This window comes from Eucalyptus grandis, chromosome 7, assembly GCF_016545825.1.
Source record: "Eucalyptus grandis isolate ANBG69807.140 chromosome 7, ASM1654582v1, whole genome shotgun sequence".
In the NCBI taxonomy this organism is placed as follows: domain Eukaryota; kingdom Viridiplantae; phylum Streptophyta; class Magnoliopsida; order Myrtales; family Myrtaceae; genus Eucalyptus; species Eucalyptus grandis.
In genome coordinates this window covers 58806855-58878739 of record NC_052618.1, presented here as the reverse complement: position 1 = coordinate 58878739, position 71885 = coordinate 58806855, and the positions used below count along the sequence as shown (strand labels likewise).

General features: G+C 38.2%; 4 protein-coding genes, 1 long non-coding RNA gene and 1 pseudogene across 7 annotated transcripts; all 6 read right to left on the bottom strand.

Moving 5' to 3' along the window:
* Positions 1-7590: 7590 nt before the first annotated feature.
* Positions 7591-10871, bottom strand: LOC104454589 (serine carboxypeptidase-like 40). The gene is made up of 7 exons (XM_010069493.3): positions 10227-10871; positions 9462-9566; positions 9101-9375; positions 8610-8867; positions 8265-8476; positions 8085-8190; positions 7591-7935 (listed from the first exon to the last, which is right to left on the bottom strand). The coding sequence occupies exons 1-7, from the start codon at positions 10606-10608 to the stop codon at positions 7789-7791; spliced, it is 1485 nt and encodes a 494-aa protein (XP_010067795.2). The 5' UTR covers positions 10609-10871; the 3' UTR covers positions 7591-7788.
* A 3053-nt stretch (positions 10872-13924) lies between these two features.
* Positions 13925-18205, bottom strand: LOC104454591 (serine carboxypeptidase-like 40). Of its 2 annotated transcripts, none has more exons than XM_018859604.2 (7): positions 17724-18205; positions 17262-17369; positions 16904-17178; positions 15039-15299; positions 14679-14890; positions 14400-14489; positions 13925-14278 (listed from the first exon to the last, which is right to left on the bottom strand). In XM_018859604.2, the coding sequence occupies exons 1-7, from the start codon at positions 18115-18117 to the stop codon at positions 14242-14244; spliced, it is 1377 nt and encodes a 458-aa protein (XP_018715149.2). In that variant the 5' UTR covers positions 18118-18205; the 3' UTR covers positions 13925-14241. The 2 variants fall into 2 exon arrangements, with proteins under 2 accessions (XP_018715149.2, XP_010067796.2); XM_010069494.3 differs by having other exon boundaries at positions 13987-14278; positions 14384-14489.
* Positions 18206-28504: 10299 nt separating this feature from the next.
* LOC108954126 lies at positions 28505-31258 on the bottom strand. 2 transcript variants are annotated; one of them, XR_005553237.1, is made up of 3 exons: positions 31064-31258; positions 28843-30175; positions 28505-28758 (listed from the first exon to the last, which is right to left on the bottom strand). It is a non-coding gene; the product is annotated as an uncharacterized LOC108954126 (long non-coding RNA). The 2 variants fall into 2 exon arrangements; XR_005553236.1 differs by lacking the exon at positions 31064-31258 and having other exon boundaries at positions 28843-31052.
* Positions 31259-35382: 4124 nt separating this feature from the next.
* Positions 35383-38972, bottom strand: LOC104455952 (annotated as a pseudogene).
* Positions 38973-49492: 10520 nt separating this feature from the next.
* Positions 49493-55784, bottom strand: LOC104455951 (serine carboxypeptidase-like 40). The gene is made up of 6 exons (XM_039317983.1): positions 55499-55784; positions 51699-51811; positions 51332-51637; positions 50212-50472; positions 49869-50083; positions 49493-49697 (listed from the first exon to the last, which is right to left on the bottom strand). Exons 1-6 carry the CDS (start codon positions 55782-55784, stop codon positions 49493-49495), a joined length of 1386 nt encoding a protein of 461 aa, XP_039173917.1.
* A 357-nt stretch (positions 55785-56141) lies between these two features.
* Positions 56142-59592, bottom strand: LOC104454593 (serine carboxypeptidase-like 40). The gene is made up of 7 exons (XM_010069496.2): positions 59161-59592; positions 58473-58580; positions 58115-58389; positions 57230-57490; positions 56905-57116; positions 56689-56794; positions 56142-56539 (listed from the first exon to the last, which is right to left on the bottom strand). Exons 1-7 carry the CDS (start codon positions 59540-59542, stop codon positions 56393-56395), a joined length of 1491 nt encoding a protein of 496 aa, XP_010067798.2. The 5' UTR covers positions 59543-59592; the 3' UTR covers positions 56142-56392.
* Between the last annotated feature and the right edge of the window lie 12293 nt (positions 59593-71885).

The window sequence follows — 71885 nt, the reverse complement described above, 5'->3', positions numbered from 1 at the left end:
CACAGCAAGATTTTGAGTGAAGGTTGTACAATTTCCATTGTTGTAATAAAGTGGTAAAAAGATGAATCTCTTACTATAGTTGTACTTGACAGGTTTGCCTATATATAACTTTGATACCTTATATAAAAAGGTTTGGCTCGAGGAACTTTTGTTGTAATGAATTATTGTTGCAATGCGATACAATTTAATTCGCCGACAGAGGAAAATTTTGAATTTATCAGAAGTCGAGGAGGACCCTCGATTTCCCTAATCTCGTTGCTAGAGGTAACCCGTTTGTTAGACAGGGATTGTCAAAGTTACCTAGCAACTGTCGTGGATATGACAGTTGAGGAACTGAAAATTGAAGATATTTCAGTTGTGCAAGGATTTCCAGATATAATCCCGAATGAATTGTTGGATAAGAGATTCATACGTCCCAGTGCACCATCTTGAGGGACATCAGTTCTATTTGTAAATAAGAAGGATGGTTTGTCGAGTTTGTGCATCGATTATCGTCAACTCAATCAGGTGGCGATCAAGAGCAAGTGTTCATTGCTAAAGATTGACGAATTGTGTGACTAGTTATAAAGAATGTCGATGTTTTCAAGGATCGACTTAAGTATAGATTATCGTCAGTTGAGAACTGGGAAGGAGGTTGTACTAAAAACAGCGTTTCGTACTTGATATGGCTTTTATGAGAATACTGTAATGCCATTTGATTTGACAAACGCTCCAACTGCTGTCATGGATTTGATGAACCGAGTATTTGAAAAATACCTAGATCAGTCCATGATCATGTTCATCAATGATATTCTGATGTATTCGAGGAGTGATGAGGAGCATAAGAGTCATCTGAGGATGGTACTTCAGACCCTAAGGACCCATGGATTAGACGCTAAGTTTAGCAAACGCGAGTTTTGGTTGACTCGTGTTGCATTCCTAGGCCACGTGAATTCAGACGAAGGAATTTCAGCATCAGTGTCGCCGTGGACTTGACATGTGAAGGAAGAAGAAAAATTCATATGAACAGGCAAGTGCGATAGTAGATTCCAAGAGTTTAAGTAGAAGCTTATTACCACACCTATGCCGACCATTCCATCTGGTCCTGGAGAATACGAGATCTATATTGGTGTGCCGTTCAGAGGATTAGGCTGTGTGTTGATGCAACAAGGTAAGGTTGTTGCATACACCTCCCACCAGTTGAGACTTTATGAACTGAACTACCCGACACATGACTTGGAACTCGCAGCAGTCATTTTCGTATTGAAGATTTGGAGACATTACTTATATGGAGAAAGATTCCAGATCTTCACAGACCATCAAAGTCTCATGTATCTATTCTCTCAAAATGAGTTGAATATGAGACAGCGTTGTGAATTAGAAATTCTGAATGACTAAGGTTGTGATATTTTGTATCACCTTGGGAAGGCGAATTAAGTCACATATGTGCTAAGTTAGGAGTCTTCAGTTGCACATATGCTAGTTAAAGAATGGACCTTACGAAAGTTCGAGATTCGGTTTTCAATTTTGAGATGGACTACCTTCCAAATCTTATAGCCATTCTCATAATTGAGCCAGATGCTCAAATTAGAATTAAGGCACGGCTTTATAAGCCAGGAGGACTGTTACAAACTCTCGAGACCCTAGAGTGAAAATGAATGCACATCACGATCGACTTTGTGACAGACTCACCAAGAAGTCAAAGGTGTAATGATTCAATTTGGGTAGTGGTCGACAGACTGATGAAGTCGGCTCACTTTATCGCCGTATGGAAGAATCTTGATTGGAATAGGCATGCAAAAGTGCATGTGTGTCAGACAGTTCGTTTCCAAGGAGTGCCAGTGACGAACTTATATCAGATCTAGAACCGAGATTCCCAGTTTTAGCAAAATAGTCAAATAGTTCCTTTTGAAGCATTACATAGCAGAGTGGTTAGAATTTTAGTTGTTGAGATGAAATCAAAGAATGAAAGATCACAGTTTAGAGTCTGTTTAGCAATCAGTGATTGCAGTTACCATGATCAGAAACAGATTAAAAATCACTCAAAGCTGCCAGAATTGTTGTATTGAAAGACCCTTATAGTTCCAAATTGGTGATTACATCTTTCTGAATGTGTCACCAATGAGGGATACCTTGCACCTTGGCAAGGAGGGAAAAACTGAAACCGAGGTACATAGGTCCATTTAAGATTCTAGATAAAGAATTAGGATCGTAACGTATTGTTTTGCATTGTCACCGAGATAGGCACAAGTGCATGACGTCTTTCATGTGTTGAGGTTGAGGATGTAGGAACCTAACCCAACCCACGTACTAAATCTTGAAGAATTAGACGTAGACGACAGAGTGTCGTATATGGAAAGTCCAGTTCAGATTGTGGTTCAGAACAGATTTTGTGTACCAAGATGGTCCCCTTAACAACACCATGGGACTGAAGAAGCAACCAAGGAAAGTGAGACTAGATGAGATAACGATACTCCCACCTTTTTGTTTAAGGATTGGTAAAGGTTTAAATTTCGAGGGCAAAATTTTTATAAGAGGGGAAAAGTTGTTACATCCTGAATTTCCAGTACTGTTTTCAATTAAATAAATCGGGCATTTCATCGACGCACCTATAGTGTTATTCTCAGAGATGATCACTCGTGAGATAACTAGATTATCTAAGGAAGTCATTAAGAGATTTTAATGTAATGAATTTGAGAATTCGACCAAAAGCCGACTGCTCGACGATGCTAGTCTACAACAGTCATTACGGCATTGTCAAAATTGATCAGAGATCAGGAATATGTCAATTCGATTGAGAAGTGTGATCAAAGTGTGAGTGATTCCACTTGATTGCAAAATTATCGTCGATTGATACTAAACTGATTTTCTATCGTTTTGGGTACTCTGTGTCTATATTTGAATCATCGAAATTTTCACGACCACCAAGAGTTGCTAATGTGTCGAGTGGGTTTATTGTGGCTCAAAGAAAATTGACCACAGATCGTTTGCACTAAAAATCTCTGAAAATTACCCATTGAGTCTAGGTCACGCTAAAAACGCACCTAAGTGAAATTAACCACGAATTTAAGTCCGATTTCAAAAATTGAAGATTTTTTCATGTCGCAATAAATTCTATGAGCATTGATTCAGTCTCGAAGATTTTTTTGAAACCTGAAACTTTTGGGAAAAAGTCGACATAAGACCGTTTTTGTTCGAAAATGCCGGGATCGTTTTTTTATCACAAAATTGGAAAGCAAGTGGATTGTATGGGTGAGGAAAAATGCCAAATGGATCGGTGAGGTGTCGTTAATTTTATTGAGCCCGGTTGGTGTTGAATCAAAGTCCAATTGAGGAAAAACCGAACCAAATTCGTGTGCCCCCTCACCCGCGACCTTTGGACCACTTCGGACTTCTAGAAGCGAGCCTTGGTGGCTCATGGACAGCCAAGGAAGCCATACTTGGCTGGAAATGGTCAAGGAGACCATGGGATGGAAAGTTGAGGCAAGTGGAGCCCTTGTCCCCTAGATCTTTTCTCTCCAACCTCATCTCTTCCTTCTCTCTCTCCCACATTGCCATCCAAAACCCTCTCTATCTCCCTCCTCTCACCTTGTTCAAACCCCACCAGCAGCCAAGGAATTCGCCGGAGCAGCCACACCACCACCGGACTATTTTCCTCCTCTATTTTCACTTTTGCCAGTTTCTACTCCAGTTGACCTTTCGTCAAAGATCCGAGTAAAAATTCAACTTCCCGGATGAATCAACAAATGAGCCACCCATCACCGTGAAGAGGACATCCATACCGTTCCATCAAGCCTGATTTCGGCCCGAACGGAGCCGTCGGTCGTCCTGTACGACCGTTGCAAGCCACGAGTCGCCAGTTCGTCGATCCCATGTCCGGCTGCACTTTGTTTCCCAATTTTCTTCGTTTTTCTCCAATTCCGACCCTTCCTTTGGCCGTTCCATCCACCTACAAGATCCTCAAGACCCCTGGGAGCTACCGGTTGCCGACCACCCACTCGCCGAGGAGCTCTTATCAACCCATTTATTCGCCATTCGGTCGCGATTACCTCTCCAAGCCATCCACGGTCCACCGTTGCCATTCCCGCACCAAACCAGCTTCATTTCCCTTGTTTGCAGCTCAAATCAGAGGGGGAAAGTAGTGGGTTTCCAACAATGTGTCGGGCCCATTTTAGAGGTGTTCGAGCCTCGAAATCTAAGCCCGCTTTGAGAAGAAATGTCCTCGCGACGTTCATGTCGGTTTGATCCTACCTTTCGTTAAAGAAGTGAATTTTCTCACTAATCCATTATTAGTATGCTAATGATGCTTATGAATTAATTAGATTTAATAAAGTATAATTAGGTGGATAGATTAGATTAGAATAATTAAATTAGGGATTTACCTATGCATGTTAGGCAAATGGTTAGTGTAGTTAGCAAGGAAATAGATCCTTGTATTTATTGAACGAGTCTCGGTAATTTTCGGGCTCGTCTCGGCTTCCAATTAGGCATTATGGACCTAACTTGGATTTATTATATTTATTTAATAATTTATGTAATTATTTAATTAATTAATTATTTTTCGGAAATTAGGCTAGGATAGTCGACGGCCGAAATTTTATGCCGATTATTGTGGTGCGGTCGATTATTTACTTGAATGTTAAATCATGCTGAATTGATTTAAATATGATTTTAAGATTTTATTCCTAAATTAATTAAATTTGGTAATTAAGTGGAAAATTACCGAGCGTCGGCCTACAACGCCAAAAATCTATTTTGGGATTGCTGAAAATAGTGGGAGGTTCAAAAGTGAAAATCTTATATTTTAGCTAAGGTCGACCATGTACCCACACACGAGTATTTTTATCAGGAATGATAAAAATGGTGAATTGATTTAATGATCAATTATCAGCATACTATGAAAGTATGGCTGGCAGCTTCTGACAAGCATATATACATTTATCAACATACTATGAAAGTATGACTAGGTTTCTGGTGAGTGTATATAGAATAACGGATCGATGGATCTGGCAACTTCTGGCGAGCATATATATATTTATCAATATATTATAAAAGTATGACCGGCAGCTTCTGATAAGCATATATAATTCTCAGCATACTATGAAAGTATGTCTGGTAGCTTCTCGCGAGTATATATAATATACTATATCAGAAATTAAGGTAGCTCTTGGCGAGCATATATATATAGTATATTATCTCAGTATTTGAGGCAGCTTCTGGTGAGCTATACTACATATTATTGGCTTATAATAAGCAGTCCTGGGTATTGATCGGACTTATAGGTAGTATTGATTGAAATGGTCGGGGAATGGTCATCATTGACATGTAATCGACTAGGTCGATTGATCAATAATTTGATCTGATGTGGTGAATTGATGTGATTCATGTATATCTGATATATACTGACTTGCAGGAAGGAATTGAGGGCCAAGGTAATTCCTTTGACTTGTGTTGTGCTTAGGCAGTTTCTTGAGTGTATTGGCTTCCTAATCGGGTCTTAGAAGGTAGAACTTGTTGAGACATAGTCTCCCTGGTTATTGAATAACCATTTTTAGGTCCTTAGATGGCTGTAGTGAAGGACCGAAGGCACGAAGTGTAGAAAGTGAAGCCTGAAGAATTGACAATCCTATTGGACTAGTTAGTCATAGAACAATTCTCTTTTGATGGGAGTCGATTCCCTTTTACAGACCTTGTTTTATGAACTTGTGGTTTAAAACCTGACTTAACAATTCACCTTATATATATTTGCACTATGGGTTGCAATGTATATAAGGGTGGTTGCTTTTAAAGTGGAAATTTGGAGTCCTACTTTCATATTCAATTATTTTATTATCTGGGGATTTTTATCTTCTTCTGCATGCATATTAAAATGAAAGGGTCGGCGATGCATCTTAGAACGTCGCTAATAATCGACCAAGATAAGGGATGGGTGCATGCCCGAGGATCGGGGTGTGACAACAAGTCTTTGTGTCTCTCTTGCGGCAAAGCTTATTCGTGAATGACATCCAAGAAGTATTAGTGTTCAAGCCAATTAAATCTTGAGAGTTCAAATTTATTTAATTCTTTCATGAGATTGAGAGATTGTTACGCAAGGATTTGTAGGGTTAAACATTATGTACATTATTGATGTAATTGGGGCTAGAGAAACATTGAGAATATTTGAGTGACTCAAGTGTGTAATCTCAATTTTATCACTTTATGTATAGTGAAATTCGTCATTACTCTTCCCGTGAATGAAGTCTTTATGATCAAACCACGTAAATTTAGTGTTTGATTTATTTTATTATTCTATTTATTTTATTATTCGATAGCTGCTTTCTAAAACAATCGTTGCTAATACTTATCTAATTAATTTACACATTGTCATATTTAAGCCCTTAAGAACAAATAAGTTCAAGTCTTTCTTTGTGTTCTCCTCTCTTCCAATGGGTTGTGAATTATGATAGAGAAAAGTAATATTAAAGTAAAGAAGCTTTTTACTACTAATGGCATACATATAATTTTCATATTAAAACAAAAATAAAGTATTACCACTAATGGCATACATGTGATGTCTACTATAACTTGTTTGCCTTAAACTTCTGCTATATATTGTGACAATATTTTTCGTAGTCATAGCTTAAAAATTTGATACTAATAGTGAATAGATTATAGATGTGGAATTATGGTTTTTTTTTTTCCATTTTTGATTTTGAAAAAGGTTTTTCGAGTAAAAACGTGTTTGTCTTCTTCCCTATTTTTTCTCTTTAATGAGTCTTGTTCCTAACGACTAGTATTAGAGATGATTTGGTTGAAGAATTCCTGCAAAATAGTAATGTTAATTTCAATGACAGTCATCAGAGTTCTATTTGCTTAGTAAAGAATCCAGTATTTCATTCGAGGATAAACCATATTGAGTTAAAATATTGTCACAATCATTAGCTAATAAATGATGGGACACTATCATTGAAGAACATTCTTGATGAAAAAAATCTAACAAATATGTTAACCAAGGTTGTCACCACTGAAAAACTTAAGATGTGCATTACCTCAGTTGGTGTCCATGAAGAGGCCATTACACTAGGACAATTTGGCTTATAAAGACAAGTGAACACTATAAAAGACTATTGCTGTTTTTAATATCTGTCTCCAAGTGAACACTAGGAAAGTAACATTAGAGTAGAGAGGCTTTTTACTACTAATGACATGCATGTAATTTTCATGATAAAGCAAAGAAGAAACTACTATTGCCAATAGTGTACATGAAATTTTTGCTATAACTTGTATGTCATAGACTCTTACTATATATTAGGCAATATATTTTGTAATTGTAACTCTATAACTTGATACCGATAGTGAAGATATTACTTAGTGCGGTATCTTGATTTTCCACATTTTGATTCCTAACAACTGATTTGTTGGGAGTATATAGTAGAAGCCTAATGCCTTCACAGGGAAGACCACTACGAGGAAGTTCAAGTTCAATCTCGTCAATATATTTAGTCAAACCTATCTCTACAAAACTATTTAAGCCAATGAGTTATAAATCAACTAAATAAATTAAGTTTTCTCCACCATACTATATCTCCGATTTGAGACTTATATAACACAACCCATACATGCATCTCAACATCTTTGCCAATTTTCTCTACTTTCACATTCCACTCCACATCAATATCTTTGTTAAAAGAGAAACAATGAAGTTCTTGAATTTCTAAATAATTGAAGAATTCCGTGCGCGCCCTTATTAATTACCAAAGAAAGAAGGAGAAAATGGAGAGAAAAGTGAGTCCTCGAGCATTAATCCATCATCTTCAGGCACTTGAGGTTCTATTTATATGGGAGTAGAGAACCAGCAAGGAAGCGAGAGATGAGAGAGAGTGCTCTCTTGGGCTGATAGCTCGGCACCATATGCCCCGCTCCTCGCACCGTCGCAAACGTCAAGTCTCCCTTGTACACTTGCACGTACCCTCCGACCTATACGCGTTAAAGCCGATGCGGATTACTTTTAGTTCAGCAAATCAAGCCAATTGATCCCTCTCCGAAGAGGGGACCCAAGACAAGAATAATCAAGGGTATATAACTTTAAGCGGTCGATGTCGTGAAAACAAATCCGCCAACCTCACCTCGCCCCCAAGGAACCAAGGACGCCATGCACTCTTCGTAGGGAGGCTCATCTCGCTAAGAGACCTCTGGGTGGACGTCACCGGCACTACTGCATCCGTATCCCCGCTGCATTTTCAGTTATTCGTTAGTCATACTCCCACTTCAATCGCCCACGAACAAACACACACACACACACAAACCTGTACACCCAAACACGGAGGCCATTGGACATGAATTCTTGGAGGAGAGGCAGGACGGTGGAAGGGCCCCACTGCCAGCCCTCGATAACACTGCTGCACGTGTCCCAGCCGTAATCGAGTTTCGTCACGTTAGCATGAAGCGCCTCTTGCACATCTTCTCGGTTCAGGTACGCCTGCAGGTACAGCTCGCCACACGGGTCAAAGTCCATGATCTGCCAAAACCAAACGCAACCCGAAAAATCCATGACCATTGCCAATTTGAGTTATGTTTCTGCATGTTACCGTTCAAAAGTGCGAAAAGTTTGTGTGGAGAAAGAGAAAAAAGGCAGAAGAATTTGAGCTCACGTTGGTCTTCTTGGGATGAGCAGTCAGGTTGGACAAGCACGGAGGGGCGTAGATTTCGTAAGTGTCGATATAGGAAACATCTCTATCTGCTTCCGACGTTGCCGAATTGCATTGGCTTCCTCTTTTGCTGGCATCTAGTGAAAAGTTGCAATACTTTTGAATTGCGTACCATGTTTCTTGGGATATCAATGCATGCGTAGCAAAATACTCATATATCGCACTCCGGTGGGTCTCATCGTTGAGTACTGCGTTTCCAACCTGCAGCATCCATATATGTCCTCAATTAAAACCAATCCTTTTTTGTAATAAGCAATCTACCGATGTCCAATATTTTAATAGATATTGCGAGTCATCAGGATGTGGGCTTCTCTAGGCCTCATGGCCCCATTTGGCCCCAAGGAATTATCCTTCATAATAGAGGATCCGAGATCGATTTTCAGATGCACTATATTCAATAATAAATTACTACGCAACTCGGCAAAACAACTTACTATAATCCCTTTGAGGTTGATAAGGGTCTTGTTTGCCGCCTTGTTGTTGGATAGGATGTTGTGAGCGAGCTGCGTTACAAAATGACCCGCGTAGCTCTCGCCTGAAATGTAAAAATCCCTGTTCTTGTACTCGGGAAACCTCTCCAGCCAATTTAATAAGAATACATAGTTGTCCGCGGCTGTTTTGCTGTCTCCGTTCGTTCTATAGTCCGACGTTGTGTTAGAATAAGAAAAACCGACCCCAACCGGAGACTCTAGGAACAACACGTTTGCGGCTGCCCTCGTAAAACAAATAATTCATCTGCCCTATCAGCGAAAAGAAAAAGGTGAAATACTTTGAAAATTTATTTTAAAACTGTACCTCTATTCCATGCAAATTTATTTCTGTAGAGAGTCTTCCCGTCGCTTTGGATTCTGAACGGTCCGAGTTCCTGCTTTGCTCCATAGAGAGATGAGCAACCGGGACCTGAAAAAACAGCATAAATAGCTAAGTTTTACTCACTTAAATGCACCAGAAAATAATAGGTACGATTGACAATATAATGGCGTTAATAGACAACCAAAAGTGTGATAGATGGCTCTTCTGTGCTTGTGTATGTTCTGTAGAAAATAAGGAAGAGGACGGTGCTACATTTATTGGACAAATTCAGTTCTGCGATGTTTTACGTCACTGATAATCAATTCATATGTTGGAATTGACAAGATGAATAAGGTAGATAAGAAAATGGAAAATCGCGATGATAACTTATATCAATATACTTTGACTATACGCTGCACCTAAAAATATGAAAGACGTATAGCAACGCTTGAGCGCAAAACACCGCTTCATTAAGCTATCAATATGACAGCTCGAAGCGTTTCAGAATCAATAAAAACCAACCACGACAATTAAAAAAATGCTTAGTTGTCCTGACAAAGTACCAACCGCGACAATTAGAAAAATGCTTAGTTGTTATAGTATTAAATACTATATCGATTGATCAAGTTTAAGTTCACCCTAGTATGACGTCGTAACTACCATGCAATTATATATCTTGACTATAAAAACCGTGATAAATTCGTGAGCAAAGAGAATAATATACTTGCATTGGAGATAAAGCGAAATTGGAAAACCTAAAGCACTCACCTCCATTAAACCATATAAGAAGCGGCATCAAGTGCTTATTTTGCACCGCTTCGGCAAAATAATAATAAAATGCTCGACCGGCTGATTCATCGACAGTGACATAACCACCATAGTGATCGAATTCAACCGGCGGTTGTCCGGGCAACCTTTCGATCCTATCTTTCTCCTTCAATCCTTCTTGATGATAAACCCTAGAATGGAGATTTTCATAGTTGTCGCTCACCTGAAAAAAGCTTGCGTCAATCCCAGACTCACCATACTTCGCTTTGTGCAGAGAATCAAGAGCGTCTCCTAGCTTCTTTCCATGGATATGAACAAGCGACGGCAAGATACATAAAGAGAAAAGAAGAAGAGATGAACGAGCTTTAGGATTTCTCTTCATTCTCTATGCTCTCAGCTTCTTCCTCTTTGAGCCCCGAGAGAGAGAGAGAGAGATTAATGGTGGTTTTAATAAATAGAATTGGATTCGAATTAGTTGTATGGATAATCGGAAGAAAGAGAAGATGGAAATTAGTGATTGAACGGGAAAGTCTCCATAATTTGAGTAAGTTTCATTAAATCTTGGTAATGATATCCATTGAATTATGACTTTTCTCATTTTCGGAATCATGTTGTGCCAGTTAACTCCAATATAGACACTGTTTGCTTATATGGAAACACATGCCACTTATTATAGAAATACTTTCATTTTATTGAATCGAATCGTATATAATATATTATTTGTTTCTATATATGGAATTTGTGGCTAAATATTGATGATTTATCTATAACTGCCAACTTGATTAATTTGTTTAAATAAAAAAAAATCACTTATTATGTTGAGTAAGAATGACTTAATTAAGTGATGAAACATACAATGAAAAATAAAAGCATTCTGGTTATATTATCAAAACCTTCCGATAATGCTCATTATTCCATATTTAGCATGAAAACAATAAAAATAATTAATTAATTTCATATGTTATCATATAACTTCTTCTTTTTTCATTTTCACTTCTTTTCAGAATTTAATATTTATTATTTAAAACCTCTTTGAACCTCTATCAATATTCATTTACCTTTCTCAACAACACCTTAAATATATCATCAAATATATAAAATTACCTACCTTTTTCGTGGCTAGCCAACTTTTACATGTTGAAGTTATTTACTAGCCAGTTTTGATTTACTAATTCTCATTTGACTTGCTTACCAATGATTATGGGGACAGCTCCTTGCGACAACGAGTCGAACCATATATGGTGACCCTCGCCGAGCATGTAGAAAATAAAAGATAAAAATTCAAAAAAAAAATTCAAAAAATTATAAATGGGCCCATCGCGGGCCCACAACAGGCCCACAGCCCAGGCCCGATCCGGATTCGCCCAAAAGCCTACCCGTTTCTTTGACCCGGCTCGTACCTCCTCTCTAGGGCTTCTTGGTGGCGGTGGCGTGGCGAGGCACGGCGATGCCGTGCCGGAGGTCGGTCGCGGCGGCGCGGCAGGGCGGCTGAGGTGCGGTGGCCGGCGCGGGTTGCTGGCGTCGAGTAGAGACGGTGGCAGCGGCGGCGGCGTCGCGGCTGGGCAGGGGCGGACTGCTACGTTGTGGAGCAGACGCAGCGGCGACCGGCACGGAGGACGGCAGGCGGGGGCTCAGCTGCTGCAAGTCGCGGGCGGAGCAGAGGCGGAGGAGCGGCGACCGGCGGGCGGAAGCGCTGCAGGGGGATTGTAGACGGACGGGCTGAGAGCGGCAGCGTCTGGAGCCGGAGGGCGACGGTTCGGACGGCGTCGGGGTCGGACGGCGTCGGGTCGGACGGCGTCAGACAGTGTCGACGACGCTTCCTCCGGTTTCTCTTCCTCCTTCTCTGCTCCAAATCTCGGATGTAGCTCGGGGAAAACAGGGACAGCAGGCCTGAGGGTGCGTCTGGGAGCCGTCGAGCGAGCTTCGGGCGTGGCCGGACAGCCGGAGGACTTCTTTCTCTCCGGCTGTCCCTCTCTCCGGTTCCCTCTCGCGAGCTCTCTCTCCACCTCCATTCTTTCTCCTCTCTTTGGTTTTCCCCCTTTTGTCTTTCTATCCTTTCCCGTTGCTACTTTTCTTTTCCTTTTTCTCTTCTTTTTTTTTTTCTCTGCTGCACGTCAACTCTCCCTCTCTGTTCACGTTGCTGTCTCTGAATCTCTACTCCCCCTCTCCATTCTCTCTCTAGCTCTTCCTCCCCTTGCCGTTCCCCTCTGCTTTTTCTTCTTTGCTGTCTTTCCTTTTCTTTTGCTGCAGGTTCGTGGGAGACAGGCTGGAGGAGGACGAAGGCTCGCGTGGGCCGGGCCAAAAGGGAAACGGGCTTGGGCCGCACAGGGGAAAGAAAGGCAGGCAGCGGGCCGGGCCAATGCCAGATCCGGCCCGACCCGACCTCTAGGCGTTTTTCTTTTTCTTTTTCTTTTTTTTTTGTTGTAATAAAAATTGTCTATATTAGCACGACTAGTGCCATATATGACAACCGGCATTCATGTCGTTGATTTCCTAACAAAATTGGCCAAAAATGATTTAACTGGCAAATTATCAAAATATATATAGGACATGGCAAAATGGAAATGTTCATAAATGAATTAACACAAGAAAAATGGATTTAAGATTCTTTTGGTAATTTTTCCCTATACCTAAACATGCATGGGGATTTTGTCCAGTCTACAATATATTGAAGAAAAATATCGTTTGACAAAATACACTCTGGATTTTTTGCTAGCATCTTGACACGTTTGAGTCAATTCATTATCCAAAAAATTATAAATCTATTACATTTTTGTCAATTCATTCCTAAAACTTTAAATGTGTTAATTGAGCTCTAAACTTTTGTAAGTTTTGCCAATTGAGTCAATCTAGCTAATTTTAACTAGAAATCATTGATATGGGTATGAGTCATCTTTCGTGACTCGACCGACGTTAGCATGAATAATTTTTTAATAATGTTTTAATATTTTTTCGATTTTTTTCCTTTTCTCGTTTTCTATTCTTTTTTTTTTTTTTTCCTTATGCTTCTTCTTCTAGCCAATCAACAAGCTCAACAATGGCCAATGATTGACTAGATGTGAGGGCTAGTGAGGTCGGCCTCGCCAGCCCATAGAAGGCCAGTGGCCTGATGAGGGTAAATTTCACTAAAGGCTAGCAAGGTCGACGTTGCTAGTCCTCACCTCTAGCTGGTTGCTAGGAGGAAGAAGAGAAGGAAAAAAAAGAAAAAGAAAGAGAGAAAGAAAGTAACTAAATAATCTAAAAAATATTCTTAAAAATTATCCACGTTAATACCGATCATGTCATTTATGAGGGTTGGCATCCACATCAACAATTTCTAATCAAAATTGGCCGAATTGACTCAATTGACAAAACATAAAAAGATTCAAGATAATTAGTACAATTAAATTGTTTAAAATTGAATTGGTAAAAAAGTGATAGGTTTAAGACTTTTTGGTCAATTTTTCCCACCTAGGTATGTAAATTCAGTGGTTAACTTTATTTGAGAAAGGACACTTGGAATCCAGATCAATTTCTTAGGAAAATCTGATCTCTAATCACCAGTTACCTATTGCGCGACGGAAAATATTGATATCCCTCTTAATTTTTCAGATCAAGATTAGCACGCAGTTGCTCCAACAAGTCTACTGCGGAAGAACCTTAATTATATTGTACATAGATACGTGAGCTCTAATGTACACTTTGAAACCCTCGGGGTACGGCGGAAAAAAAGAGGTTTAACACCACACCCGTCCAGTCCAACTATCTTCAAAAGAAGGGAAAGGGGAAAATGAATTCGTAACTATCCAAATCGATTAATTTCTTGGAAGGACAAAGAGTCAAATTCCCAAATGGTAATCGACAGAAAGGGCAATAGAACAAGTAAAAGCAATCGATCGTCTTCATGAATTGGGTCTATGCTATTGCTGTTGAGATGGGAGTGAAGAGCCAGAAAGGAAGTGAGAGACGAGAGAGAGGGCTCTCCTGGGCTGGTAACTTGGCACTTGATGCCCCGCCCCTCGCACCGTCACGAACGTCAGATCTCCCTCGTACACTTGCACATATCCCCCCACCTACGCATCCCATATATAAAATGACATTAACAACGCATTCTTCAGACGAAATGTATTTATCGATATCGATTTCTCTATCGTTGATGGGAAATGTCAGCCACCCACCTCTCCCCCGACGTACCATGGACGCCATGGACGTTTTGTCGGGAGGCCCATCTTATGAAGAGATTTCTTGGTCGAAGTCACCGGCACGACCCCATCCGTGTCCCCACTGCATTTCCGAATCATTTGATTAGTGTATCGATCCAAAAGCTACGTACCATGTACCTAAATTGATGCATTCACCCAAATCCACATACTATACTCAATTTCAATCGATGTCACCATGATTACTTCGATTTCCCTATCATTACCTCTTATGTGAGAAAAAGAAAATTTGTGCACAACAAAATTTTTCCACCTGAAGACCCAGACGCGAAGTCCATGGGAGAGGAGTTCGTGGAGGAGAGGGAGGATGGTGTGAGGGCTGTCTCCCCATTTCTGGATCACGTCGCTGCATGGTTCCCAGTCGAACTTGAGTTTGGTCACGTTCGCATGAAGCTTCTCCTGCACATCTGCTCTGTTCATGTACGCATGAACGTAGTCCTCGCTGCATGGGTCGAACTTCATCATCTGCAAAACCAAAACGAAAAAAAAAAGGGCAAGAACTATGTAATAAATAATTTGATCATAGGTGATAATTGAATAGCGCGCGTTTACCCCCAAACGTTGTTCATATATAAAGCCTATCAAAACAATTAGACTTCAAACTGCAACTCACGGACGCCTTCCTGGGGATCGAAGTGAGATTGGAGGAAGAGCACAAGGGTGCGTAGATGTTGTACATGTCGAGGGACGACACATCGTCGTCCGCATCATCGGCCGCCGAAATGCACCGGCTCGACTGGGCGCTGGCATTTGCGGAGAAGTTGCAGTACTTCTGAATCTTGCTCCATGTTTCGTCCGATATCAACGCATGCGTTACTAAATAGTCGTACATTCCTCTTAGATCCGCCTCGTCGTCGATCACAGCGTTTCCAATCTGCATAACCAGTCAATTAAAGTCCATAACCAGTCAATTAAAGTCCACATGCATCCTATCCAATCTATTCTTTCTATTTTATTGTGTAACATCCATACTCTTTTTGAGTATGTGTATACTAATTATAAATTTTGTGAAACCACTACCAACCATTCTAAAAACTTAAGCTAATAGATACGGGGATACCACATGAATATAAGAAGCACAACATAAATATAAAAAGCAGTTAGGACTCATTGTTAAGCGATGTGAGACAATACTTCAACACAACTTCTCACAAGCAAGCTAAATTATGAGCAACATGTAAATTTTTTACCACGGCACATGGAATTTGACTAATGAGAGTATACGCACATTCACAAGAATGATAGCATTGACTTTGATACCATGTTAGAAAGTCCAATCTAAAAACTTAAACTTTTAAAATAATTAGCAATTTTCCCTCAAAACACTACATGGTATCAAATCAAAAGGTCTTTAATTCAAATCTTTTCATTCCCATATTACCTCCCCAATTGCATATTTCCATGTCTTAACTTTCATCTAATAACTTAAACTTTTAAAACGTTGGTAGTGATTTCACAAAATCTCATATCATATGACTGGCTATTCTAAAAATTTAAGTTGATAGGTAGAGAGAAATCACATAAATATAAAAAGTGCCACATAAATATAAATAGAATTTAGGATTCATTGTCAAGCGATGGCGGACAATAATTCAACACTAATAATTAAGATCATGAGGCAATGGACCAAGCGGCCGAGAGGACAAATCAGGGTCCATTCCATTAATCACCTATCTCTATATTAGATAAATGGACAGACAACATTCAATCGATGCCGCTTTCATCTTTGTCTTATCTTTGTAGCAAGACCTACTAATACACATGACGTATTTATCATCTACCTAGTTAAACAATAACAGCAAATTCGCAGCATCGATCGGTACCACAATCTTTCTCTGTGAAGTTGACATCAACATGCCCCTTCTCATATCGCATGGTTGTTGATTAGCGGACCACCATCGGCAGATGGATCAATGAATGAGCATCATTGGCAAGCAACTCCAATCATGGAGACCACAACCAAAGGCGTCTTTCTTGTTTTACTCAATCTGACAGCTAAAAAGATGTGACAGACCATTATTGATTTATTGATAGGGCCAACTTATAATTTGCTGCCATCACTTAATAAACGGACTTCCTGAACCAATTTTAGTGTATATCTAGCACTATTGAAAGATATTTTCGTCAGCACCAAAGCTTTCCGATTGTGTAACCTACCTTCTATGTTCAAATGATAAGACATGAATGCGTCAAAAGCTAGTGGACGAGGATCATGTGCATTTCTTTAAGCGAATGGATGTAGAATATTTGCATTTCCTTTCTCCTGTCAATTACACGGTCCTTCACATATTGTTATATGACAATGTCAAACTTTTCAAGCAAAGTACTTCTCGCATAAAGTGATTTGGCGTTCTATACAAAATTGAGAAAAAATTCTCATTTAAATTCGACAATTTTATGAACTCAGAATGACAATGTGTTGTGTGATATAATTGTGTAACATGGGATAATTTTCTTAGAGGGGGAGAGAGATCTTACAATAATGCCTTTGAGATTAATAACGGTCCGGTTTGCCTCCTTGTTGTGGTGGAGGATGTCGTGAGCAAGCTGAGGTACATAATGACCCGCGTAGCTCTCACCAGATAGATAAAGATCCCTGTTCTTGTATTCGGGAAATCTCTCAAGCCAATTTAGAATAAACACATAGTTATCTTCTGCCGTTTTCCGATCTCCATTGGTGCTATAATCGGACGTAGTGTTTGAATACGAGAAACCGACACCGGCCGGAGATTCTAGAAATAACACATTCGCAGCTGCCACATGATAACAATGGTAATAGTAAGTCAAATATTTGGTAGTTACTTGAATCAGACAATATATGATCGTTGTGCAATACCAATATTCCACGCAAATTTGTTTCGATAAAGAGTTTTGCCATCACTGTGGACTCGAAATGGCCCGAGTTCTTGCATCGCTCCATAGGCAAGGGATGAGCAACCGGGACCTGAGATTAGAGCATGAAATTCCCGATCTTAATATAGCAGACATCGTGCAACCATCCCGAGAAGATGGCACATGATATGTCATGACTCATATATATCCCTATAAAGATATGTTGACTATGAAGAAGGCATTCTTCCAAGATAGATATGAAAGATAAAATATAGAGTTAAGATCTTTTGCTTCGTTGGCCAATATTAGATACGTTGACCTTGCGGGGAGGGAGATATTTTCATAGAGATGCTTAAATAATGGACGATATATACTTTACTGAGAGTGAAGCGAACTTGACGTTATTTCTTAAACTTGGCAATGCATTAGAGATATTGCAAATGCGAGGGCCAAGAACACATAATACCTCCATTAAGCCATAGAAGAAGAGGAAGAGAATCTTTATCACGCAGCGCTTCGACAAAGTAGTAGAAAAATGCTCGACCCGCCAATTTATCAACTGTGACATAACCACCATAGTGATTGAACTCAACTGGCGGTTGTCCAGGCAATCTCCAGATCTTGTCTTTCCCTTTCAGTCCCTTTTGAGAATGCAGCCTAGAATTGGGTTCTTCCTTTAATCCATGGCCATCAATCGCATGAAAATGCCTCTTGTCGACCCCAATATTCTGGAACTTTGCTTTGTGGAGAGAACCTAGAATTTCTCCTTGCTTCTTTCCATGGATTTGAACAATAGACGTCGAGAGAAGTAGAGAAAAAAGTAGAAGACAAGAGTTGTGTTCTTTAGGGTTCTTCCCCATTCTCTCCACTCTCCTATCTCTTTGAGCCACTTGAGAGGGAGGGAGAGAGACAGAGAGAGAGAGAGAGAAAGAGAGAGTACAAAGAGGCGTTTAGTGGTGGTTTATTGAGATGAAATCCAAGTAGCTGTGTTCATGTATACAAGTCTATTGATGGAAAGTTTCAACGACCAGAGGGGGCTTGACAAAACTTACGCAATAATTCATGCAATTGAATATATTTTATATCATCCCAACCATGTTTTAGCATGTGATTGCAGTGTAGTTCGTGTTTGGTTATTTGGAAACACATGCCGCTTTTTCTGCTCTTTAATAATGGATAGCAATGCAAGACAAACAAACCATACGAAGTGGCATACGACTAAATATGGATAACGTGGCTCACCTTGGATCTTGGATCTAGAAGCTATACCAATTGTCTAATATTGGGCAATAAAGTAAGTAAGTGATCGTATTTCCAAGTGATCTAGTCTTGCTACTTTTCTTCAAGAAGTATCCCCATTCCTTATATATCCGTTTCTTATGAAGCAACGTATGCATAGGAACATCAATAACTAACAAAGATTATATATATAATATAGGCATATACCTTTTTAATAATTTTTCTATATATCATGTTCACCAATTTTGACTGAAAATCGCTAAAATGGATGCCAAACATCCTACATGACACACTTGGCAATGACGCTAACTTGGACAATCTTTGCAATACTATTTTTTAAAGAAATTCTACGATTTCTTTTTCTTTTTCTTTTCTTTCTTTTTTCTTTTTTCCTATTTCCCTCCTCCGATCATTAAGGCCTCAATGATGGTCAATGGAATTCGTTAGCCACAGACAAGGGACAGTAAGGGCATTGTAGCCCCTGCCTCTAGCTAGTTGCCAAGGCCCTGGCAACCAGTGAGGGGAAATAGGAATTAAAAAATAAAAAATAAAGGAACAAAAATTGAGAAAATTTATTAAAAATTTCAAAAATCATTTATGTCAATTATTTTTGGTCAAAATTGGTCAAAATGACTACTTTGGAAAGTTATCAAAAGGTTTAGGACTAAGTTGGCAAAACTGCAATTTTTAGGATTGAATTGGCTATTATACAATAATTAAGAATTTTTTGGACAATTTTCCCGATTTCATTTGAAATAAATACAAACTTTCACAAATTCATTTACTTGCTACTTGTATCATCGAAATTGAATCGTCAATGAAATACGTTTTGAATATATGTGGGTCGATGGGTGAATCAACAAAAAATATGAAGGGTCCTTTGCTTATTTTTAATGGGAAAGAAAATGACAAGAAATTTAAAGATATGAAAATAGGAGGCAATTGTGACTAGCCATTTAAATTGCAAAAAAGTAAAAATAAATACAAATTTGCAAAAGAAAGTTGAATTCTATGATCGATTGGGGAGTTTTTACAAAGTATGATGTGACTATTTAAAGTCTATAATTAATAGTTACAAATGGCGATTTCTGAATTTAAGGAGATAACTTATGTTGACACCTAAATTTTGGCAACCCGTTTAGTCATTTATCGTATTAAAAATTAGGAATTAATTTTATCCCTGAAAAAATAGTTAATCGCATAGTATATAGTTTTAGGCGCATTTATTTTTTATTTGCATTTACGTTGGGCCAGTGAAAAATTGGTTCAAATTAATGGTTCAGGACTTTAATTTGGTGAATTGGACTAAACCCACGAAAGAAGTAAATCGGCCCAAGCCCGTGTCCTTGGAAAGATTTTACGGATTTATTTTTGCGAGATTTCAAATTTTAAAAGAATCCTCTTGCAATCCTAAATCGTATCAAAATCAAATATTACATTTGGAAAAAGGAATTTTCGTGGATACGGATTTGGAAAAATTAAAACCCTAACTTGTGGCCTATAAATAGATTAGATTCGTAGGGTTTGGAGGAGGTCACACATATTGATACACACGGCCACATGTAGGGATATACGTGAGAAAAGAGAGAGGTAAGAACGCGAGTTCTCTTGGCCAAGTTTTGTCCGAGACCCACGTCGTCACTGCCCCCACGCTCTCATCATCCGTGACAACTTGTCGACGAGCCACAAGCCTTGCCGTGCTGAGCTCGCTGTCTTCAACCTTGACGATGATGCTGCTCTAGTTTAGCCGCGTTGACGACGAAGTTATTGTTCATTCCACAATAACCCTAAGTTGCTGATCTCACTGCCCGCATCACCTGTGCCGCACCACTTGTCCTCAGGAATCAACGAAATCCCATCTTCATCATGCCTTTTCTTCTTCGACAAGATCAACACGCGTAAAGAAGACAGAAGGAGCCATTACACGAGATAAAGTCCTCATATTCAGAGGTCAATAGTCAACAAAGATGAGGGCCGCACAATTGATACATCCATGCAATTGAGGGGGAGACGTTCGTTGAATAGACTGCATTTTATTTATATCATATAGTTTAAGTCATATTGTCATGCCATATCATTACATGTTAGATTAGTAACATTGCATTACATGTAGATTATATTCTCATTAAGAAAAGCGAAAAAAAAAATTTGAGTGATGGCGTGTTAATTAGAAATCATATCTAGGATTGATGATGTCAATTCTGATTTAACACTGCAGATGCTTTCGTTTCTATGAGTTAAGTCCTGCAATTTATTCATTGATTTATCTGGGTGTTAAATTGGTGGTTTGCGCATCCGCATGGTCATCTCACATGTTAGGAAAATAGATTTAAAATCAATTCAAGCTGCCTGCAAAAACATTTTTGAAATTAAAAGAATGGTACCGAAATGGCATTAGAGAAATCTAGTGTAACCAAGTCCCCGTACCCATAATCTTTTATTCGTAGGAGTAAAGCAAATCTCCCATTACTTTACTTTACTTGGGTTTCTAATCGACCCACCAAAAATAGATTAGTGGCGACTTCTAATTAAAAAATGCATATTAAGAACTTGAACCGAAAGTCGTAAATTGGTATGGGCTTAGGAGAGCCCGAGTTAAGTCTAGGCTTAACAATCTATTAGCCAAATTCTAGGTGGTTCACACCCGAAAATTTTGGTCGCGACAGCTTCCTAATCTTATCTTGAAAAAAAAAAATAACCTTCTAATCCTATCTATGGTTATAAGAAGTTACAATAATACTCATCCACAAGAAATTACAAATTTGAAGCTATCACTACATGGCAGTTTTACCCCTAGAAAATAGATGTTTGTTGTTGATAACTTCCTTATCGAGTTGATGATGCTCTTCAAATTGTCCACTGTTCTTTTCATTGAGTTGTTCACTAGACTCTTCTGCCATCACCTAAGTTTGTCACTTTTCCCTTATAATCAAAATTTGATCACTTTTGGCATCAACTTTTGCCCTTTTAAAAAGAATGGAATGATTCATCACTCATTCGATTCTTTAAATAAAATAATCAAGAGTCATTGTGCCCCCTTGTTATCGGCAAATTTTATTTTTCCTTACCGAATTGTCTCTTCATGGTGGCCAACTTATGAGTATTTGTATTTGTTGACACCTAAATTTTACCATTTTATTTAGAATATAATAGCATACAAAATTAGGAATTAATCGCTAAAAAAAAAAACAGAGAGAGAAGGAAGTAAAGAGTAAACTAAATAACTTTTATTAAAATGCATCGTGTATGTTTTCATTAAAATCCATAACACGTAGATATTAGGAGCATTTACATAACTATCACTAATTATTAAATCTAAATGTAAAAAAAAAAACAAAAAACAAAAAAAGAGCGGACCGGGCTTGGTCCAGTCCTTCTCTTTTCTCCTCTCCTTTGTATGTCTTTTCGCTTGGGCCAAGCCCAGCCCGCGTGCTAGTCTTCTTCCTCCTCATGCCGGTCACGCTCCGCAAAAAAGAGGAGTGCAGGTTAGAGAGAGGAAACAGATGGCGGCAGATGGCAGCACGATCCGTGGGTCAGGGCCAGACCAACTAGCTAGCTAGTGATGGCAGAATCCATGCACACAGGCCGATGCCCTCAAAAGAGGATGGAAAAGGGGGAGGTCTTGGGAGGGAGACCTGGACGGGGGTGGAGGAGCTGGAGAGAGTTTCTAAGCAAATGAGAGGGAGCTAGAGAGAGTGAAATCGAGAGAGTGTCGCTGTCGCTTGAGGTTCGCTCGTGGCTCGCTATCCGAACTGGTAAGTCCTTTGAACCATGGGTGCTCCATTTTGAGAGGTGTCGGGCTGGAGCTCACGGTGATAAGTTCGCACGAGTTTCAATCTCGTTGATCCTCCGTTGACTCTATTGCATGTTAGGCTATGCTTTGTGTGTTTGAGTCTTGATCGAGTCAAAATGTGTAGTGCCTACTGGTACTAGGCGTTCGATAAAATGCCTGAGTAAGGGCGTGTTTGGTAACGTTTCTGTTCAAAAATTGTTCTAGGGAACAAAAATAAAATAAAAATAAAAACTATTTCTATTCCGGGTAACAGTTTTTGAACAAAAGAACGCGTTTGGTAAGTGTAAAAAATTTCTGTTCTTGAAATAAATAAAAAAGAACAGAAATACGTTTGGTAACTGCACTCAATTTCTGTTCCTAGAATAGAAAAGGAATATAATCATGTTTGGTAACTTTTATGTTCCAAATTTTTCAAAAAATGCTCTTTTTTTTGGGGGAAATTTCAAATAATGACCCAAAGTGAGTCTATTTTCTCAAATAAGGACCCAAAGTAGCCATTGTCCCAAATAAGGGCCCGAAGTGGCTAACAACTCTCAAATAAGGACCCAAACCAGCCAAGCGGTAAGCGTGTGACATTTCCGGTGGCTGAAATATGGGCAATTTTATCCACAAAAAAAAAAATAGATAGAAATTAACAAACCCTAAAGACAAAACCCCCCAACTCTTCACGTTCTTTTGACCTAAAAAAAAAAACTCTTTATGTTCTCAAGTATTTCTTCTTTTGCTCTTCATCTTCTCCGTTCTTTGTCATCTCTCGCTTGGAGCATCAAAATTTTCTGTTAATGGAACACAAATTGAAACACAACAAGAAACCCCTAACTTCGTTTCTTCACATCTTCTTTTGTTTTCTTTTTTTCGTTTCTTTCCAACGAATAAGACAAATTTTGAGTAAAGCCACATTTTCGTTATTAAGACACTCGTGTGTAACACGAGGGCCTCAATTCTTCATTATCTTTTCCTAGGTTCGCCATACACTTTGATTCACACTCCCGTTCAACCGAGGTCAGTTTCGTTCAAATTGGTGCAATCGATCCTTCATTCATCAAAGTGGTTGTAACTTGTTGAAGCAACATGTAGACAAGTCGTTGGCATTGGTGGAATATCACATAGATGGTAGCGAGGATGGTGATGGTAGGAGGAATTCTTTTTTTCTTTTTTTATGGTGTTCTTTTTGCTTGTTTTGTCGGATTTCTGAGTTAATGTCTCTTTTGTGCCAAAAATAATGCATGTGAGTTGTGTCCAAACGAGAGGGGACAAAGAACGTAAAAGATGAAGAACAGAAGAAAAATAATGTAAAGAGTTTGGGGGTTTGTTTTTATGGATTGTCAATTTCTATCTATATTTTTTTGGGACAAAATAGCCCATATTCTGGACATCAGAAATGTCACATGCTCGCTGACCGGCAGGTTCAGGTCCTTATTTGAGACTTGTTAGCCATTTCGGGTCTTTATTTGAAACAACGGTCACTTCGGATCCTTATTTGAGAAAGTAAACTCACTTTGGGTCATTATTTAAGATTTTCCCTTTTTTTCTAATGAAGTTTAAACTTCATATTGAATTCTCATTCTCATGAAATGCTCATTAATTTAATTTGGTTAAAGTTACAAACACCTATTGAGATTTAATTTGGTTAACTTAATGGTGTGAAAGTTTGGTGTCTTCAGATTTGATGTGATCTGTTGTTATTGATGCATCGGTTATTATGGAGGCCTTCATGAGGTTGCGATTGTGATTAGCACATTCAAAGTGAAGATGTATATGACAGATCTTGATTTAAAAAGCCTCCACAAAAGAAAGTTAACAGGTTCACTGTCACAACCCGAACCCCGGGTACATGCACATCCCTCAATGGTCAATTTAAAATTCGCAACATCCCAAGAATTGTTGCCGACCCATTCATTATTTTGCACATGCGGAAACGTAAAACAATCTCCATATAACAAAATAGTGGGATAGAAACGTAGGATATTATTTTTCACAAGCCACACCTACAACATCATAGTATTTATACATATAAACCAGTTTAACACCCCAAGGTCTGATACAAAAAGTGAAGTTGTTCAATTACCCACTAACTAAGCTTCTATCTATAAGACTGGGGTTTACTACTACAATACCATACTTCTCGATTTCTCAGAGGTGAGCTGTCACCCTACATCCAATCTTATTATTCTTTTACTGCGACTGACTGTACACGACCCGGCCTTCCTCAATGTAGGGACCTGAAAAATGTTAGCCCACTAAGGGGTAAGATCACATCTCAGCGAGTAAATCCCCTAATTCCAAATTAGGCGAAGGGTACATCCTGCATGCAATCTAATCACGTTTCTCATACTTTCTTAATACTAGTACATTCCTGCACGTTAGTGTCAATCAAATCATACATGAGATATCGAGATCATATATCATCAGAATACTTTTAACATGTACATATGTAAGGACATAAATGTCACATAATTACATAGGCCCCCAATTACCAGACTAAACCGTTATGGCATGTCCCATACCGCACTACACAATTCCGTCTTTTAATTAGGCCCATCACTTTCACCCATTCATGTGTCACAAATGATTTCAATGTTCAGATAATAGTCTTCCGGCATAATCGGGCATCGCCTCGCACCGTCGAGCGCGGCATCGTCTACATCTAGATGGCATTCCATATAAGAGCATCGGTCCAGCCTCCACTGCGACCGGCATCCGTTGACGTGGGGCATTCCCGAAGGAGCATCGGCCCAGCATCCACTGCGACCGACATCTGTTGACGTGGGGCATTCCCAAAAGAGCATCGGGCCCTAAAGGCTTGTGACGGCATTTCATATCATTCATACATTTATTCAACTTCAGCCCAGGATACCGTGCATTGCACTCAAATACCTCAATTAAAATTATGATCCCGACCTATTTTCTTCATATTAGAAATGCATGGTAAAATAATCGTGTGTGGGGACATGGTCAGATCAAACCAGAAAATTTGTGTCATCTCTTTTAAAATCTCACAGTTTGGTACAGTATTTAAAAACACTTTCGGCGTCCAAAACCTGACACCCGGTATTTTATAATTAAATACCAACAGTTTTCAATCACCATACAATAGCACAAAACATCACATAATTCATGCGAATACCCATGCCTTTACACATCCATTCACTTCATAAAATCAATACACATGAAATTAGACCACTTTTCATTCTCAGGTGAATAGTGCACGTCAACAATGCGCGTGAACAGTGAAATTTCAGAGTTCAATAACTAATAAATTAAATCCGCAAGTCATTAAAACACTAATTAAAGCAAGCAAAGCATCAAGAACCATCATCAAACTAAAATCAGTTCTAATTTACAGAAACCGAGCCTTCGCGCGTCTCCAAATTTAAATCCAAAAACCTAACCAATCGAGCTCGGAAAATTCCCAAATTCGAATATGTTGTAAAGGACATGTAAAAAAACATTTTTCATGAAGACACCAAGATCCATATCCCTCTGGATTCGGCCCAGAAATTATCTCTATCCAGCACAAAAATTGGGTCCAGTTCCAGAGAACCTAACTCATCAAAATCGGTTTTTTTTTGTCGAAATCTAGTCCGTTTGATTTGAAATTCAAGTATGTTAAACTAAAAATTATAACGAACAACTTTCATGAAGAAACCGATTGGAAATTCGATCTCGAAAGGTCAGTAACAACCCTCTGAATCATAACAGGTCAGGAGTTACAAAACTGTCCAAATTACTGTTCCGAGGATGACGTCACTAAAATCGTCATCTTTTTAATTTCTAAAAATTCTAAGAAAAATATATGTTACTATTTAGGATGTCCCAAACTTTTCTTTAGAATAAAATTCCTTCAAAATCCCAACACACAGTTGTCTACGAAATTAGCAAAACACACGTCCTGAAAACTGTTTTAGAAATCAGCTACTGTTCTACTCTGAATCTTCTTCCACGACATTTATCTTGCTCTCTAAACCCTATCTAAGCTTTTTTATGGCTATCATAACATCCCTAACCAACATCCATCCATATCTAACGTCATCTACATATTTTTAACTTGTATGAATTCCTAATAGAGGTACTCAACCCCTAGTCCAGATTTAGAAGACAACTCACCACCAAAACTAATGGCGATCCTCACTTGTGGCCGGACGGCAACACAAGGACAGCCCTTGAGGTTTTTGACGATGATTTGGACCCGGCACAACGGCTAGAGGTGTCGTTGAGCGACCACCACAACAGCACACAAAGTCTCGGATTTTCTTGAGGAGGGAAGAACGCTCGAGACCTTGCTGTTCGGTCGCTGCTTTGTCGTCCAAGGGGGAGCTGAAATGGAAGTTGCACGTTCAAGGGAAGAGAAAACAACAGCTTGTACGTTGAAAGAGATAAGGGAGAAGAATAAAATAAGAGGAATAAAGGGAAAGATGGAAGTTGTCGTGTAAAATACAACAGACAGACTTCCATGCGTGAGAAAAGAGTGGGGAAGGAGAGTGGAAATTGCTTGAAAGTTTCACTGAAGTTTCCTTTAGCTTTTGGCCTAGTTTTCCATGGAAATTTTGGCCGCCTATCACTATCATAGGCCCCACAAAGTTTTCCAACGTTGTCTCTTCTAATTGAGATGAAAGAAAATGTTGGAATCCATATAAACTGCTGAATCCGAATTTTGAAGTGATTCTCGTAGCTTTTTTCCCATGAAGATTGAGTTCATTTCCCTATCAAGTGGTCTCTCCATCTTTTCCAAGTCCATCTCCATTAAATATCAAGGAAATTGAGGTGAAATTGTAGGAGAGAGAGATTCCTACGAATTTCCTTTTGAGGAGACTTCTCTTCTTTCTTTCTTTAATTACTAATTTAACATCTAATTCAATAGGGTCAAGTCCCTTAGTAACAACTTATAATACCTCTTAAATTGCTTCACATTAAAGGCCTTAAAATCCTACTTAAAATGTGGCAATTTCCTTGCTCTTTTAATTTGCTGATCTTGCACATTTCATGAACAATTCCCATCATCAATAAATTTTGAGAAGATGCAACAATGTCCTTGGGATGAATTGTGACACGTGACAATTCTTAATTTCTGTAATCAACATCATTTCATTGATTAATTTCAGTCAAAATGTAATTTTAGCGCAACTTAAATTATCGGTTAGTTTTTGGGAACTTTTGGTGCAATGACCTGTGGTCGATTATTCCCGAGCCACAATGTACATCTTCAACGCATTGACGATTCTCGATTATCGTGAAAAATCTCGAGGTTTCAATTACGAGCACAGGGTACCAAAATAATAGAAAAATCGGTTTAGTGCCGATTGACGAGAAATTTGTAATTAGTTGGAATCACCCAAGCCTAATTTTATCTCTATCGAATCGACCTACTTCCGATTTCGATAGATTTCGATCTTTGAAATGATCCTTGTAGACTAACACGGTCGAACAGTCGATTCCTGATCGAATTCTCAAGTCTGTTGCATCAAAATCCTTTAATAACTTTCCCAATTAGTCAAGTTATCTCATGAGTGATCAGCTTAGAGAATAGCGCTATAAGAACGTCGACGAAAAGCCCGATTTATTTAATTGAAAACAGAAGCGGAAAATCAGACTATCACAATTACCTCGCATTTTAGCTTATGCATAGCTAGCATCAGTGTAGCCCTCACCGACATACTTAGTTATAGATGCCTACCAATCAACGTAACAGAAGCCAAGAGGACCGGCAGCAATAGATTTCCATTCTTCATCATGCTAGTTACCAAAAAATCATATCAGCTGTACCAACTCCTTAATGAATTTCACAAATCAACAAGATAACAGCTTTACAGATAAGAGTTCTTCAACAATAGATGATAGTTTTCTTATGTATCAGTATCGCAATCTTTCAACTGCAATGTGCCAACTCAATTTGTTTTTCTTTCAATCAAGTTAAAAAAAACTATCATAAAGTCATTTAACTAATTTAAATGGAAGCTCCCAATGCGGTTCCTACCTAATGTGATAGGGAGCACCTAAGAAAGCCGAAGATGTCAACCAGGAAAGTTACATCTAGTCAAGAAGCCACCCACTGAAAATAACAGCATCCGCAACCTCTTGCAGCAGCCCAATTGCCACACCAAAAGAAGAAGTTCCCTTGCTTTGTACTTGGGTTCCGAACAAAGCCTATCTTTGCTCTTGATGCCACGAAACAATAAGGATTATACGTGATTGAGGACCCCGCAAATCCTTCTGTGTGTGCGGCTGATGGGGAGGCAAGTGCTTTGATATCAGAGTATGGTCATTGTCATACAATGTCAGAGAGTTGGTGATGGAAAATCTGATTCCCCTACACAAAAGAACCATAAGCAAGCGAGCTGTGTTTTTTGCATCATCTAAACCACAATGAGCATGCCCGAGCCAGGTCAAGCCAGCCATCTCAACCGCCTCCTTAAGATTACATCTTAGACCTCCGAAAACTTCCTAGAATGGGACTTTTAGGTTAATCCATCTAGTGAAAGGAAGAGAGAGAAAATGTCAGAATTAAGCATCAAAGAATCCAAGTCTGCATGCTAGTTACATATCATCAACTCACCTGTTGAAGTAAGAAGGCTTTCGAATTTTCTTATAACAACACTCAGATTCCAACATCACCCAACAATCCCAGTTGGACCAGGTAACAACAGCAAAATTTGTGTTCTTTATGCCCTTCTTTTCAAGCCATTTGTCATGACTAAGAAGAGCCTCACTCAGAGTAACACCTCAATCTACCTAGACTCACCCCCGAAAAAAAAAAAGGATTTAAAGGCCGTAATAATGAACATAAAATTGATATGAGAAAGAAGATGCCATAATCCATAAGCATGACTGGAATGAGTGAACTCCCTATGCAGGCATGGGCTGTTTCAGTATTTGTGCATGGCAAGCACCAAAAGACAATTGACTCGCCACTTTGGCATGGTTTTGATGTATCATCAAAACTATACGTAAGGTTCTGCACTACCTACTGAATTTTAGCCTTATCTAATTATCTACAAATCATTCTAGTAACTTGTAATTCTTCAACATCATACATAGCCATCTTTACCCTTTTTCCAACTTCTTATAGCATAAGATATGACTGACAGACGTGCACTGTTAGCCCTTAACACTTTCAGCTCCACTGTCAAGTATTGATTTCATCTAATGTGCTCCTTTACAGATCAATCCACTTCACAAGACCAATAAATGAACTAAATCTATGCTGCATCAGACAACACTCATCAACTTGCACAAGAATCCAGAACTGGCGGCATCCCCCATAACCAGTTCATACTGAATAGATCAATCTTGCTTCCCTCGACATGCAAATGCACATGCTCCAACAGATTACGTGCCAATCATCAGATACCACCTACCATTAGATGCTCTTTTCAGATGTGTAATTTGTAGAACATCCAAGCACTAAGCAGCCAAGGTTATAGCAGATAGAAAACTCTATGTCCTCTTTCCTATATGCACCAGCAGAAATTCTACATGCTTTCGATATATCAAGGGGGAGACAAACAGAAGACGAAGTGGTGAACCCGACTCTTCACTATGTAGCAAAACTAACTCCAAGCTCTTAGAACATTGGTACAAATAGACATGGAGAAAGGCAATGCAATTTCATCCATGATTACAACAATTTGTCTATCACATCATAATCCAATGCATGTTCCCCCATATAAGGCACACATCATAACCTTCCTCTTAATTGCCAGTAGATTTGAAAGTACATAAAAAGCCATCTATAGCCAACTAAAGATAAAAACTATAAATGATTCTCCAAAAGGAAAAATTAGAGGCTCGTAAAAAAGAAGCAACTCACGGTGAGCCATTCATCTACTGGGTAGAGTGAAAACACTGTCACTCTTGACAGGTTCCAAGATCAATCAACAAAAGCCTCCCTATTGAATCAGGACGAAAAGGTCAAACTATGTGGAAAAAGACGACGCCCCTCATGGTCCCGTCTAGCCACACTAGAAAATAGTTTCCCCAGACAAAATGTCACATAATCATAACAAAGAAAATTTCTTCCATGACAAGGAAAAAATATTCAATGCAAAAAAGAAATGAGAATCTTGCACTGCGAGTGGAGGAAAGAGCTGAGTCCGTAACTCACACTAAGATAGTATCCACAAGCTATGTCATTTAATACTAAACATCAATCCTCACAGCTCTCCAAAATTTTGCCTACTTCAATTTCACAAGTATCGCATAAGAGAACGATGACCTTTCCTCGTCCATCTTTAAGACTAATAATAGGAAGCTACAGAAGAAATTAGAAGAACAACCTTTTTTCTTTTGCTAGGTAATTAGGGGGTTAGAAATTCTTGATACTCGCAAAAAGGCCAACGTGGTAGAAAATATGAGCAACGAACAGCAAAAAATCCATCTTTCCCACACAAAGAAAGAAAGAGAAAGAAAATTGAACATGGAATTGAAAAAAGTTTGATGTGTAGCAATGGAAGAATAATCCATGTCCTCATCTATATTTTGAAAGCTGTAGAGCAGCTCAAGCAAGCGTCACTGCTCTGCCGAGCGAGAAGAGCAAATCGAGCGAGCAGCCATCACCCAGATCTGCCGCAGATCTGTCCGAGCAACGCTCGCTCAGGGCTCAAGCACGAGGGCTCGCTCGAGCGAGCGTCTCGCAGATGTGGGCAAGCGCTGGCTCGAGCGAGCTGTCGCACTCGAGCCTCAAGCAGCCGTCGCCCAGATCTGCGAGGGGTGGCTCTCGCCGAAGCCCTCATCAAACGATGAAGGAGGAGCAGCAGCTAGTGAGCGCAGAAACTTACCTCGAACCATAAGCTTCAGCCGGTGAAGGAGTAGCAGCTGTCGGCGTCGGAGAGTCAGCCGAGTGGGAGGCGCCAGATCGCTCAACAGTGGTGAACCTGTGAGAGATGCCGGAAAAGGGAGAACGTCGCTACACAGGGCACGAACGGAAAAGGGGGAGCGTCGCTGCGCAGGGGACGAACGAAAGTGTTTCGTTTTTGTTCTTTTCGGCCCTTCAATAAGTGTTTCTGGAACAGAAAAGTAACTTTTTTTTGTTTCTTTTTTTCGTTTGATTTTGTTAGGAACAAAAAATAGTTTTTAACAAAAACGCAAACAAACACGTTTTTGTTCTTTTTTTGTTCCCAGGAACAAAAAAATATAATTTTTGTTCATAAACAAGAAAAAAGAACATTACCATGTAGGGCCTAAATGGCCAAAGTCCTTGATGTTCAATAATCCAGTTTGATGATCGTTTGCCTTTGTATTGTTGAACTATGTCTGTTGTCATTTTTTTTTTTTTTTGGTATATTTTCTTGTGATTCCATGGCACGTCTACCATCTTTTTGAGCTATCACGGGAAGGACCTCCACCGGAACTACCTTCCCTCTCTGGCGAAGACTGTGATTTAAGGCCGTCCTAGTCGGCATTTCTTCCCTTTTTAGTGTAACCCTATTTGTTTGGTGAAAACCTGGGATCGAAAATGTTAGTTTTGGCATGGTTATTTCCTTTGGTTGTTGTGGTTGCCGAGGCTAGGAGTTGTTGGCCAGAGTTGGGTGCTGTTGGCCGAAGCGATGGTGGAGCGGAGCGGTGTCCGTAAAGGATGGTTTAGTGTCTGGTTATGTGGGATTTTATAAATAAATAAAAAAATGAAGAAAAAAAAAGAATAAGATGAAGTTGCAGAGAAGAAAGGCATCGGGGAGGAAGACAACGCTCGAAGAAGAGAACGTGTAGAGGGGTAGACCAGAGGGGAGGAGAAAACAAAAGGAAAAGTAAGAGAAAAACTGCAGCAAAAGAAAAATATAAAAATAAAAAATAAAAAAGCAAAAAACAAAAGGAGGAAAAGAGTAGGGGTGATTGGTTCCCGGTTCCCAAAATTGCGAACCGTGGACTGAACCGTTTGGTCCTAGGACCGGAACTGGACCGAACCATCAGTTCCGGTCCGGTCCGGTCCGGTCCAACAAAATCAACTCTACTTTTTGCACTAAAAAGTGACTGTCCGGTCCAACAAAATCAGCTCTACTTTTTTGCACTAAAGAGTGACCGACTTTTTTGCACTAAAAAGTGACCGCACTCCGAACCGATCAATCTAATTCGGTTCTCAGGCGATTCAACGAAACTAATCACACATGTTCCCACGTGCAAAATATTCAAATTTCACTTGTGTGAAATGCATGAAGTGTGAATCACACTTCACTTTAACCATAAAGGCCATGAACAATTTGGCTAAAAGGTTGGACTTGGCTTAAATTGTAATCCGATAAACAAGTAACATGGGGACATTTTAATCACTAGAAGTCAAAAAATTGTAATCTTATTCGCTAAAGAGTATATCATCTAATGTCCTCAAGCAGGCAGAAGAAAACACAAAGCAAGGATCATTCAACCATTCATCACAAAATCCCCAATAAATCAATTAAAAAAGAAAGAGCTCTTACTTTCCCTCTTTCTCTTGATAACTAACTTGTTGGTACCACTCAAGGAAGCTTGGAAACAAAGAACTCAAGTCACAGCCCACGTTACTAACAAGGAGATTTTTTCTATAAATAAAAGAGTAACAAAAATGGTTTTAATGATCTCTTGGCCACATAAGAGGTTCTTACCTCAAATTGCAACTTTGGTTGCAATAAGTTATCATGTTTATATATTTTATTAATTCTATGTATATAAATTATATATTAAAAATTTTAGTTCGTACCTCAAATTGCAATTTTGGTTGCAATAAGTTATCATGTTTATATAAAAAAAAAAAAATTGGGGAAATTCGAAAATTCATTTTTTTTTTAAAACCGAAAAATCCGAAAAAATTCTAAAAAAAAAAAACAATTGAAAATCTTCAAAAAGGTTAAAATTAATCTATTGGGCTATTTTCTCAGGGAGGGATGGAGTGGGGACGCTTAAGTTTCGGGAGTGGGTTTCGACTCCCACGCCCTACAAGAGGCAGGGCAAAAGTCGAGTAGGAATAGAGTAGTACTGACAAAAAAAAAAAAATCTTTCTTCTAGTGGTCCACTTTCCTTTTCTTCAATGATTTTGATTTTTACCAAACTCTCCTACTATTTTCTTTTTGGTATTAATATGTAAATGTCATTTATCAAATGAAGTGTAGAGGCTTAAAAGCATCCCCCAACATTACAAACACAACTAATTATGCAAGAATATAGGGGTACGAAATCTCAACATAATTGCCAACAAAATATTTACCTAGGAGGGTTAACAATTATGAAAAAAATGAAGCCTTACCTCTTACAATTTTACGTATCCATCCATGTAGATGACTTCATCCCCAAATAACCAACGTTTGGGTTCAATCGCTTCCTCGGCAAGTTATCAATGCTCTTCAAGTTGTCCACTTTTCTTTTCTTTGATGATTTTTCTTTTACCAAATTCTACTACTATATTTTTTTTTTTTTGTATAAATATGTAAATGTCATTTATCAGATGAAGAACAAAGGCTCAAAAGCGTCCACATACATTACAAACACAGCTAATTATGCGAGAATATGGTGATAGGGAGCTTCCATGTAGTTGCCAGCAAAATATTTGCTTGGAATGGTCTACAATTATTGAAAAATGAAGCCCATACAATTATATTTGCATCTCAATTGACTCATTTGTCAATTAACTACTAAGTCTGTCACTGGTCTATTATAACCAAAAGTCGGTCATTTGTTGGTGCCAGCACTACTCTATCAACTTTCACTTTATAGCATATACTACTAGTAACTTTGACATAGGTTGTAATTATTTCATTTTGTAACAGCCAAATAAAGAATTCTAGATTCATTTCAATGAGTTAATTTGCGTAGTTTGTCCGTGGAAGAAACCTATTCAAGAGGAAATCCAGTAAATAAAAAAGGTGAATGCATTTGCTCTCCTCTCCCCCCTCCCCCCAAAAGAAGTCTTGAGCTCAACTTTACATATGATATGATACCGAAGAACCACATTGAAATATTTATATTTGATGGGGAGGCTTGGTGTGAGCACCACAGATTCTTGAATTTTATTTTTGGTGATTAGGCCGATCCTTAACGAAAACGAAAACAAAATATAGCACATTCCATGTACTATTGTCGCTTAGTTGTTGCTTCTTCTTATCCAATTAAAATAAACGCCGTCATGTTTTTTTTTTTTTTTTTGGTAAAGATAAACGCCGCATGTTTAAGCCTTAAAGAACAAACAAGCTCGACTCTTTCTTTGTGTTTCTCTCTCTTCGCCAATTTTCCCTGCTTTCACATTCCTCTCCTCATCAATGTAATTGTTAAAAGAAAAACAATGAAGTTCTTGAATTCCTAAATAACTGAATTATTACATGCACTTGAGGGTCATCGTGCGGTTGACCTCACCCACTCACCATCACTATCCAAACGTAAATTGTCCACACAAAGGTACGACGAGACCACAAGCGCGAAGCCAAAACTTGAACCTAAAATGTGCGATACGTTCTGCCTTCTCAGGGACAGTGGCTTAGTCATGTTTTACAATAAGGGCAACACGTTCTCCATGCCTTCGACCCGGTTGGTCGTGAGCATGAGCACTCCTGGCTTTTGTTTGGCTCAGCATTTGCATGTGGATAACCTCCGTGAGCAGCCCCCATCGACAGGGAGCGGAGGAAATTTTCTCTTACCGGACATTTAGGAAAGCATGGCTAATTCCAAACTTGTAGATTGCCATGTCGGCAAAGCAATAGGCCAATAGGATTACATTAGAATTACACACGGAGGTTTAGCGCTACATTTGACAAAAATGGAAAATTTAGGTTTGAATTGGCATCCATAAAACAGGTTCAAAATTGACCAAATGATTTTCCATAGTTTGGGATTTCATATGTTATATTTGTAATTAGAATTTATTGAGGATCCTCTTCCATTTGGAGTAAAGGTAGAGCTGCATTTGGGAAGAACAAGGAATTGCATTATTAAAGGAAACAACAAGGAAAGGAAAGAGAAAATTACAAAAATAGAAGGTGAAAAAAGAGAGAGAGAGAGAGAGAGAGAGAGAGAGAGAGAGATTTATTTGGTTGGATGAGATATGATCCGGCAAATAAATTACCGAAGAAAGAGAAAGAAAATGGAGAGAAAAGTGAGTCCTTGAGCGCTAATCCATCATCTTCAAGCACTTGAGGGTCTATTTATATGGGAGTAGAGAACCAGCAAGGAAGTGAGAGATGAGAGAGAGAGCTCTCTTGGGCTGATAGCTCGGCACCTGATGCCCCGCACCTCGCACGGTCGCAAACGGCAAATCTCCCTCGTACACTTGCACATACCCTCCGACCTGCATGCGTTAAAGATGGTGCAGCTTACTTTTCGTTCAACAAATCAAGCCAATTGATCCCTCTAGGACGAGGGGGATCCAAGACAAGAATAATTAAAAAAAAAGGGGTTGATGTCGTGAAAACAAATAACCCGCCTCACCTCGCCCCCGAGGAACCAAGGACGCCATGGACTCTTCGTTCGGAGGCTCATCTTGCTAAGAGACCTCTGGGTCGATGTCACCGGCACTCTTCCGTCCGTGTCCCCGCTGCATTTTCAGTCACTCGTTAGTCATACTCCCACTTCAATCACTCATAGAGGATTGCCAAAAGTTGTCAATGACCCAACAGTAACTGCTTCTGGATGCTTCTGGATGACTTTATTCTTATCACGGATCTTTTACTTCCAACATGGACGACGCACGCCCAAAAAAAAAAAAAAATTCCTTTTTGTTATTTACCTAAACAACCAAACACGGAGCCCCTTGGACATGAATTCTTGGAGGAGAGGGAGGACGGTGGAAGGGCTATCCCCCCAGCCATGGATTACTTCGCTGCACGATGCCCAGTCGTGATCGAGCTTCGTCACGTTGGCGTGAAGTGCCTCTTGCACATCTTCTCTGTTCAGGTAAGCATAAACGTAGTGGTCTCCACACGGGTCGAAGTCCATGATCTGGCAAAACAAAACACAACCCGAAAATCTATGACCTAAAGTTTTGCATATTGTCGTTCAGAAGTGCAAAAGTTAGAGTGTAAAAAAGAAGCAAATGAATTTGAGCTCACGTTGGTCTTCTTGGGAAGAGAAGTCAGGTTGACAGAGAAGCACAGAGGGGCGTAGATGTTGTAAACGTCAATAGGAGTAACATCATCATGCGCATCGTTCGTAGCCGAAATGCATTCCCTTGTTCGATTTGTGGCGTGTAATACATTCCTCTCTCCTCCGCCTCATCATTGATTGCTGCGTTTCCAATCTGCATGCGTCAATATAAATCCTCAATTATTTTTCTTATCTATCTACCCATGACCAATTATTTAATCGACATTATGAGTCATGAGGAATGGGTGCGCACTAGATTGGTGCTAGTTGATAATGGTTACATAATAACAAGAGAATTACCTACTAATGTTATTTTCATCGAATCAAACTTTGACCCTAATATCTATTATGTTTCATGGCGCGATTAGTTACACTACAATACCTGCCACAGCGATGACAATGCAGCATCCGCATTATTTATTTATCAAGAGATGCAGCATTTGTACCAAAGGTTCCAATGTGATGTTGACTACAATAAGCACATGCCTAGTTGTTAGTCGAATCCCAATTAGCAAATGGAACAATTGAGTAGCAAGCAGTTAGTAACTCAAATCATGAAAACGACCAAAAACACGTGTTCTACTGATTATAAAGCTAAAAGGATTTTTCCACATCTCGATGAGGTTTTATGGCCAAGACGTGCATGATGACTTCTGGCTTTTAATCATTCATTAGAACGCAAAAAGCCAACACAAAAACGCAGGCAGGCTTAAAGCATTTCCAGGTGTGAATGTTCAGACCTTAGGTGTTTCCTATACTTAAAGGCTATGCAATTCACGAAGACAACTTACTATAATCCCTTTGAGGTTGATAAGAGTCTTGTTTGCCTTCTTGTTGTTGTATAGGATGTTGTGAGCGAGTTGAGGTATGTAATGGCCCGCATAGCTCTCGCCTGAAATGTAAAAATCCCGGTTCTTGTACTCGGGAAACCTCTCCAGCCAATTTAGCAAGAATACATAATTGTCCGCAGCTGTGTTGCTGTCTCCATTCGAGCCGTAGTCTGACGTTGTGTTGGAATAAGAAAAACCGACGCCAGCCGGAGACTCTAGGAATAACACGTTCGCAGCTGTCCTCGTAAAGTAAATAATCGATCCGCTCTATCAGCGAAAAGAAAAGGCGAAATACATTTGAGAACACTACACTGTGTTTTTTAAATACTTTACCAATATTCCATGCAAATTTATTTCTGTAAAGAGTCTTCCCATCACTATAGACTCGGAATGGTCCAAGTTCCTGCATTGCTCCATAGGCGAGGGATGAGCAACCGGGACCTGAAAGAAAAAAGCAATAACAGCTACTTTTATTCACTCAACCGCACCAGAAAATAATCTAAATATGATTTACTATATAATTACTGTATAAATGTGATGACAGAAAGAATGATATAGATGACTCATATGAGCTTGTATGTGTGCGGTACATTAAGAGGAGGACATTGGTATATTAATTGGACCAATTCAATTATGCAATGTTCTATATCACTGTTAATCCATTCGGATTTTAGAATTGATAGGATGAATAAGGTAGATTAGAGAATGGCGAATGGCGAATCACAATGATAACTTAAGTCAATATACTTTAACTATGCCGCACCTAAACATATGAAAGACTATTCGTACTTTTACCAAAAAAAAAAAAAAAAAAAAAAACATATGAAAGACATATGGCAACGCTTGAGCACAAAGCACTTGCTTCATTAAGCTATCAATTAGACAGTTCGAAGTGTTTCAAAATCAATAAAAAGCCAACAACTCTTAGAAACATGTATAGTTCTTGTGACAAAGTTATATTCATTATTTGATGGCAACGTTAAATACTTATATAGATTGGTCAAGTTTAAGTTCAACATAGTATGATGCTCAAACTTGTTGAGGTGTGGTTCATACTTCCCATCGACGGGATAATAACGCCTCTGAGCTACCAAAGAGCTTTTATAATTTGAGCTCATAATTTATTGTTAGTTTGGGCTTAGGCTCATAAATAGCTACTCGATATAATCTCTTTCTCGTATAATCGAGAGATGTAGCAAGATGCTAATTATAGTGGAGTGATCCATTAGATGTAACTTTAGTTTAATGGTGAATCAGGATAGAAACCTTGTGTCTCAATTTCTTTTCTCGATTTCCTTGTGATTGTGTGACAAATCCTAATAAAAGTACGATGCAGTTATATATTTTGGCTATAAAAATGGTGATAAATTCCTAAGTGAAGAGAATAATATATTTGCATTGGAGATCAAGTGAAATTGGAAAAACTAAAACACTCACCTCCATTAAGCCATAGAAGAAGTGGCATCGAGTCCTTATTTTGCCCTGCTTCAGCAAAATAATAATAAAATGCTCGACCGGCCATATCGTTGATAGTGACATAACCACCATGGTGATCGAATTCAATTGGCGGTTGTCCAAGCAACTTTTCGATCCTATCTTTCTCCTTCAATCCTTCTTGATGGTAAATCCTAGAATGGAGATTTTCATGATTGTCTTTCACCTGAAAAAGGCTCTTGTCTATCCCAGACTTACTGTACTTCGCTTTATATAGAGAATCAAGAGCGTCTCCTTGCTTCTTTCCATGGATATGAACAAGCGACGACAAGATACATAAAGAGAAAAGAAGAAGAGATGAACGAGCTTTAGGGTTTCTCTCCATTCTCTATGCTCTCAGCTTCTTCCTCTTTGAGCCACGAGAGAGAGAGAGAGAGAGAGAGAGATGGCAATTAGTGATTGAAGGGGAAAGTCTCCACGACCTAAGTACGCTTGATTAGATTTAGGTAATGACATCCACGCATTCTTCTGACTCTTTTTCAAATTCGATAAATGTTGGTTGATCTTATCATTTTCGGAATCATGTTGTGCCATGAGACTTCCATATAGACAGTGTTTGCTCATATGGAAACAAATGCCGCTTAATATAGAAATACTTTCATTTTATTGAATTGAATCGAGTATAGTATATGATTTGTTACTATATATGGATATCGTGGCTTGGTATTGATGATGTATCTGTAATTACTATATTATTCTACAGCTACCATTTATTACCTTTTTTTCCTTGATAACCATATTTAGTTTTGACATTAAATATCCAGCATTTAATATCATGAGGTGTGTTTGATAACCACTACATACACAAGACTTGATTAATCGGTTTAAGTGAAAAATCACATATTATGTTGAGTAAGAATGACTTACTTAATTAAGTGATGAAACATACAATGGAAAATAAATCATACTAGTTATATTATCAAAACCTTCCGCTCATGCTCATTATTCCATGTTTAGCATGAAAAAAATAAAACTAATTAATTAATTTCATATGTTATCAAATAACTTTTTTTATTTTCATTTTCACTTCCTTTCAGAATTTAATGTTTATTATTTAAAAACTCTTTGAGCCTCTATCAATGTTCATTTATCTCTATCACCAACACCTTAAATATATCATCTTATATATGAAATTACCAACATTTTTTGTGGAGAGTATTACCAAAAAAGAAGTGTTAAACATATTGCAAATGCGTGAATTCAATTGTAAATATGTCTTTTTGTCAATTGAATCCTAAACCTTTCTCCGAGTGGTACTAACATGGACACAAGCTGTCCTACGTGAAGTGCAATGCAGCCCGCACTAAAGTAGATAATTTTTAATAATATTTAAATATTTTTTCAAATTATTTACTTATTCATTTTTTTTCCTTTTCCTTTTCTTTTTTTTTTTTATTTCTATTTCTTCCCTTCCTTCTTCCTTCAATTGGTCGCCGGATGTTGGCAGCTGCCCATCGCTGGTGGTGACTGGTGTTTACCCCAAAACCTTTCAATTTAAGGTTTTTCTTGATAGATAATCATTAAGAATCCGAAGAAAAGTTCCTCAAGTTGTCGGGGAATATCTAGATCCTGCCTTTACCCTTCTGTCCCTCTTGAGAATAACCCCTAATATTGGGGTCTTCCTTTAATCCATAGTGATCAATCACATGAAAATGGCTCTTTGTCAATGGAAGAATTCTAGAAAGTTGCTTTGTTGAGAGAACCTAGAATTTCTCCTTGCTTCTTTCACATGGATTCAATCATGCTTCTTGCCACGAGTGAGTAGAAGGTTGTGTTAGAAATTTTGCGGAAAACCATAATCTTGATAATTGGGATCAATTACGGAAACGTGTAAATTTTGTATTAACGTTCAGCCATTGATGATATCAAGAACAGATACACGGAGCTTGAACGATCATGAATAGGCACTTATAGTCAATTGCTCTCTCAACGTTGATGGTGTGTTCTCCGATTATCAGATAAACAGAATAATGGGAATAATGAGAGACTTTGGCTTAGATAACCTATTTATATGCTAATACAAATTCTAATAGATATAGTCTTCCATCAAGACTAGTCCTAATAGATATGGACAATCTCCATAATTATTAACAACTAGATTTGGATAATAAATCCTTAATGAAATCTAATGTAGGCAATTTAAACTAAACGTGGGATCATATTAAATAAAATTATAATATTATCTCACTTGATCCCAACATTTCATTGAACGAAATATTTAACCAAATCCACAAAACTTCATGTTGAAAATAAAACACATGAATCATGGTGATAAGTCCTCTTAGAACGAGTATTATATTTTATGTATCACAATGTACATAATCAATCCATATGTGAAAACATAACATAATAAATAAACCTTATGTTAATTCTAGGTCAAATATGATTGTTTTTCTCAAGATAACTGAATGTATACAACTATATTGAGAAAAACATCGCAAACAAATAAAAGTTTCACAAATCTTCCATATAAATGAAAATTTACATAGTTTGACCAATGCTCATACTAACTACATCATCCTTATAACTCATTAGTGACATGATTGTAGTTAAAGGGTCAACTATCATCAATTCAGTGCTTACGTATTCATCCCGAATCTTTCTAAGACCTTATTAATATAGGTTACTTGAAATGGTTCTAATATATCTCAAGGTCTAGCCCTATGGATCTTAATGCCAATGACATAAGATCTCTCGCATATATCATTCATATCAAAACTCTTAGAAATGAATTATTTCACCTCATGTGGTAATCCCTTATCATTTATTACAAGTAAAATGCCATCCACATATAAGACAAGAAAACAAATATTTCTCTCACTAACCTTCTAGTATATATATTGATCCATGACATTTTCTACAAAATTGAAAGAAAAGATGGCCTCATGAAATCTCAAGTATCATTGGTGGGATACTTGTTTCAAGCCATACAGAGATTTCTTAAACTTGCACACTAGATGCTCATCAGTATTAGAGAAGAATCATCTTTGTTGTTTTATGTAAACCATGTCTTCTAGTTTTCCATTGAAGAACGTCATTTTCACATTCATTAGATGTAACTCCATATCAAAATGAGCAACAAATGCTAAAATGATACGAAAAGAATCTTTTTTAGATACAAGAGAAAATGTCTCCGTGTAATTGATTCCCTCATTTTGGGTGAATCCCTTGACAAAGAGTCTGGTTTTTTATCTCTCAATGTTGCCCAATGAATCTTTCTTAATTTTAAAGACTCATTTACAACCAATAACCCTCGCCCCATTGGGCAACTCTATTAAATCCAAGATTTCATTAGATGTCATAGAACTCATCTCTTCTTTCATGGCATTGTACCATAAATTGAATTTATCACAACTCATGACTTGTGAAAACTTTTTAGGATCATTTTTAACTCCAAAATTATAGTCAGATTATAGTAGATACAGAATGTAATCACTAAGAATTGCTGATTTCTTCACTCTAGTAAACCTTCTTAATATTGCATCAACATTCTGCTAATGAGTTTGTTGCTCAATTAGCTACTCAATAGTTTCTCGTAATTGCTTAGTAGTTGGATCTACCAAATCAATATCAGCAGGTTGTGGAATTTCAATGATTGGTTGTTCGATGACTGATTGAACTGAAGGGGCATTGTAAACAACAAACAATCCAATACGTAAAGTAGAATGTTTAGTATATGAATAATCTTCTTCAGAAAAAAAAAAAAAAAAAAAAAAAAAAAAAAAAAGTCCCTAAATTGACTTTCCCACTAATCAGATCGTTCTCAAGAAACTTAGCATTTCTCGATTTCACAAACCTAGTGGTGTGACATGGATAATAAAACCTATATCCCTTGGGCTTTTTAGCATATCCAATGAAATACCCACTTATAGTATTTAGGTCTTAACTTTTTTTCCTATGGATTGTAGACTTTTACTTCAAATGGGCGTCATATATGTTGCAAACTTGGTTTCCAACCTTTGAATAACTCAAAATGCTTCTTAGGGACGGTCTTGGTCAGAACTTGATTTAGTATGCACATTGTCGTTTTAAGAGCCTCAGTCTACCAAAATTTAGGAATTTTAAAGCTACTAAGTATACTATGTACCATGTCCAATAAAGTTCGGTTTCTTCTTTCTATTACACCATTCTCGTCCGGAGAACCAAGCATAGTGTGTTAGGCAAAAATCCCATGCTATTAAAGATTTTTCGCAAATGGACAAGATGTTTGTCCTTCTTCAACGTATCTATCATAATATTCTCCACATCTATTTGATTTCATGATCTTAATTTGTTTACCGCATTATTTCTCAACTTCAGTTTTAAATACATGAATTGTGAATATCTTCCATGAAAGAGATGAAGTATCTCTAATCATTTGAATCAATATTTGGATTGTAAATATCTGTATGTATGATTCATAATATTTACGTACTCCTCTTGGTACCTTTCTTTGATTTGTTGGTGTGCTTTCCCTTTATGCAGTCTACACAAATATCTTAATCAGTAAAATCTAGAATACTAAGCATTCCATCATTTACTAATCATCTAATTCTATCTATGAAAATATGTCATAATCTCCGATACCACAATATAGAGGAATCAATATTCATAATACATCGTTTTATACTAGTATTATTATAAACGTGCATTATATTATAGATGACATTGTGTTGAAAATTAATTCGAAATAGACTTTCAGACAAAATATCACTCCCAACAATTTCATATTTATACAATAAATTGAATGTTGAACTTGAAAATTTAAAGGAGTATCCCAATGGTACAAGTCTTGAAACTAAAATTAAATTCCTAGAGAAATTAGGAATATAAAAGGTTCTTTCTAAATTCAAAACAAAACCACTATTGAGAACAATATATCCGTTCCAATAGTTTCTACACGTGAATATATCTTGTTTCCTAAATAAATGCTTTGTTCACTTCCTATTGATTTCTGCCAATTCTAAAAACTCTACAAGGAATTTGAAATGTTGATTATATAACCAAATCAATCTATCAAGCATTGTGCTTCACATCAATCACATTAGATTCATAATACATACATGAGAGTTAATTACCTTTCTTTTTTAGTCAGGCCTTAAATTTGGCGTAATCATTTTTCACGTGCCCTTTTTTTTTTAAAAAAAGCACTTGGATTCTTTCTTAGTGCCAACTTGGGGAGGTATTTTACATTTTTCTCTTTTGCATGCCTTGTCCTTTATACTTATCATGTATTTCCGTATGAGCACTTTCTCCCATTTTCCATGAGCAACCTCCCTTCCTTTTGAACATATATAGTCATAAGTTCATTAATTAACCATTTAACATTATATGTGTTGTAAGAGATCTTGAAATGGACATACTCTTGTGGGTGAGTGTTTAGGATCTAGTATACAATAAATAATTATGATATCCCAACCTCAATATTTTTCATCTGAGCTACAATATCCCTCAATTTCATGATGGGCTCAAGTAAGTTTCAATGATGAGAACTTCATAATTAGGGTCATGGCATGCATTTTCTCTAAAGATTTAAATTCCGCATCAATAGGCTCAAGCAATCCTTTAACATTGTTATGCTGAATTATTGAACCATGAATGTTAGCAGAAAGTTTTGTAATGTACATCACACTGAGGCAGTTGGATTGCTCCCATTGTGCATAAAAGTTAACTTCAACCTATCTACTAGCTTCAGTAAGAGTAGGTGGTTCATATGACCGTATAGCATAATCAATATACATGCACTCCAATTAGAGAAGAATTAATTCACTCCATTCTTTATAGTTATCACCATTCAACTCAGGAATAATTATACCAGAACTAATCATAGGTGGTAAAATTGTATTATAATCAAAGGAAACTTATACATCATATATTTGAGGCAAAAAAATTTAAATCATGTTTTGCTGATGTAAAATATGGTATAAAATATGAATCACCTAATATCAAAAACTACCTATGGGCTAAGTTTTCAATTTAAATAGATTCGTAATTACTTCATGATGAAACTATCAAATTATATTCCATTCCTCAATCCCTATGGGTAAATTAAAAAAGATAAAATGATATTTCATCATAATTAATCACATTAATATATTAAAATTTCCTACAAGATAAAATTCATAATATTAAGGTGACCAATCACAATTAATATCTTTGACTATATGTGATCCAAAGACTCTTAATATATATAATTTAATATAATCAAAGATGTTGTAACTAATCTGCAATCAATTAAATATATACGAATCACTGAACATTTAATTCCATGAATAAAACATTCATTAAATTGCATGTAAGGATAAAATAATAAATCAACGAAACAAGGGAAAAACAGTAAATTAAGGCAACCAATGACAAAACCGTAAATGAATCGATCGAGGGAGAATCGTAATTTTAATGGCCATAGGATCGCAAAACAGTAAAATGCAGAGAGAAGACGTAGAGAGGAGCCGGATCAAGCGCATGCGTCTCACACACCAAATCGCTGCACGGGCGCATGGTCGCAAGCGCCTGTGCCAGCCCACAAGCACGTGAGCCTCACGCGCCTGGGGCCTGCATGGGCATGTGGTTGCACGTGCCTGAGGCTTTTTCGCGCAATTTCGCCGTTCTTCACATTGGTCGCGCAACCACTGGGGGTTCGCCCCAGTGGCCACCCTTCCAACATGGAAGGGGGAGGTGAGGGGTTCAAATCCCCACCTCCTCAAGGGGGATGGGGGTAGGGACGCGTAAGTTTCGAAAGTGGGTTGCGACTCCCACGCCCTGCAAGAGGCAGGGCACAAGTCTGCGAGTGAGTGTAGAGTAGGATTAGAGTAGGACTGACCAAAAAAAAAAAAATATTGGTCGCGCGTTCCGTTATCCAAGTCTCCTCTAGTAGCCCACCTTAGACCAAAATAAGGAATGGGTATTGGAGACCCCGCTAGCATGACCATATAGGTCCAGGATTCGGCGAAAAACGGCAAAAAATTGCTTGAAATCAAGCAAAATTCCCCAGAACGGAAAACCTAACCACCAAGACTCCCGCGCCAAATTTTGCCAAAATCACCGGTTTGAATTTTTTTTTTTATTTAATCAAAAGGCCCCATGAAAATCATCAAGGTAGAGATATAAACATTCTCTAATACTAACTATTTGAAATTTTGCAAAAAACCATAATCTTGATAATCGGGATCAATTGCCAAAACGTGTGTAAATTTTGTACTAATCTTCAGCCATCAATGATATCAGAATAGATACGCGGAACTTGAACGATCGTGAACAGACACTTCTAGCCAATTGGCCTCTCAACGTTGATGGTATGCTCTCCAATTATCAGATAATCAGTATAATGAGAATAATTAGATATAGTCTTCCATCAAGACTAATCCTAGTAGATATGGGCAATCTCTATAGTTATCAACAACTAGATTTGGATAATAAATTCTCAATGAAATTTAATGTAGATAATTTTAACTAAATGTGGTATCATATTATGAGAGTCCTGAGACGTCATGCACAGAGGAAGTTGTCTGAGATACTTTACATAAGTCGTCGAGATCGATGTTTGATCGCAACGAAAATCTTCAAGTTGTTATATAAGGACATGGGGACGAGAGGCAACGGTTACTTAGAGATGCTTTCGCAAGGTCCTGGTAATCTGGCACGGCAATTCAGCAACCACTGGGGACAGCTCCTTGCGACAACGAGTCGAAGCAAATATGGCGAGGAGCAGCAGCAGCGACTGTGGACCAATGTCGATGGCAGTGGATTCAAGTGATATTTAGGGATGTGGAGAATGGATCTCTCGAACTGGGAACCACACGGACTGGATCGGACCAAACCAACCAGTGTGGTCCAGTTGCCGGTTCCTAAAAGCGAAACCGGTGTCCAGGCAATCCAATTCCCGATGTCAAGGAGAGCCAAATCGGACAAGACTAATTAAATATACTTTTCTATTTTATTATTTCTTCAAAAAAATTAGTAAAATGTATACTAAACACTATCAACTATCTTGGTCTAGTTCTGAGTAGTGAGAAAAAAAATAATGAGAAAAAAAAAATTAGTGGGAAAAAATGAATGACCGGTTCCTTTAAACTGAACCGGACCAATGGTTCGTTCTGATTCCCGGTCCTAAGATTAATCGGTCTGGTCTTCGATTCCGATTTTTGGGAACCGATCCAGTTCTCGATTTCACCTTGAAAACCGGATTAGATTCAGAAATGATCAATCCTAGTGATATCACGGAGGTTGGCTGGTGATGTGCTTTTCCAGCGCCAGGCGAATTTAGCTGGGAGGTCTGACGATGGCCTCCTCAGAACTATAATGGTGCATCGAAGAATTATATGAGATGGAATCCGCCCCAGGTAATGCAGTGAATGCGTGAATAATTAGGGTGGAGAGAGCGTACGAAATTAATTCCACCGCCTAAAAGAAAGCTACACTTTCCCTGTCCTCCACCGAGAATATAACACCTAGAAATGCTATTGGTTCACGAATTTCGTCAGATTTCTTTCCACGAATTCCGCTCGCAATTGGTTTAATATATTCTTTCAATATGAGATTATATGGCCGAAAAATCTGATGTGGACATCGAGCGTCCTAGGTGGCAAATTTGTGAAAATTAAAACTAGATTGATCATATTTGTTTCAAGTCAAATTAGAAAAACGTCCAAAAAATTCTAAGCCTATTTATGGCGACTAATATAGTCCTAAAATTTTCAAATTAATCAATTTAATCTTCAACATTTGTGACGATTTTCCAATGTACTCATTCCCGCCAATTTTGGTCAAAATTTACTAAAATTGATGATTTTTGCAAAAAATTTCAAAATTTGCCCAATTCTTTTTTTCTCTTCTTTCCTTTTTTTTTTTTTTTTTTTCTATTTCCCTCCACTAGCCATCATTGTGGCGGCCAGGGAAAATTTAAATAAAAAAGACAAAGGAAAGAAAAAGATTAGGGAAAAAAAGAAAAAAACTTTAAAAAAACATTGCAAAAATCATCATCATTAGCAATTACATACCAAAATTTGCCAAAGAACTACATTAATAAACCATTGAAAGTTTTAGGAATAAATTTACTAAATTAAAAAGTTTAGAACTAAATTGACCATCATATAATAAATTTAGAATTTTTTGAATAACTTTTCCAGCTAAACATGAAACAAGCACAAACAATCTAGTTTTAACTTTCACAGATCCATTTACTTGTTACTCTATCAACTCCTGCATCACTTATATCATATACCACTTATAACTTTTACGTAGGTTGTAATTATTTCATTCCGCGATAGCCATATAATTAATTCAAGATTCATTTGCAAGTGCCGATTTGTGTAACTCCGTCCATGGCTAGCAGAAGGAATTCCGTTACCATTGTTTTAAACTCATTTTTACACGTGTTATAATACTGACGGACGAATTACAAAGAGAACTACATTGAAACATTTGCCTTTTTACGGTGAGACTCGGGGTGAGCTCCAAAGATTATGGATATTTTTTTATTATTATTATTATTAATTAGGCCAGTCGTTAAAATACAAAAGCAAAATGGAACACTTTCCACTTTCTACTGGAGCACAATCGTCGCCCTATAGAACAAACAAGTTCGAAACTCTTTCTTTGCTTTTCCCTCTTTGCCAATTTTCTCTGCTTTCACATTCCTCTCCTCATCAAATTCTCTAATAAAAGAGGAACAATGAAGTTATTACATGCACTTGTAGGGTCTATCTTGATGGGAGCAGAGAGCCAGCAAGGAAGGAAGAGATAAGAGGGAAACATGAAATTTTGGTTTAGGGGTTGAGGTGGATCATAATTTTCTTATGAGATAAATGAAAATGCTAGATAGCCAAAATTTTGGTGGCAAAAATAGAGTCAAATAGGAAAAATTGTCCAAAAAGTCCTCAACCTATTACACTTTTATTAATTCAATCCTAAACATTTCAATTTTGCCAATTCAATCATAAACATTTTCACTTCTTACCAATTAAGTCTATCTCACCAATTTTGGCCAGGATTTACTAATGTGGATGACCAGTATTAACATGGCACATTTTTAATAATATTTTAATGATAATTTAATAATTTGTTTGTATTTTTATGGTTTTTTTCTTTGGGGGGGAGGGGGTTTGGAGTTTGGTTAGTGAGGGTGGCAAGCCGACTCGCGACTAACCCTTGCCAACCCTAGGCGAGGGCTCGCGCACCCTCACTTTGGCTAGCGAGGGCGTTGCGCCCCTTGCCTAGGGCTGGCTAGGGGCTCGATGCCCTCATCTATGGCCGGCAAGAGTCGACCGACAACCCTGGCCGACCCTAGTTTTAAAAAAAAAAAAAAGTAAAGGAAAAGAGAAAAAAACCATTAAAAAAATCAACGTATTATTAAAGAATGTGCCATATCAGCACTGGGCACCAACGTTAATAATTTCCGGTCAAAATTCGTAGGATGAATTCAATTGCGAAGAAGTGAAAAGGCTTAGAACTGAATTGATAAAAAGTGAAAAGATTTAGGATTGAAATGGCAAAATTTAAAATTTTAAAATTGAATTGGTAAAAATGTAAAAGGTTTAAACTTTTTGAATAATTTTCCCAAGTCAAATAAATTTCACTTGATATAATTATCTAAAAAGTCATAAATTTATTGTACAGCGATTAAATCGCTGCTAAAATTTTCAGGTTAGCCAATTTAATAACTGAAGTATTACATGCACTTGAAGGGTCTATTTGAATGGGAGTCGAGAGCCAGCAAGGAAGTGAGAGATAAGAGAGAGAGCTCTCTTGGGCTGATAGCTCGGTACTTGATGCCCCGCTCCTCGCACCGTCGCGAACGTCAACTCTCCCTCGTACACTTGCACGTACCCTCCGACCTAAATACGTTAAAGACGGTGCAGATTACTTTCAGTTCAGCAAATCAAGCCAATTGATCCCTCTACGAGGATAATCAAGGGTACGCAACTTAAAGGGGTCGATGTCGTGAAAACAAACAAGCCGCCTCACCTCACCCCCGAGGAACCAAGGACTCCATGGACTCTTCGTTCGGAGGCTCATCTTGCTAAGAGACCTCTGGGTCGATGTCACTGGCACTACCGCATCCGTATCCCCGCTACATTTTCAATTATTCGTTAGTCATACCACACTAAAATCACCCACAAAGGATTGCCAAAAGTCATCAATGACCCGACCGTAATTGGTTCTACATGATTTTATTATCGTCGCCGATCTTTTACTTCTAACATGGACGGTGCACGACTAGAACATTCCTTTTCTTAGTTACCTGTACACCCAAAGACGGAGTCCAGTGGACATGACTTCTTGGAGGAGAGGGATGATGGTGGAAGGGCTATCTCTCCAATTTTTTTGTATATCATCGTTGCACGATTGCCATTCGTGATGGAGCTTCGCAACGTTGGCATGAAGTGCCTCTTGCACATCTTCTCTGTTCAGGTAAGCATGCACGTAGTGGCCTCCACACGGGTCAAAGTTCATGATCTGCGAAAACAAAGCACAACCCGAGAATCTGTGACCATTGCACATTTGAGTTGAGGTTTTGCATATTACCGTTCAAAATGCATAAGTTAGAGTGGGAAAAACAATTAAGGAAATAAATTTGAGCTCACGTTGGTCTTCTTGGGATGAGAAGTCAAGTTGGAAGAGAAGCACAGAGGGGCGTAGATGTTGTAATTGTCTATAGGAGAAACATCGTCATCCGCTTTAATTAGAGCCGAAGTGCATTGGCTTGCTAGATCGGTGCCTGTTGGTGCAAAGTTGCAATACTTTTGAATTGCATACCACGTTTCATCGGATATCAATGCATGTGTAGCATAGTACTCATACATTCCTTTATTATCCGTCTCGTCGTTGATTACCGCATTTCCAATCTGCATGTGTCCATATATACCCTCAGTTATATTTCTCATCTATCTATGTCTATTGATTTAATAGATATTATGCGCCGTGAGGAATGGACTTAACGCACTAGATTGGTGCTAATCAATAATGGTTGGATAATAACAAGAGAATCGCCTACTTATGTTACAATCATCAAATCGAAATTTGAACCCCAAGAAGGAAGACCAAAAGCATCACATCTATTATGTTTACGACTCGATTAGTTACATTACAATACCTGCTGCAGCAATAATAATGCAGCATCCACATTATTTATTTATCAAGAGATGCAGCACCTGTACCAAATAACAAGAGAATCGCCTACTTATGTTACAATCATCAAATCGAAATTTGACCCCCAAGAAGGAAGACCAAAAGCATCACATCTATTATGTTTACGACGCGATTAGTTACATTACAATACCTGCTGCAGCAATAATAATGCAGCATCCACATTATTTATTTATCAAGAGATGCAGCACCTTTACCAAATATTCCAATGTGAACTTGACTATGATGATCACGTGCTTGGTTGTCAGTTGAATCCCATTATAGCAAATGGAGAAATCGAGCAACAGCTAGTAACTCAAATCATGAAAACAACAACCAAAAACACCTGTTCTGCCCGTTATGACAGATAAAAAGATTATTCTACATGTCGAAGAGGTTCAACATGGAAAGTAACTTTATAGCCAAGACGTGCATGATGACTTCTAGCTTTTAATCATTCATTAGAACGCAAAGGCCAACAAAAACACACGCATGCTTAAAGCATTTGTTGTACTTAAACACGCACGGTTTAAAATTTCAATATAGATAAAGACTATGCAATTCGTGGAGACAACTTACTATGATCCCTTTGAGGTTGATGAGGGTCTTGTTTGCCCTCTTGTTGTTGTATAGGATGTTGTGAGCGAGTTGAGGTACGTAATGGCCCGCGTAGCTCTCGCCTGCAATGTAAAAATCCCGGTTCTTGTACTCGGGAAACCTCTCCAGCCAATTTAGCAAGAATACGTAATTGTCCGTGGCCGTTTTGCTGTCTCCACTCGCACTATAGTCCGACGTCTTGTTGGAATAAGAAAAACCGACACCAGCCGGAGACTCTAGGAACAACACATTCGCAGCTGCCCTCGTAAAACAAATAATCGATCCGCCCTATCAGCGAAGAGAAAAGGTCAAATACATTTGAGAACACTACACTGTGTTTTTTAAATACTTTACCAATATTCCATGCAAATTTATTTCTGTAAAGAGTCTTCCCGTCACTGTGGACTCGGAACGGTCCGAGTTCCTGCATTGCTCCATAGTTGAGGGAGGAGCAACCGGGACCTGAAAAATCAGCATAACAAGCTAACTTTTGCTCACTCAAACGAGCTAGAAGATTATCTTAGTAGGGCTTGGCTAGCATAACAATATTTGAGGTATTGTGAGAATAATAATCTATTATGAGTCATAAATACTTGAAAAAGTGAATCCTACAATAATTTATAATTATTTGTGATTTGAGTTTTTGTGGTCCTAAATAGAATGTTATTTTCACAGTACGTTAAAGACTATCACGCAATCATCTTTCATCTAAATATTATTTACAATGTAATGATGTAGAAAGATAACCCAAAGAATGATATAGATGGCTCATATGTGCTCGTGTATGTGCCATAGAAAATTAAGAGGAGGACGGTGGTATATTTGTTGGACCAATTCAATTCTGCAATGTTCTCTATCGCTAATAATCCATTCACATGTTGGAATTGATAGGATGATTAATAGTGTGTTTATTTCATGGAAAACTTCATGATAAAACAAAATATTTTATGGAAATTCATTTTTCAAGAAAGTGGAAATTTTTCCTTTGTTTGGTGATATTTGATTGATTTTGGAAAATGATTTTAAACTCATGACAACAAAAAAAAAAAAAAAAAAATCAAACTTTTAAATAAATTTTTCTTTTCTTTTTTCTTTCCCTCTATTGATTGCCAGCCTCTACCATGGCTAGCGAGGGGTGGCAAATGGGTGGGTTGAGTCAACAATGGGTCGACCCATATTTGACCTATTTAACCCGTTTTGATCTATATTCTTGTAGTGTAAATCTAATAACCCATACCTGATCCGACTCGTACCTGACTCATACCCAACTTGACCCGTATTGCTAAACCTATTAATATTCTAGGGAAACTCACTTCTACTATATGCTAATTAGATTAAAATTTCAAATTAAATTAAAAATGGTAAATAAAATTTAAAAAAAAAAAAAAAAATTTTAAAAAAAGTAAATAAATTGAAATATTTATAAAAAAAAATTAGACTATGCACATGCTTCTCTTATTTGAAGTGAACAAACCATTGAATAACTAAAAACTGTAATATGAAAATTTTTTAACTAAACCTAAAAAAGCTCATTTTTATGACTTTTTATTTTAAAAAAAAAAAGTATTGTTAAAACATTTTTATGCAATATAAATTTTTTAACAATTTTTATGCAATACAAATTTGATTGAAATTTTTATTATTCTTTCTAAATATTTTTTTTTAAAAAGCAAATCTTTAATTTTTTTAAATATAATTTTTAATTATTTTTTATTTTTTAAAATATATTTTTTTTTTTTTTATTTTTAAAATATAATTTTTATTTTTTTATTTTTAATAATTATTTTTTCTTTTTCTCTTTTCTTTTTTCTTCTTCTTCAGCCGGCAATCGGCCATAAGCGAGATTGAGCTCGCTGGCATCAAGCAAGGCTCAATCTCACCAACTGCAAGGCCAAGGCCTTGCCGACGCCAACGAGCTCGAGTCTCGCGCATTTGGCCAGGCCAAGCCTCGCTAGATCTAGCGAAACTCGAGCTTGCCGGCGTCGAGTGGGGCTCGATCTTGCCCGACGCAGGTGAGCTCGAGTCTCGTAGATCCGACGAGGCTCGAGCCTCGCCGGTCATCGGCGACCGCCGGCAAGCTCAAGCCTCACATGGCCGTTGTCGGCCAACGGCAGACCGTCGCCCGTCGAAAGGAAGAAAAAAAATTGAAATATAAAAAATAATTATAATTTTGATTTTTTATTTAAAAAACATTTTTATAAAGTTAAAAAAGGCTATGGGTTTAAACTTTAAAGTGGGTTTCCTTTCTTAATAAAATAACCCATTTAGACCCTTTTTTTTTTTACTTTCTCAGACCTATTTTTAACCCATATTTAACTTTCATTTGACCCATATATAACCCATTTTGCTAGCTTTAGCCTAGCGACAGATCAAAGAAGAATAAGGAAAATGAAAAGAAAAGAAAAATATTTAAATATTTACGATGATCAACTCCTAAAAAATGTTTCCACCTCTTTAGATTTAAGAATTCACTTTCTTAAATTTATAAAATGAATGTTTTCGTTGATCGGAAAGTGTTTTCAATTGATTAGTCATTTTTCACAAACCAAACAAGTGAAAATTCGGAAAAACAATTCTCAGAAGACACTTTCCCCAAAACAAACGCATTCTAAGTTTTAATTCAGCCTAGTATGACGTGCTAACTACTATGCAATTATATATATTGACTGTAAGAACCGTGATAAATTCCTAAGCGAAGAAAATAATACACTTGCATTATAGTTAAAGCAAAATTGGGAAAACTAAAGCACTTGCCTCCGTTAAGCCATAAAAGAAGCGGTATTGAGTCCTTATTTTGCCCCGCTTCGGCAAAATAATAATAAAATGCTCGACTAGCCGATTCATCGACGGTGACATAACCACCATAGTGATCGAATTTGACTGGCGGTTGTCCAGGCAACCTTTTGATCCTATCTTTTTCCTTTAGTCCTTCTTGACGATAAATTCTAGAATTGAAATTTTCATCGTGGTTGCTCACCTGAAAAGGGCTCATGTCGATCCTAGAATTATCGTACTTTGCTTTGTATAGAGAATCGAGAGCGTCTCCTTGCTTCTTTCCGAGGATATGAACAAGCGACGACAAGACACATAAAGAGAAAAGAAGAATAAAGGAGTGTCCTTTTGGGTTTCTTTCCATTCTCTCTGTTCTCAGCTTCTTCCTCTTTGAGCCACTAGAGAGAGAGAGAGAGAGAGTTTAATGACGGTTGTTCTAATGTGTAGAATTGGATTCGAATTAGGTGCATATATAGTCGGAAGAAAGAGAAGATGGCAATTGGTGATTGAAGGGGAAAGTCTTCACAAGTTTGAGGATGCTTCATTAGATCTTGGTAATGATATCCATTGAATTAATATTTTTCTAGTTTTCGGAATCATGTTGTGCCAGGTGACTCCAATACAGCCAGTGTTTGCTCATATGGAAAAGCATGCCGCTTATTATAAAAGCACTTTCATTTTATTGAATTGAATCGAATATCATATATGATTTGTTACTATATATGGATATCGTGGCTTCTATAATTAGTATGAGGTAAATATTTTACCATGTTGGCATGATATCATTCATCAGCTTACTTTTGCTACATTTGTTTCCTTTGATAAATTTCATATATTATCAAATAACTTTTTTATTTTCATTTTCATTACTTTTCACCTCTTAATAATCATTATTTAAAACTTCATTGATCTTGCACCAATGTTCATTTATCTTTCTCACCAATGCCTTAAGTATACTACTTAATATATGAAATTCAATGGCGTACTTTTTTTTTGTGGCTAGCTAAAGTTTTATCTAAATTTGTACTAGTTAGGTTTGGTTTGCTAACTCTTGTTTTAAGTTGCTTACCAATGATAATTATGCTTTTTGTTTTTCACTTTGCAACTTTTCTATCGAGTTGTCACTTTTTTTCAAGGTCAAGCCCAAATTTGGAGAAGCTAATGGCTCAAACCAGGTCATGACGATACAATCAATCCATAAGACAAGTTAGGGATTGCCTAAAAGGCTCGTCAATAATGAGAGTCATAACAATATAATTACCCACAAAGCCCGTCAATGGAATACCTAATGAGCTCGTTAATTATGAGTTTTCAATTGGCGGAGTTTAAGCAAAGTAGACACATGCGTGATCGAAGTACACAAAAATGCAGTCTTACCTTTGATAAGATCGCAATTCAAACACGGAGGATGGGGGATACAGACGACAACAGTAGGCTTAGAAGGGGCCAGCTGAGCAGGGTAGAGGAGCATCGGTAGATGCCGACCGGCTGAGCTCGGCTGAGCACAATAGAGGAGCACCGGTAGATGAAATCGATCGTGGTTGTAGGGACCGCCAGTGAATCTCTTCAAAAGTGAGGGAGCGCCGGTCGCCAAAGAGATCTCTGGACGTGGGGAAGGAGAACTGCCAGGGGGAGAATACCGAGAGCGAGAAAGGGAGGACATGCGACTGCGGCTTGTGCAAGGCGTGTGGCTATTCATGTTTAGCGCTCACTCCAGTGAATAAGGGATCATGAGACGATGGGAGTGCGATGGAACGGCACTTGTGACGTCAATTCATCCATTCTGTTCAATTCTTCCCATTATATTGAAATTGTTGCTTGAGTTATTTTAGCGGTCAATTCAATACTAAACTTTTTAATTTGATTTATTTAGTGCGAAACCATGTGACGATTTTCCAATATAACCCTCCCGATGGAGACAAACTAGAATGAATAGGAAAAAAGAAAACTGGCAAAGTCAAAAAAAAGAAAAGAAAACCAATTCAAAAAATTTAAAAACAATCTGCGAAGATCATCCACGTCAGCAAATTCAAAGAGAACTATATTAAAATAATTAGGACTCTTGTGAGCTACAATAATTCTTGATATTGTTTTGTTAATCATCCACGCATCAATTTCTTCGTTAACAGAGAAACAATGACGTTCTTGAATCCCTAATAACTGAATATTTACATGCACGCCCATGTGAATTACCAAAGAAAGAAAACAGAAAGTGGAGAGAAAAGCGAGTCCTCAAGCATTAATTCCATCATCTTCAAGCACTTGAAGGGTCTACTTTGATGGGAGTAGAGAGCCAGCTAGGAAGTGAGAGATGAGAGAGAGAGCTCTCTTGGGCTGATAGCTCGGCACCTGATGCCCTGCTCCTCGCACCGTCGCAAACGTCAGGTCTCCCTCGTACACTTGCACGTACCCTCCGACCTATACCCGCCAAAGACGGTGTGGATTACTTTTCGTTCAGCAAATCGAGCCAATTGATCCCTCCACGAGGAGGAGATCCTAGACGAGAATAATCAAAAGTATGTAACTAAAAGGGGTTTGATGTAGTGAAAGCAAATAAACCGCCTCACCTCGCCCTTAAAGAACCAGGGACGCCATTTACTCTTCGTGGGGAGGCTCATCTTGCTGAGAGACCTCTGGGTCGATGTCACCGGCACTCTTCCGTCCGTATCCCCGCTGCATTTTTAATTATCCGTTAGTCATATTCCACTTCAATCACACACAAAGGATGGCCAAAAGTTGCCGATGACGATGCGCGGGAAAGAAAATTCTTTTTTTGTATTTACCTGAACACCCAGACGCGAAGCCCATTGGACATGAATTCTTGGAGGAGAGGGATGATGGTGGAAGGGCTATCTCCCCACTGCTGGATAACATCGCTGCACGGTTCCCAGTCGTGATTGAGCTTCGTAACGTTGGCATGAAGCGCCTCTTGCACATCTTCTCTGTTCAGGTAAGCATGAACATAGTAGTCTCCACACGGGTCAAAGTTCAGGATCTGGCCAAACAAAACACAACCCGAAAATCTATGACCTAAGGTTTTGCATATTATCGTTCAGAAGTGCAAAAGTTAGAGTGGGGAAATAAAAGGGCAAATGAATTTGAGCTCACGTCGGCCTTCTTGGGAAGAGAAGTCAGGTTGGAAGAGAAGCACAGAGGAGCGTAGATGTTGTAAATGTCGATAGAAGAAACATCATTATCCGCTTCGTTCAAAGCCGAATTGCATTGGTCTACTTGATTGGTGACATTTGGTGAAAAGTTGCAATACTTTTGAATTGCATACCATGTTTCGTCGGATGTCAATGCATGTGTAGCAAAGTATTCGTACATCCCACTCTGGTCCGTCTCGTCATTGATTACTGCGTTTCCAATCTGCATGCATCCATATAGCCTCAATTAAAACCAATCCTTTAATTTTTCTTATCTATCTACATATGTCCAATGTTATGAGCCATGAGCAATGGCTTTAATGCACTAGATTGGTGCTAATCGATAATGGTTACTCCATGGCAAGAGAATTGCCTACTAATATTATATTCATCGGGTGACCCCCAGAAAGAAAGACAAAAAGCATCACATTACATTACAATAGCTGCTACAGCAATGATAATGCAGCATCCACGTTATTTATTTATCAAAAGATCCAGCACTTGTACCGAATAATCCGATGTGATGTTGACAACCATAAGCACACGCTTAGTTGTTAGTTGAATCCCATTATAGCAAATAAAACAATTGAGTAGGGGGTAGTAACTCCTACTCATTATGACAGATAAAAAGGTTTTTCTACATGTCCAAGAGGTTCAACGTGGAAAGTAACTTTATAGCCAAGACGTGCATGATGACTTCTAGCTTTTAATCATTCATTAGAACGCAAAATCCCAACACAAAAACACACGCAAGCTTAAAGCTTGTGAACGTTCAGACTTTTGGTGTTTCCAATGATTTCAACATGTAATGTAAATAATGACAATGCAGTTCATGAACACAACTTACTATAATCCCTTTGAGGTTGATAAGGGTCTTGTTCGCCTTCTTGTTGTTGGCTAAGATGTTGTGAGCGAGCTGAGGCACGTAATGACCCGCGTAGCTCTCGCCTGAAATGTAAAAGTCCCGGTTCTTGTACTCGGGAAACCTCTCCAGCCAATTTAGCAAGAATACATAATTGTCCGCGGCTGTTTTGCTGTCTCCGTTCGCGTTATAGTCCGATGTTGTGTTAGAATAGGAAAAACCGACTCCAGCTGGAGACTCTAGGAACAACACGTTCGCAGCTGCCAACGTAAAACGAATTATTAATCGCCCTATCAGCAAAAAGAAAAGGTGAAATGCTTTTGGTATTTTTTTAATAATTTACCAGCATTCCATCCAAATTTATTTCTGAAGAGAGTCTTCCCATCACTATGGACTCGGAATGGTCCGTGTTCCTGCATTGCTCCATAGGCGATGGATGAGCAACCGGGGCCTGAAAAACCAGCACAAATAGCTAACTTTTACTCACTCAAAAGCACCAGAAAAGAGTCTAAAGATGATTTACAGTATAATGACGTAGTAAGATTACCATCAAAATGATATAGATGACTCATCTGTGATCGCATATATTGGAATTGACAAGATGAATAATGGTAAATCATGATCATAACTTATGTTCATCTACTTTGACTATACACTGCACCTAAAAATATAACGCATATAGCAACGCCTGAGCTCAAAGCACCTGCTGCATTAAGCTATCAATTTGACAGCTCGAAGTTATTCAAAATCAATAAATGGCCAACCAAAACAATTGGAAACATGCTTAGTTCTAGTGACAAAGTTGTTTTCATTATTGTTGTAGCATTAAATACCTATAACGATTGATCAAATTCAAGTTCTGCCTAATATGATCCTGAAACTACCGTGCAATTACGCATCTTGACTCCAAAAACCGTGATGGTAAAGAGAGTAATATGGTTGCATCGGAAGAGAAGAAAACTTTATATTGCTTTCTAAATTTAAGAATGACGTTGGAGATCAAGCGAAACCGGGAAAACTAAAGCATGCACCTCCATTAAGCCATAGAAGAAGTGGCATCAACTCCTTATTTCGCTCTGCTTCGGAAAAATAATAATAAAATGCTCGTCCGGCCAATTCATCGACGGTGACATAACCACCATAATGATCAAATTTGACCGGCGGTTGTCCAGGCAACATTTTGATCCTGTCTTTCTCCTTCAGTCCTTCTTGATGATAAATCTTGGAGTCAAGAATTTCAGGGTGAACGCTCGCCTGAAAAAGGCTCGTGTCGATCCCAGACTTCTTGGACTTCGCTCTATACAGAGAATCAAGAACCTCTCCTTGCTTCTTTCCATGGATATGAACAAGGGATGACAAGATACATAGAGAGAAAAGAAGAAAAGATGAGCGTGGTTTGAGGTTTCTCTCCATTCTTTCTGCTCTCAGCTTCTAACACTTAGAGCCGAGAGAGAGAGATAGAGAGAGAGTTTAATGGTGGTTTTAATATATTGAATTGGATTCAAATTAGCTGTACATATAGAAAAACGGAAGAAAGAGAAGATGGCAATTGGTGATTGACCGGGAAAGTCTCAACAACCTTAGCCTGATTGGATCAAAGTAAATTTCTCCTTTTGTTTCACACGAAATAAATGGCGTGAATACATTTTCCTTAAAAGTAATGGCTTATATCATCTATAAAAACGAATGAACGATAAATATTTTCATCGTTGAAAAAAATGCTTAGACCTAAATTGTTTTCAATAATTAAAAATAATTTCAACGGTTAATTATTTTCGATCATATAAGCGATTTAAAAAAAAAATATTTTCTAATTATTTATTTTTTGCGAAACAAATATATTTTTAGAGTTTTATCATTTTCAGAATCATGTTGTGCCATGTAACTCCATTATATCAGTGTTTGCTCAAATGGAAACATGTGCCGCTTATTATAGGTATATTATAATTTAATTAAATAGAATCAAATATAATATAATATAATATAATATAATATAATATAATATTCATCGCGGCTTAATACTGATCATATGTATCTACAATTAGTATATACATGAGGTACATATGTTACCTTCAACAAAAAATGGGTACTTATGTGTGACATCCCAAATTTTCACTTCCATTTTCTATTAAATAAATCGGACATTTTATCGACACGCTTATAGGATTGTTCTCAAAGCTGATCACTCTCGAGATAACTAGACTATTCAGGGAAGTCATTAAGGAATTTTAAGGCAATAAACTTGAGAATTCGACTGGTAATCGATTTCTCGACCGTGCTCATCTTTAAAGGCCATTACGACACAGTATTGATTTGAGATCAAAGATAGGTCGATTCGACCGAGATGTGTGGCTAATTGTGGGAGACATCACTAAATTGGAAAATTCTCGTCGACCAACACTAGATTAACTTATCTATCATTTTGATACCCTATGTCCGTATTTGAATCCTCGAGATTTTCACAACAACCGAGAGTCGCCAATGTGTCGAGTGGGTTCATTGTAGCTTGAAGAAAATCGACAATGGGTCAATTACACTAAAAATTTCTAAAAATTGCCCGGTAGTCTAGGTCAAGCTAAAAACGCACCTGAGTAAAATTAACCACGAATTTGAATCCGATTTTAGAATTGAAGATTCTGTCACATCACAATAAATTCTAGGAATGTCGACTCAGTCTCAGAAAATTTTTCTACAACCTTAGACTTTTTGGGAAAAAGTCGGCATAGAACCGTTTTTGTTCAGAAAATGCCAAGGATCGTTTTTATCGTAAATTTGGGATGCAAGACGGTTCAATTGGTGAGGAAAAATATCGATTGGATCAGGGACTCGACAACGGGATTTGTTGAGGTCAATTGGGATTGAATTAAGAGAGATTATGTGTCCAATTAAATCCAATGCTTGCCAAATTCGTATGCCCCCATTCCCTATGGTTTTGGACCACTTCAAATGTTGCAAAGAGGGCTTGGGTGGCTGAATTACAGCCATAGAAGACATGCTTGGCTGTGGTTGAAGAGTAGGGGATAAGGAAGAAGAAAAACAATGCATGTGGCCCCCTCTCCCTCTCTATCTCTCCTTCCTCTCTCTTCCCCCTTGCCGTGCGACCTCCATTCTCTACCTCGGTGTGCAATTCGGACATCCAGCAAGCCAAAGAAGGAGTAGCAAGCTAAGCCGTCCACCCCGCACACCTCCACAGCCGCACGATGTCGCTGAAACGCTACCCGCGCCACCGTGCCAACCCGTCACTGCTCACGTCGTCATCCCAACCCCGTCGTGTGTCCAGCAAGCAACCGTGACCAACCAAGCCACCGCCGAAGCCCACCAGAGCTCCAATAGCCGCCGGTTACCTTGCCAAGCCATCTACCGATCCACCGTCGCCATTCCCTCTTCAAACCAGCTTTATTTTCTCTATTTTGCAGCTCAAAATAGAGAGGGAATTAGTGGATTTCAGAGGTGTTGTTTGGCCCGTTTTGAGGTGCTTTTGCGTCTCGAAACCTAGGCCCACTTTGAGGAGAATCGTTCCCCGCAATGTTCTCGTCAGTTTGATTCGACCCGTTCATTAATCAAGTGAGTTTAGCTCACTAAACCTTACTTAGTATGCTAATGATGTTTAGGGGTTGTTTAAATTTAATTAAGTGTGATTAGGTGGATAGATTATAGTAGAGTAATTAATTTAGTGCATTATCGATGCATGTTAGGCAATTGGTTAATGTAGTTAGCAAGTAGACACGTTATATTATATATTGAACGAATCTCAGAAATTTTCCGAGTCTGTTTTGGTGTCCAATTAGACATTACAAGCCTAAATTGAATTTATTGCATTTATTTAATAATTTCCGTAATTATTTAATTAATCAATTATTTTCCGGAAATTAGGCTAGGATAGCCGACGATCAAAATTTTAGGCTGATTATTGTGGTGTAGTCTATTTATTTATTTGAGTGTTAATTTGTACCGAATTGAATTAATTGTGTTTTTAGAATTTTATTTCTAAATTAATCGATTTTGGTAATTGATTGAAAATTGACTGAGCGTCGGTCTACAGCGCCAACAATGTTTTGGTGGGCTGTATAAATTGATGAAAAAGAATGTTGTATTACGTGGCTCGGTGAATAAGTATATCACTTTGAAGAATGCACGTGACTTGTTGAATTGGTATATCACTTTGGAGAATGCACGTGGCTTGGTGATCGAATATATCACCTTGGAGAATGCACATGGCTTGGTGATTAGATGCATCATCTTAGAAAATGTATAGTACAGATTAAAATAATCAGGACATGGTCTGATTGACATGTAATCGACTAGATCAATTGATTGATAATTCGATCTGATGTTATGAATTGATTTCTAAATGTGATATAAGGCATCTATAAATAACGTTGATTTGCAAGACGGAATTGAGGCCAAGGTAAGTCCTCAGACTTGTATTGTGCTTAAGTAGCCTTAAGATGTATTGGCTTCCTAATCAAGTCTTAGAGGATAGAACTTACTGAGATGTCACCTCACCCCGTTGTGGGACAATATTCCAGGTCCTTAGATGGCAGCACCTCCACCTCCTCGTCCTCCCATGCATTTTGGTATTCCCGAAGAGGTCACCGAGATAGGGTATCACTTCCCGATACACCCCCACCCGGAAGGTCTAGAGTATGTTTTGGTGAAATCCACCATCTGGATCGATGTATGTAGAGACGGCCTAGTGCCCCACGAGTATAGGTCGTGGTATCGTCACTACCACGATGGGCGAAGAGAGGGTCTCGTACCGAAAGGTGATGTGCCTCTGTTCATCTTAGATGCAGCATTTGGAGAAAATACTGCAGATCCCAAGGATGGAGCAGTGACCAATGCAAAAGATCCCAAGTTGGGTGATGATCACGACTCTCCAGAGCAATCGGTAGTGGACTCCAACTGGAGTATGGAAAAATGTGAGGTTGTTGAGGAGGAGTACCCAGAGGAGAACCTGGAGGAAGAACCTGAAGAAGATCCTGAGGAGGAATCTGAAGAGGATCCAAAGGAGGATCCAGAGTATGACCCAAATGAGGATTGAAACCCCCACCCTATTTTGCAACCCAATGCATGAACCGATATGTTTTAGATCAGACTCTTGTAAATAGTATTGTAATATATGAGGTTTGCTTGAATAAAAGTATGGCTATGATTTTTCAATTGTGAAAAATATAGTCCTACTTTTCTATCCCATTGTTTTATTGTCTGAGGATTTTATATATTCTTCCGCATGCGTATTAAAATGAAAGAGTCGGCAATGCGTTCTGGGACGTCGCTTTTATATTGACTAGATGAGAGATGGGCGCGTGCTCGAGGATCAGGGCATAACAATATCAATGGAATGGCAATATATTATTCTACTTCTTCCTTTTCTTGTCTTTTTTTCTTTGATAACCATACTTAGTGTTATTTCTTTTTTTTATTCTGTACCATATTCAATGTTGAAAGCTAAAATTTTCAGCACTTAATATCATTAAATGTATTTGATAATCACTAATTACATACAACTTAATTAATTGGTTTAAGTCAAAAATTACTCATTAAGGTAAGTAAGAATGACTTACTTAATTAAGTGATCAAACATAATGTAAAATAAGATTTTACACGTTATATTATCAAAACCTTCCGATAATGCTCATTATGCCAAGTTTAGTATGAAAACAATAAAAATAATGAATTGATTTCATAAGTTATCAAATAAATTTTTGTTTTCATTTTCATTACTTTTCAACGCTTAATATTCATTATTTAAAAGCTCTTGATCTTCTACCGATGCTCATTAACCTTCCTCATAAGAAATTGCCAACTTTTTTTATGACTAGCCAACTGTTATCTGTTTAAATTATGTACTAGCTATTTTTTATTTACTAACTCTCATTTGAATTGATTATTATTGATTGGCTTTTTTATAGACTCACATTATTTCTACCTTTGAAACAGCTTTAGGCTCCCCTAAAAAATTTAAATGGTCTAAAATTGCCCTTACTCAGACTTCCTTATTGGTAAGATTGACGAAAGAGGACAAATATACATTTTATTAACATTTCCTAAATGTAGTTTCTTTTTCTTTTTTTGTTCAATTAAAGAAGTTTACATTTTTTTTCTTTAACGAGAATCATCTATGTTGGAGAAATCTTCTTGAAATGTTTTGAAGTTGACAAATCGTTTCTATCAGTCTAGTCTCGAAGGCTTGCAGACTCGCTATTTAAAGTCTCGAAGACCTTGGGACAGCCGGACTCAAGACTCAAAGTCTATCCTCATTGACAAAGTCACTAATCCATTGAAGAAAGGTTATCCGAACTGGATGTTTCGTTGAGGATTTAACCTTATCAACTGGAGAAGATCTCATGGCTGGAGAAGACATAAACGGAGTCCTTTGATTGATCGAAGATTGATTCGATAATTGAAGATCCGGTGATTGCCTAAATATTATTGGAAGGTTCTCGCTTATGGAAACCGAGATCCCGATTGTATGGGCGAACGGGATTGATGGGCTATCAACACGTTCCTTTAATAGCTTGAACAATCTTCCTAATTGATTCCGTCCAACGGGTAGATTGGAGGAATTCCTTTGGTAAGTGCCAACGGGTATGATGGCATAAAGGAGTATATAAGGAAGACTGTCTTAGTTGTTCAAGGTGTGCGCGATAGAAGAATTCCAAAGTCTCAAGCTCCTTTTTGTTTAGACAAATCCTTTGAGCGAATACTTGTATACGAAAGAGAGAGTCTATATTTGTGAGAAATCTTGAAGAGGTGTGGTAGAACATCTACACTGTGGAATCAAGGCAAAGCTGTGCTGTAACCTCTTTCTTGTTCATAGTGGAATCCAGCCAATAGGCTGTCAGTGAAGAAGAGTGGACGTAGGCTTGATATAAGCCGAACCACTATAAACCGCGTGTTAAATTTTCTCTTCTCTCAGTCTTACTTTGATTATCGTTTCCTCCAACTGTCTAGTATTGTGCAATTACTTGAGAAAAATTCTTTATATACCTATTCACCCCCCTCTAGGTACTCATACTAGCAATATCAATTGGTATCAGAGCCTGTGTACTTACTTTATTTGAAGTGTTTTACTTCGTAGTAAAAGATCCATGGCTAGTATGCTAGCACCGGGGCTGATGGAAGGGCAAAGCAATACAGACCACCCTACTTTGATGGAAAGAATTACAACATCCGGAAGAACAAGATGAAAGCTTTCCTTCGATCAAAGGATCCTCCGGAATGGGACGTTGTAGAAAAAGGAATTACTCATACCACTGCATCAGTCTCTGAAAGAGGAAAAGAAATTGATGAAACCAACGGAATGTCTCAGGAAGAAATAATCAAGAGACAAGCACTCGATGCAAAAGCAATTTACTCCTTATATTGTGCTTTATCACCAACTGAATATAATAGAATATCTTCTTGTGGTACAGCAAAAGAAGTTTGGGACAGATTGCATATCACCTATGAAGGAAAAAGATCGAGTGAAGGAAACAAGAATCAACATTCTTCTCGGTCAATACGAAGCCTTCGTAATGAAACCAGAGAATCTATATCCGACATGTTTAGTCGTTTTACAGATATTGTGAATGGTCTTGAAAATCAAGGTCAACCAACTTCGATCCCATGAAGGTAAACAAGCTACTGCGTGGACTCTCCAGGATTGGAATCACATAAAGACTTCGATAAGAGAGACGCAAAGAATTATGCCACTATCGTCGACGAGCTAATTGGAACTCTTCAGTCTTATGAAGTGGAACGGATCAATGAAGATGAAGATCCAAAAGGTAAGAAATCCATTGCATTAAAATCAAATGATGATTCGATGATACAGATTTTGAAGAAGATATGGACGATGAGGAGCTTGCTCTCATGATAAGAAGATTCAGAAAACTGAATAGAAAAGGAAGAAGGTTCAACTCAAAGAAACAAAGCTTTCAAAGACAAAGACCAAGTCTCGTTGATGATGAGGAACCAAACAAAGACATAATCGCTTTGAATGTAAGAAAAAGGGACACATCGGATCCAACTGTCCTCTTCTTCGAAGAAGAAGAACGGAAAAGCTGAAAGATTTCGAAAAGCTCTCAAAGCCGAAACCCGGAGTGACACAGAGTGTGAAGAAAGTGATAATGAATATGCCAATCTATGTCCGATGGCACAATCGACTCGGACTGGATCGACTCGCACAAAGTGAATTTGAGGCAAGTAATATTAAAATTCCTGTCAAAGTTTCTAAATATATTGATGAATTATGTTTTAGTCTTAAGACTTCTCTCAAAAGAATTTCCGAACTGAAAAAGGAAAACTCAGCTCTAAAACAAAAGGAAAATGTTTTAGTAGAAAGAGTTAAAAGTCTAGACTTGACTGTTTCCACTCTTAAAGAAAATGAAGATGATCTTTTAAAAGAAAATGTTTTTTTAAAAACAGACTTATCAAATATCTCAAAGAAATTTTCAATAGGGTCCGAAAAACTTGAGAAAATTCTTTCAGCTCAAAGACCTTACTTCAATAAGTCTCGGTCTAGGTATGACAGAAGAAACAATTCCCCGATTGATTTTCCTAAAGTAAAAGAAAGAATTAAGAAAAGACTCTCGAGAGAGGTTTACAAAAATCACTTCAAGAAAGTTTTTGTAAAATCTGTAGGTAGAAATGCTCTAAAATGTTCAAAATGCAAAAGTCCGGATCACTTTGAAAAAGAATGTCATATGGTTTGGAAACCTGTTAAGAGAATATGGGCTAATACGCTTATGTTACTAACAAAAAGGACCCAAGAAAGTTTGGGTACCAAAGAAAGCTTGAGACTCTTTTTTAAATGCAGGTCACCGTCAAGAAAAAGGTAAAGTGGTATCTTGACGGTGGATGCTCAAGACACATGACAGAGACTCAAATTGTTTTATACAGATTGCTCAAGTAAATGGTGGAAAAGTTTCATTTGGAGGAAACAAAGCAAAGGGAGTATTGTGGGATTTGGAACTGTGAAAATTGAAATCTCACAATAAGTAATGTTTCCTTAGTGGAAGGACTCAATTACAATCTTCTCAAAGATTAGTCAATTGTGTGATACTGGTTTCAAGATCTTTTTCAAGAAGGAATATGTTCTGGAATCGCAAAGACTCTACTCGTCTTTCATGGGTCGTAGACATGGAAACATTTATCTTCGGATGTGAAACCAAATGAATCGCAATGTTTTATCTCAATTCAAGACGAAGCAAGCTTATGGCACAGAAAGCTTGGTCATGTCAACATGAAGCAATTAGCCAAAATCTCATCAAAGCAGCTTGTTCGAGGACTACCCAAATTACCTTATCAAAAGATCGATCCATGCACTCCATGTATTCGGGGAAAGGGTAAGAAATTCATTCAAGCCAATAAATCATGTCTCTACTAATCATGTACTACAATTGTTGCATATGGATCTCTTCGGACTAACGTGAACACGAGTATTGGAGGTAAGAAATATTGCCTAGTAATTGTGGACGATTACTCCCGTTTACTTGGGTATATTTCCTTGCAAGTAAGTCTCGAAACCTTTCGTATTTTGAAAAGTTTGCTAAAAAGGTTCAAAATGAAAAAGGATGTGTTATCTCAAGTATAAGAACATATCATGGAGGTGAATTTGAAAATCAAGATTTTACAAAATTTTGTGATGAATCGCTTTAATCATGTGTTCTCCTCTCCATATACTCCTCAGCAGAAATGGAGTTGTGGAAAGAAAGAACAGATCTCTTCAGAAATGGCTAGAACTCTTTTAATTGAAAGCAAGATTTCTTCACGATTTTGGGCTGAAGTTGTTTCAACAGCATATTATATCATCAATAGAGTCTTCTTAAGACCTATTCTAAAGAAAACCCTTACGAATTGTTCAAAGATAAGAAGCCTATTGTTTCATACTTTCATGTATTCGGTTGCAAATGTTTTATATTGAAAAATGCAAAAGATCGAGTTGGTAAGTTTGAAGAAAGATCAGATGAAGGTATCTTCCTCGGATATTCTACATCAAGCAAAGCCTTCGAGTCTATAACAAGAAGAGCTATCGTGGAAGAGTCAATGAATGTCAAATTTCAAGACTCAACGCAAGATGAATCAAGTCGACTCATCAAGAAGAGTCCGAACCGCTCCAGCATCTTCCAAAGCTTACAACTCAAGAAGCATCTTAGACTCGGAAAACCAGCTTCAAGATGTTCGTGAAGATCCAAACAAAGAAAGAGATCATCAACAGACAGATCAACGAGTAACTGGAAGCATAAGTCCAGTCATCCCAAAGATCTTATAATCGACCAAATGAATGAAGGAATTCGCACCAGATCCAAAAGGCGAGAAGAGTCTAGTGCTGTGGCTCTCGTTTTTGAAATTGAACCAAAAAGCATAGAAGAAGCTTTATCTGATGAAAGCTGGATTGAAGCTATGCAAGAAGAGCTCGACAGCAGTTTAGCATTAATGATGTCTGGAAATTGACATCCAAACCAAAAGGTAAAACCGTTATTGGAGCTAAATGGGTGTTCGAAACAAGATGAATGAGAAAGGAAAAGTCATACGAAACAAAGCAAGACTCGTGGCCAAGGGATATACGCAAGAAAAAGGAATAGACTATGATGAGACTTACGCTCCAAAGAGCAAGGTTAGAAGCTATTCGACTATTACTTGCGTTTGCTTGTTATAAGAATTTCAGGTTATTCCAAATGGACGTCAAAAGCGCCTTCCTAAATGGAGTCATCCAAGAGGAAGTTTATGTGGAACAACCACCAGGGTTTGAAGACCCAAAGAAGCCAGACTCAGTCTTCAGACTGAAGAAGGCTCTGTATGGTTTAAAGCAAGCACCTCGAGCTTGGTACGACAGATTAAGTAAGTTTTTAATACAAAATGGTTTTGTCAAAGGTAAAGTGGATACTACTTTATTTATCAAAAAGGAGAACAAAAGTTTCTTACTTGTTCAAATATATGTGGACGACATTATTTTCGGATCTTCTAATGAAAATATGTGCAAGAAATTTTCTAAGTCTATGCGGGATGAATTTGAAATGAGTATGATGGGAGAGTTAACATTCTTTCTTGGTCTTCAAGTAAAACAATTGAAGGAAGGAACTTTTATTTATCAAGAAAAATATGTTAATGATCTTGTCAAAAGATTTGGACTGGAAAAGTGCAAAAAGACCGACATACCGATGTCAAGTTCTTTGAAGATAGACAAAGATGAAGAAGGGAAGAAAGTTGATCAAAAGCTGTAAAGGAGCATCATTGGTTCACTCCTTTATCTTACTACTTCTAGACCTGACATCTTGTTGAGTGTTTGCATATGTGCTAGGTTTCAATCAGATCCTAGAGAATCCCATCTCAGTGCTGCGAAACGCATCATTAAATACGTTGCTTCATCATCAAGCATCGGTCTTTGGAATCCTAAGAAGGGAGACTTTAATCTTCTGGGATATTCAGACGCAGATCTAGCCGGTTGCAGAGTTGATAGAAAGAGCACTTCGAGAACTTGCCAGTTGCTTGGAAGCAGGACAGTGTCTTGGTTTTCAAGGAAACAAAGCACTGTGTCTCTTTCAACAACAGAAGCAGAGTATGTAGCCCTGGGAAGCTGCTGTTCGCAAATTCTATGGATAAAACAACAGCTAAGAGACTTTGAAATTGAAGACTCATGCACGGAGATTAATTGCGACAACACCAGCGCTATCAACCTCACCAAAAATCCAATTCTCCACTCAAAAGCAAAGCATATAGAGATTCGACATCACTTTATAAGAGACCATGTTCAAAATGGAGATGTTTCAATTCAATTTGTTGACTCAAAGAATCAACGGCGGATATATTCACAAAGCCTTTGGAGAAAATCAATTTGAGTCTATACGCTCCGGACTCAACATTTTGAGGTATGAGGATATTAAAGTCTAAAGACTTTCAAACTCAGACTTACAAGACTTTATCTGAAAGACAGTCTTGGTACGTCCGTCGACCGTAAGTCTTTTCTCTTGAATCTCATCTTGAAAAGGTACGATTGTCGACCGTGTTTAAATTGTTGCTATATTAAATTGACGTAAATATTGCATCGTTTCATTTTCAAAAGGGAAGTTATTTTTGAAATGGCTATTTTTGCGAAAAAAGACAGTTATTTTGAAAAGGCATATTTTTATTTCCTTTATGACGATTCGTTTATCCCTCTTTTTAACCGATCGTGAACCGTCGATTCCTCTTCACTTTTTCTCAAAAACCCTAGAAAGCATCGATCCTCCATTCCCGTTTGTCTTCTTCGTTTAATCCTCAAAAGTTGTCATCTTTCCGGGAAAGTCAAGCAAGGAATCTTCCAAAAGCGAGAAAGATGTCATCTTCAAGAAAGTCTTCAAGAATTGCAAGCGGGGACCACGGCGGATGAGTGAGGGGCCTACGCACTTCGATCTTACTAAAGATGAAGTGACTCCAGAACAGCAAGCGAGCCCACAACATTCTCAACAGCGTCATTCTCCTCCATCTAGTCCTCAAGGCGTTGATCATCAACAACAGGAAGAAATCATCGAGGATGCAGACCCTATGTGTTAGAAGTCGAAAGAGGAAGATATCAACCAATCAAAGATTCCATTGCTCGGGCCACTCTTGAACTGGTGAAGGACAGGAGAACAGATGAAAAGATCACCTACTTAAGGATGGGTGCATTCAACATCTTGCTTCACAAGATTGTGATTAATTGCCTCCGACCGAAATCAACTTCCAAGACCGATGTTTCAAGTTCGAGGCCAAGCCGATGTATGCCATTCTCTTTGGAAAATGGTTTCTCTCCCTCACACCGTGATGTTTCACATGTATAAAGCAATGATGAAGGACAGAGGTCAACTCCCTTACCCAAGCCTTGTTACGAAGTTATTCGACATCTGAATATTCAGCCTCCACAAATCTTTTGTGTTCGACCATGCGATCATATGGTGGTAGGTCTGAAAATGGTGACCAAAATGCGTCCGAAGGAACCGAGCAAGGAGTTGGAGAAATTCAAGGAGAAGACTCGCAAAATCTCATCAAATATCTTCTCGCAGCTAAAAGAAAAGGGAAGGAGCCCATGGTTGCTCCATCCAAGAGAAGAAGAGCTCTCCTTGTTGAGGATGAAGATGATGAGGAAGACATCACCATCTCTCGCATTGGCTTTGAAGAATTTAAGTCGTCCTATTCCACAGAAAGAATCGGAGCAAATGACGAAAGAAACAGAGGAGAAGGAAGAAGAAGAAATAGAAGCTGAAAAAGAAACAGAGGAGGAAAGACCTGAAGAAGAAAGAAGAGAAGAAGGAGAACCGAAGAACACTCTTCTCCACCGTAGGCATGGAAACAGGGGAGATCGGGAGAAAGGAGTGAAGTCTTCATGTCCCGATGCAAGTGAAGGAGTCGGGCCGCTACCAGCAGACCCAGAGGATGTTTATGCATCTCAGTTTCCAGAAGAAGGTCATGAAGTTTCATCGCCAAACCCGCAAGATTATGCTGATCTACCATCATCCGCATTTACTCCATCGATCTAGTCAAGCAAGTACTCAAACCGATAATGGAGCAGATTTTCGCAGAATTATGGATATTCTTTTGGAGATGCGAGGTCAGATTTATGTCTTGGGATGCGAAGTTCAAAGCTTGAAGAATGAAGGTCAAGCTTCTTCCTCTTCATTGAATGATAAAATGCAAGCCCTCTCTGTTCAGAATCAGGCCAATGCCAAGAGTGAAGAGATTGCACAGCTAAAGGAAGACTTTAAAAGGCCTGGAAGGCATCGTTCGCCTATGGAAGATTTCCAGCTTGTCCGCG

Coding starts and splice junctions, on each gene's coding strand:
- LOC104454593 (XM_010069496.2), bottom strand. CDS start 59,542: ATGGAGAGAAACCTCAAACCACGCTCATCTTTTCTTCTTTTCTCTCTA. Junction 58,581..59,160: donor TCTTCTATGGCTTAATGGAG/GTGCATGCTTTA, acceptor CTGGTTTTTCAG/GCCCCGGTTGCTCATCCATC. Junction 58,390..58,472: donor TAAATTTGGATGGAATGCTG/GTAAATTATTAA, acceptor TTACGTTGGCAG/CTGCGAACGTGTTGTTCCTA.
- LOC104454591 (XM_010069494.3), bottom strand. CDS start 18,117: ATGGGGAAGAACCCTAAAGAACACAACTCTTGTCTTCTACTTTTTTCT. Junction 17,370..17,723: donor TCTTCTATGGCTTAATGGAG/GTATTATGTGTT, acceptor CTCTAATCTCAG/GTCCCGGTTGCTCATCCCTT. Junction 14,891..15,038: donor CGATCCCCAGGAAGGCGTCC/GTGAGTTGCAGT, acceptor TTGGTTTTGCAG/ATGATGAAGTTCGACCCATG.
- LOC104454589 (XM_010069493.3), bottom strand. CDS start 10,608: ATGAAGAGAAATCCTAAAGCTCGTTCATCTCTTCTTCTTTTCTCTTTA. Junction 9,376..9,461: donor TAAATTTGCATGGAATAGAG/GTACAGTTTTAA, acceptor TTACGAGGGCAG/CCGCAAACGTGTTGTTCCTA. Junction 8,868..9,100: donor TCAACCTCAAAGGGATTATA/GTAAGTTGTTTT, acceptor TGGATGCTGCAG/GTTGGAAACGCAGTACTCAA.
- LOC104455951 (XM_039317983.1), bottom strand. CDS start 55,784: ATGTCCTCCCTTTCTCGCTCTCGGTATTCTCCCCCTGGCAGTTCTCCT. Junction 51,812..55,498: donor GAATTGCGATCTTATCAAAG/GTAAGACTGCAT, acceptor CTGATTTTTCAG/GTCCCGGTTGCTCCTCCCTC. Junction 50,084..50,211: donor CTCATCCCAAGAAGACCAAC/GTGAGCTCAAAT, acceptor TTGTTTTCGCAG/ATCATGAACTTTGACCCGTG.